The 72,089-nt window shown below is 31.3% G+C and overlaps 1 protein-coding gene and 1 pseudogene across 1 annotated transcript; one reads left to right on the top strand and one right to left on the bottom strand.

Annotated features, from left to right (window-relative positions):
- The first annotated feature begins 34,282 nt into the window (after positions 1-34,282).
- Positions 34,283-35,824, top strand: LOC114400026 (annotated as a pseudogene).
- An 11,580-nt stretch (positions 35,825-47,404) lies between these two features.
- LOC114399213 lies at positions 47,405-48,168 on the bottom strand. The gene has a single exon (XM_028361348.1). The coding sequence runs from the start codon at positions 48,047-48,049 to the stop codon at positions 47,690-47,692; it is 360 nt and encodes a 119-aa protein (XP_028217149.1). The 5' UTR covers positions 48,050-48,168; the 3' UTR covers positions 47,405-47,689.
- Between the last annotated feature and the right edge of the window lie 23,921 nt (positions 48,169-72,089).

Genomic DNA, 72,089 nt, shown 5'->3' with positions numbered 1-72,089 from the left:
TTTTCAGGATCTCCCATGCATCCTTGGCCACTGTGCATGTGTTGATAAGTCTGAAGATATTCTTGTCAACTCCATTGAATAGAGCATTCAAAGCTTTGGAGTTTCCAAGTGCCAATTCGTCTTCTTCTTTTGTCCAGTCTTCTTCTGGCTTCAATTCATCAGTGGGCTTTCCTTCTGTGTCCAGCATCTTGGGATGTTCCCAGCCTTTGATGACAGCTTTCCAGGTTCTGCTATCCAGTGATTTGAGGAAGGCCACCATCCTTGCTTTCCAGTATTCATAGTTGGTTCCATCCAGGATTGGTGGTCTGTTTACTGGTCCTCCTTCTTTCTCCATGTTCATCAGAATTTGTCTCCCTAGATCTCACTTAGTGATTTCGAGTGCCTGCTCTGATACCAATTGAAATTCTGATACTGGGGACAGATGTCGTACAGGATGTCACGACATCGCGCTTCAGAACATGCAGATTGTATATGACCGTATGAACAGAATAAACAAGTAAATAACACAAGAGAATTGTTAACCCAGTTCGGTGCAACCTCACCTACATCTGGGGGCTACCAAGCCAGGGAGGAAATCCACTAAAATAGTGTTAGTTCGAAGATCTAACAGCCACTGTTTACAACCTTCTCACCTAACCACTACCCGTGCAATCTCTACCTAAGAGCCACTCTTAGATATGAGAAACCCCTCTCACTCCCTCTCAATCACTCTCCCGTGTTTACAATTAATTCAAATACACACCAGAGATTGCTCTCTGAACAATAGAGATCAACTCCACACACTATAGAGATCAACTCTACACACTCTAGAGATCAACTCTACACACTCAGGTCCAACACTTGATGTTAGAGTAACATCAAGGTGGCTCACAAAACACTCAAGTCCCAAAACTCACAAAATAACTCTTCAATCCCGGACTTGGTGGAAAACTCGTGCAGCCTTCATGTTTATATAGCAGTGTGCGTTTCTGGGCTGCAACTTCTTGATGCTGGATGAGATCTATCATTTTCCTGAAAATCTGCACTTAAAGATCTAAAACATACAGTTTGATCTTTTAGTTTTTATCTTTAATCTTTAATCTCTGAACGAACTATTCAAGTTTGTAATTCGAACTTTAATTATCTTTTAATTCGTTCCTAAAGATAGATCGCCAAATCTGTTGCTAACTGCACATTAATCTGTTAAAGATATAACAGATTTATGTGTCCAGTATTTTCGGGCCGGATGTCAGGACATCGTGTCCGACATCGTGGATCCTGCACACTCTGTTAAAGATATAACAGATTTATGTGTCCAGTATTTTCGAGCCGGATGTCAGGACATCGTATCCGACATCGTGGATCCTGCAGCTTCAATTCTTCATTTGACATTTTATCTTGTCTTGTGCATTGTGCAGCCCGATCTGATTCCTTGACATAACGTTGGACATCATGTGCAGCAACTCCAGCTTTCCTTCATTGTCTAAGTGCTTATGTTTTAACAAAATCTTAGCCAATCTTTTAAACACTCAGTAGAGCTAAGCACTAACAGCACACCTTAGGTTTGTCGTACTTTTTGGTAGGAATAATAAACATGAAAATATAGAAAAATGTGTTTTATTGTATTACTTTCTTTAATTTTTTAAATAGTGATCAAGGGGTTCCCACGAACACTAAGAGAATAAAGGTTATTCCTGAGTGGCCCACTCCACCAAGTATAAGGAAAATTTGGGACTTCCATGACTTAACAAACTTTTACAAAAGGTTTGTCCCATATTTTTCTATACTTATACCACCACTCAATGAGTTGATGAGGAACCATGTTCCCTCATGGGAAGATACCCATGAAATGGGTTTTCAGACCTTACCTTTCTCCAACATACCAAACACCACTAATATATATGCTTTTATTCTTTTTACAGGTGTTGAGGAAAGAAGCCCAAAGTTTTAAGAACCTCTAGATTTGAGGCCAAATCCTTTTCAAGAGGGAGGGAATGATGCAATCCTACCCCGTAAGGGCATTGGATAGAAGACTCCAAAAAGATTGGGCCAGAGATGCAAGAGAAGGCCATAGGGTTCTCATGAGCCTTAGGGTAGATTTCAGGCCCATGGGCTAAGTATGAGCCCACTTATCATTGTACATATTAAATTAAGGTTTCATTATTTTTGGGCCTTGTATTTAGGGCTCCATAATGTAGGTAGGGTACCCTAGAAATGTAAGATTTTTCAGCCCTTGTATTTTAGGGCACCTAGACTAGTTTTTGTATTAGGGGTAGTTTTGTGATTTCACATGTATTAAGTGAATATTTGATGTGTGTGTTAAGAAATAAATTTAGAGGGGGAGGTGAGCATTTGCTTGCTACACCCCATTTCCACATTATATGGTCACACTTTGTGCATGTCTTTCATGCTTTACATGCCTCATGACACCTAAGCACACTTAGTAAAGAATCTTGGACTTGATCTTGGATTAGTGGGCTGAACCATAGCTAAAATTCACTAATCATAATTAGTGAAATTTTGGCTCTAAAATTTGACTCCACAAATTCAAGTGAAATTTGAATAAATTCAAATTTTCCTCCAATTTTGTGTGATATTTAGGCTATAAATAGAGGTCATGTGTGTGCATTTTTTCAACTTTGATCATTTGAGAATTACACTTCAAAGTTCAGACCTTATTTGAGACAAAAAATTTCATTCTCCTTCTCTCCCTCCTGCTCCACTCATTTTCTCCTACCTTCAAGCTCTTATCCATGGCTTCTTATGGTGGTGAGCTTCTTCTAGACTCATCTTCTTCTTGAAGTGGCGTCTCCAATCATCTTTCTTCCTTCTCCATTCCACTACCATTCATCTTCAAGAAGAAAAAGACTTCATTAATGAAGAAGATCCAAGGCCTACAAGCTCCACATGGAGCTACATCAAGAAACTCCATGGTGATGACATTTTTTGGATGCGAGACTAATAAAATGAGTTGAAGACAATGACCTAGTCACAAAATGAAGAGGGTGTATTGTTGCAACCTACCCTTCGGCGGGAGGGCGAAGCGAAATAAAAAGTGTGTCTTCTCATGAAGAAAACACGTGGGAGTCGCCACCAACGTTTATTTGAGCAAAAACGTTAGAAAAACCAAAAAGAGGTATGTGAATTTTAAAGAAAAGGGTTCGGGAGTTATTTACGTGCGGGGAAGGTATTAGCACCCCATGCGTCCGTCACAAGGGACGACAGCCTTTAATCGAGTGTGCAAAAACGTGACTTCAATATTATTTATTTTCCCTTTTTCATGTTTCTTTATTTTTTTGGGGGGTCGACAAGGGTGTTGCCCTTACTCTTACGTATCCTCAGGTGCGATGAGGAATTCAGACCTACATAGTTCTTTAAAGCAAAGAAAGTTATGTGTTGAGTTGATTTTAGGCTTTTAAAAGGTTCATTTTAATTAACAAAAACAAAAGGGGTCGTTAAGGCGTTGGACCTTGAACGATCTCAAGCGACATTAATGGAGAAAAAACTCAATTATATGTTGATTTTATCTTGGTTTCGTTCATTAACTCTCAATCTCTTTAAAAAGATTATTTACGAAATTAATAACCGGTTGAAATTTTATTTTACAAGAAGAAAATGAGATTACGACACCTAAGATCGGCTGAAATTTATTTTACAAGAAGAAAATGAGATTACTGATGATAGAAGACTGAGATGAAGATGCGCAAAGCAACAAAGAGGACTCCTAAGGGTGCGTAGACCATATCCAAATCCTTAAAATAAATACTAATTGAAAGAAGAACGAAGAATGATGTAGAAATCAATCACGGTCACAATTTGGTAGCGCCTCGGCCTCGTTATTCTCTTCTTTCTTCTTCTTCTCTCCAAATTTTTTACTGAAACCTCAATGTTGAAAGCTAAACCCTTTCTTCAGCTTCCCTTATGCCTATTTATAGGAAATAAGGGGGTTTGGTGGTCTTGCAGCTCGCCCAGGTGAGCTGATGCTTCACTCTGAAGTAACCTTGCTCGCCCAGGCGAGCTAGTTACTTCACCCCTAAGCTATTTGGGGGCCAAATCCCAGGTTTTCCCATATGCCTTGCGGAAGGCTTGACGTTGAACTTGATCCATCAGCTGCCCTAGCCCTCGCAAGCTGGCTAGTTCTAGGCTCTTGACTTTGACATGATAGAACCTTTTTTTAAAAGAGGGTGCTTGGTTCGACCCCATGTTTGCTAGAATGAAAATTCTGATGATCAATACTTCAACACCCTATCATAGAGGAGGTATGATGAATGCATCAGGGAATGTTTATGCTATGGATGACAAAACATGTTTACCTACGGACACAAGAGTCCGAAAGACCATCCCTTCTTACCCATGATGCATTGGGTATCATGGTTCGTTCGCAGACATTACCATGGTGCCCAATGCATGCAATTAAGAAGGTGATGCGGACCTTCCAGCTTCCCGTGACAAAGATGATGAGACAAATGCGATGCATGAGTGATGACATGGCATGAGTATGCATGCATGAGAACATATGGTTGGTAGCACAAGGATAAAAATACTAGATGAATGAGTATGATAACACAATAAATTAATGCCGAAATGACATAACAACATGGCAAACACAAGAATGATGCACACAATCACGATGTCATAAAAAAAATATGCACGTACAGATCAAGGAAACAATACAATGTGTTTGTTCTGTGTCCCTAAATTAGGAACCTAATGGGAAGGGCTAAAGGTTTTCTATTTAGTGAAAACTCCCAAAGGTGGTCGCACATAACTTTCAAAGGTTTCTAGAGATATTATCCTCTTTGATATCAAACATTGTGGCGGTAGGGACTACCAGCGACAATGTATCATCAAATAGAAAAAATTTAGATGAGGCTTCACTGTCATCAAGCGAGTCGGAGACCCAACATGACCACAGATCAACCTCTACTTCCTATGTCTCCACGGGCCTAGGTATAGGGCCCAATAACTCACTGTGTGTGAAAAGGTGTAGGTGCCATGTGTGCATAAAATAAACAACTATTTATAAATATGCATGTGATAGGTAAACAACCACACCAAATATCAAAGCATAGAAAAAGAGTTATATGAACATAAGAACACAAAAGAAAGAAAGGGAACAAAAATGAAGGTCATGATAAATATTGCACACAGATTAAATGGCTTAACTCTCTAAAAAAAGTCCCTAGTGGAGTCGCCAACTATCGCAACCTACCCTTTGACGGGAGGGCGAGACGAGGTTCACGGGTGCGTCTTCCAAAAAAAAGAAAGTGCGCGGAAGTCACCACCAACGTTTATTCGAGGAAAACGTTAGAAAAAACCAAAATGGGGTCTACAAATTTTAAGAATAAGGGTTTGGGAGTTGTTTATGCACGGGGAAAGTATTAGCACCTCACGCGTCTACCACAAGGGACGACAACCTTTAATCATGTGTGTAAAATCATGACTTCAATATTATTTATTTTCCCTTTTTTATGTTTTTTTTTACTTTTTGGGATCGACAAGAGTGTTGCCCTTACTCCTACGTATCCTTAAGTGCGATAAGGAACTCAGACCTATGTAGTTCTTTAAAAGCTAGAAAGTTATGCGTTACATTGATTTTAAACTTTTGAAAGGTTCATTTTAACCAACAAAAATAAAAGAGACCGTTAAGGCATTGGACCTTGAACGGATTCAAGCGACTTTTGTGGGTGAAAACTCAATTACATGTTGATTTCATCTTGGTTTCACTTATTTACTTTCAATCTCGTTAAAAGACGACTTGTGATGTAAATGATCGGTCAAAACTCACTTTACGAGAAGAAAAGAGATTACTGATGGTAGAAAAATGAGATGAAGATGTGCAAAGCAACAAAGAGGACCCCTAAGGGTGCATAGATTGTATCCAAATCCTTAAAATAAATACTAATCGAATGACGAACAAAGAACGGTATAAAAATCGATTATGGTCACAATTCGGTAGCGCCTCGGCCTCATTTTTCTCTTCTTTCTTCTTCTTTTCTTCAAATTTCACTAAAACCTTTCAATGTTTTTAAGGTTGAACCCTTTCTTCAGCCCTCCCCCCCCCCCCCCCTTCACGCCTATTTATAGGAAATGAGGGGGTTTTGGTGGATCTGTAGCTCGCCTAGGCAATCTGGAGCACGCTAGGCGAGCTGTTGCTTCAACCTGAAGTAACCTTACTCACTCAGGCGAGCTAGTTACTTCATCCCTAAGCTATTTGGGGGCCCAAGCGAGCCAGAGACTAGCTTGGGCAAGCCAGGGGTCAAAAAAAGCTTTAAAATGACCCTTTTGCCCTCCCTTTTGGGTATCTTCCGCATTCCTTACCGAAACATCGAATAATCTTTCGTCTTGCGCGACAACTGGTGTCGAACAGCTCAATTCGACTAGCGAGAATCAAAATATTAGCGAATGATAGTCCCCGGATGAAATTAGGATCTGACAAGTCCCTACAATTTTTTTTATTGATCTTTTATCTTTGTAAACTTTAAACCTCTACTTTTTGTATATACTTACTCTCAGTTTCTACATATTACAAACACAATATTGTGACTAAGTTTTATTGCTAATTTGTTTTCTCCTCTTATTATTGTGGTGACTTAAAACCTAAATTCCTTTCCTACAAGTCCAACATGCTAATTTCACTTTTCAATACTTCTCTAACAGTTTCAAATTATAGAAAATGGCAACTGATAAGTATTTCACATGTATAAATCAATAAGAGAAAAATCAAAGAAAAAAAATTAAAAGAACATCAAAATTATTAAATTTAAGTTCATATTACCTTATTTAATAATATAACATACTCACAGAATTTGATCGCATAAAATAAATAAAATAAATTTCACCAATTATAAATAACAAATATCTTATTATTAGTCGATATTAATTATTTAAAATATAATATTCGAACATCTCAATGATTCCCCCAACCCCCACACTTGTGCATCCTAAAATAATCAAAACATTGCTCAAGTCAGATCAATACAATACTATTATTGTTTAGTATTCCTCAAATTCTGGATTCAAGTGTATGCTTATACAAGAATTTTAATTAAAAATTTATGTAAGTGTTATTAAATAATTTCAGTTTCATTTTCTATTTAATGACTTTTATTATTTATTTAGTGAGACTTTTATGAAATTTATATTACAGTACATGGATATTAAAAAAGACACTCTCTCATATTATTTGACTTTTTTAAGGTAATGGATATTTATTAAGAAAAATATTATTGACACAAATTAAAATGAAAATAATCACTTTGACACTCAACAAAAAAATATCCTCATTAATTAAAAGGGTTTAATTTAGTTGAATCTATTTAAAGATTTAGGTATTCGCCAAAAAGAAATTCAAAGATTTAGGTGAACTTCTAATAAATAAAGATATTACTAGGAAAAGTTAAAGAAAAATTAAAAGACTCTAAGAGACATATAACTATAATATGAGATGAAATAAGCTTGTTAAAGAGCACGTCGTTGTATTCCTCGTAGATAAATATATAATTTAGAGCTAGAAATATCATTTTGAGTTATTTTAATTTCCAAAAATTGTATTTTATACAAGTTAGTCTTCAGAATTATCGTACAATATTAGAAAATATTACTTATGTTTTGTTTTCATACTTAAGAGTTTTATTTTATGTAAATAATTTTTCAATTTTCGTATATGAAATGCTTTATTTCTATTATATGTGTCATTATCTTAAAGTAAACACACTCGTTGTCAATTTAAATTTATACTAGTCAAGGGCAATAATAAATAAAGTGCCAACTCGTAGAACATTTTTCCTTGTCCTACTACAGAATGTGCATGATTAAAAAAGAAGTGAAATTAATTGAAGATAAGTGCATCTTACACAATATGTTGATTTTGAAAATTTTAAATACAGGCAAGTGAGCACTTGTGATTCAAGCTAATAGTACTAATTTTAGAAAGCTACTTCTCTTAACCGTTTGATTGACTAAATTTGATAATAATATCCTATATCATGATTAAAAAAGAAGTGAAATTAATTGAAGATAAGAGCATCTTACACAATATGTTGATTTTGAAAATTTTAAATACAGGCAAGTGAGCACTTGTGATTCAAGCTAATAGTACTAATTTTAGAAAGCTACTTCTCTTAACCGTTTGATTGACTAAATTTGATAATAATATCCTATGTTCATTCGATAGTGACAATGAAGTTCCCCATATATATATATATATATATAACAAATATTTTAATTTATACATCAAAAACAATATTTGTACAACCATGAAAAGAAAAAAGAAAAAAAAGTGTGAGATAAGTAGTGTTATAAAAAAAGTAGAAAAAATAATATTATAAAAAATTTGTTTATATGAATGGAACTCTAGTGGTTTTTTTTATTCATTGTATTTTATTTATTTATGAATTCTAATGAATTTATGTTTCTTTGCAAATTATATGATCTTTATTTGCGTTTTAATTATTTGTTTCATAACGTACGTTTTATTTTCCAAGCATGCTATATGTCTGCACCTTATTATTACTGTTTTAGTCCCTAAATTTTTTATATGTACTTTTTTTATTTCCTGAAATTTAAAAATGAGTTTCTAAATTTTGAAAATTATACTTTTTAATCCCTTACATAATAAATTAATATTTTGTGACATTTTTTAATTGTTTTATTTTAATTTTTATTTTTTAACTACTTGAATTTATATTTAAAAATTTTCAGAAAGTGTTAAAAAAATTACCACAAAGTACTTAAAAACCACCACAAAATATCAATTTATTTTATTAGAGACTAAAAAAACTATTTTTCAAAATAATGAGACTAAAAAATATTTGTAAATTTTAAAGACTAAAAAAATATACTCAAAATTCAGGAATTAAAATAATAATTAAGCCTTATCATCATTTAAAGTCGGTTCCTCAAGGCGTTTGATTAGTCCAATTCCTATGTTGGAGAAACTCAAGGTTTTATCGTAAGAAAAATCCATAGTAAAACTAAAATGCTTGAAAAAGTAAGAGTTTGATTATCATGTATTGTAATTCTAAAATAAATATCATACATTTGTTAGTGTAAAATATTTTATATTATCAATTAATTAAAAATTTAATAATTATTATAAAAATAATAAATTTATTATGTATAATAATTTGTAATTGAATAACAACATAAAAAAAAAATTGAGTGTTGATGTATGCATCATTTATTCAAAGAATAATTGTTAGAATTAGGTTGTTTATAGTCCAAAATTTTGATAAATAAATGTATTAAGGCTTACATGATTTTTCTTCTTATGAGTTTATCTAGTGTACAAAATCTTCTCCAAAAATAAATTTATAAAGTATTTAATATATGGATCAGATATTTAAGTATATGTACATTCAAATTATTTTTTCTTTATTGTGTATATTAGAAGATAGTATCAGAAATTTATAATGATTCATGTACTCTATTTAATTAATTAAGTTAGACTCCTTGCCTCACTCAATGTTATCTAAAGTGCCTAAGAAGATTGTTAAGACTCCTATAAAAAAAAGATTGTTAAGACAATTTAATTTTTCAGAAACATGCTATGATAAAAGTCAAGAAGTACTACATATTACTAAAAAAAAAGTATTTCTTGAAGAATATACATATATTAATTAATACTACCTTGGCCCAATATATAAAAAATAATTATTTAATTCATCAAGACTGATAAAAATGGTTAGATTAATTAATTTGTCACAAAATTTAATTTTATTCTAAGATTCTTTGTGATATGAAATGATTTAAGAAGTGATTATTTAACTTTTAACCAATATGTAAGGATATAAATGAATCAAATTATTTGTGAACTATTTAAATTTGACTAGTTAAATATTCAATCAAACTTGTTTATTTAATTAAATAAATAAACTCAAACTTAAGATTTTGCTTCAATGGATCACTACACATAGAAGCTAAAAATATTTTTAAAAAAGACACAATTATCAATTATCAGTATAAGAATAAAAAAACTTTTATGTGCAAAGAGATAAAAAAAATAACCTCTCTCTCTCTCTCTCTATATATATATATATATATTACATGCATGGGTTCAACCTATACCTAACAACTAGAAGAATGTATAGAACTATATAAATACTAAAAATTGAAGAAATAAAGATAGCTAGCTGCCTTGGACTAAATCAACACACATTCAAAGTTCTGTATTTCTTTTATTGTTTTTGATACAGGTTTTTTTTTTTTGGTACAGACATTTCTTTTATTGTTTGTACATGCCCTAAACTATTAGTTCATAAATAGTTATCACTAAGACAAAAAAAATATATTCTTTCAGGAAAAAAAAAAAGAAGACAAGCAATATATATCTTCATATAGTTTTAAATTTATTTTCTTTCCCAAGTTTTGGGAAAGGGAAATTTGCAGAGGCTTGAAGAAAAATGTTTGAGTTATTGGCTTGGAGAGGATGGAGAGAAAAAAAGCCCTTTCTAATTTTTATTTTTTTTCTAAGCGTCCCATGCATATGTTCAACAATGTTTTTTAAAATTGTTATATATTTTGATTTTATAAAATATTTAAAAAAAAACTCATTTCAACCCTATTTCTTATATTTTTTAACAAAACAAAAAACATCGATATTAACTATTTTTCTAGTTGAGTACCGACACTATAATTTGTTCAGAGCATACATTTTTATACAGTAGTAGTGTCAGCAAATCAAAAGTTAATATAACTATGTAAGCATAATAAACTTTTTTATTTTAATAATTTAAAATTTTCTTTTATGGATGAGACTCAAACACATAACGATCGACAGCCACCAGTACATCAGTTAATCAAATATCTAGCAATAGTATTGGACATAGATTATAAATAGCAAATGGCGAAATATCAACGAGATATTCCTGTAATTGTTTGTCCATATACATGTCCATGAATTAAATGCAATTTAGAAGAAAGATCGATTCTTCTGAATTACCCATGTAAATGTAGATTCATCAATATGAAACTAAAAATATTGGTACAATAAGTCTTGTTATATGTACGTAATTAAGGATAATTTATTATATATAAGATTTTATTGAATAAATAACAATTACGTACTGTAAATAAGATTAATATTTAATTTAGTAGAATAAAAAATACTTTTAATTTTTACATAAGAACAAAAGATTCATCCTTACCAATTAATTATCTCTTCTTTTCTCTATTTTTTCTTTATTTTTCTTGGCGGCAGCATTTGGCAACAACTTAATTAGTGATGAACAAGAAATTTGAATCCAAATCAAGACAGCCAGCTGAAATTATGGAACCGAAAATAACTTTATCACGCATTCAAACAATCATCATCTCCCTCTGACTGACGGTGGAGACTTAAACAAACAAATTTCTTATTAATGTAAATTTTAAGAATAATGCACTCAGAATATTGAGAAATGCTAGAAAATTATTTACTTGTATATTATATATTAAAATGCACAACCTAAAAAATAAGAAGCTCATCTTCTCTATTCTTTTAATTAGACAATTTTAACTTTATTTTTTTACGATGTTTTGCATATAAGCCTTTCATACACCATCCTTACAATTAGCTGAAAAATTATTTTAATAATATTCTCAAACTATAATCCATCAATCTTTATTTATATATTTAATACTTATAAAAATTTATTTTCTTTTAACTTATACTTTATTTTTAAATTGAATTTCAATAATTTTTTAAAAGGTTGTCAATAATTGAAAATAATTTTATATCACAATTTAAATTATTTATTGGAAATTAAAAATATATTTTATAAATTTAAAATATTTACTTGTTATTAATTTAAATCATACAAAAAATTATAATTTAAAATACACAAACTAAAATACTAATTTGTATACATTGTTATTGAGTGAAATTCTTTACTTATTAATTTTACTTACAAAAAGCAAGCATTGTTCCAAAAATATGTTAAGACATGCTATATTTGGCCCAACAGATCTTCCACTTCTCTCTCACAGACATGGCCCACTCTCCTTTAAACTAGCATGCTGTGGAAACTGAACCAAGGTTGAATCAGAGTCCCTCTTGTTTTGATGCATGAATCATGATGCAATTGCACATGTTGATTTCATGCAGGTGTGTGCACCACATACACTGGTGAAGCACTGAGCTTTTGTCCTCACAGATTACAATGAACCCTCTTCTTAAAAGAAAGATTACAATGAACCCAAGATGGTGATAGGTTAAGGCCATTCAATCTGCAAGGTAACTAATCGTGCAAGCAGTTATTAGGTAGAAAAAAGTTGATTTAGAATGCTTACCATTAATATGTGATTATGTGAGTATGGGATTTCCAACACACAATTAGAAGGATAGAAAAGAAAAAGTCACATCAATTCAATGTCATAACAATTTTGTGTGCAAAAATTTTGAGAAAGAGACGTGCTGTGGCTTTTTCACTTGGCATACTACGGAGGTACTATCAAACACTGTTTCTTATTTTTCTTTTTTTCTCAAAAGAAGGCACAATCATAGTCATAAGTTGAAAAAAGTTTGCAACAAATCAATCTTGTGTTGTGACATGTCGATCCCATTTTCACGTGAAGTTGCAACCCCAATGGCCTTTGATAAAAGTATGTTTAACGGAAAATAGTACTGAATTAGTAATCTACAAACATGTGAACGTCATTAACGACATGGAAATCTAAAACTTGTCCATGTAATAGAAAAAGGAGAACATCCCAATGCTTTCATCTTTGGGATCCCAAATCACCTTGAGAAAAGTTTTTGAAACCTTTTCCTGATATTAGTTCTATAATGCATCTTGTATACATATCTTTATTTTTTAGTCTTAAATATTTTTTTTTATAATTTAGTGTTTTTTATTTTCGTTCCTATAAAAAAATTATTTTTATTTTTATAAAATATGTTTTATTAAAGTAATTTAAATAATATTTTTTTAACTGTTTAAAATATTATCTAAAACACCTTAAAAATAAAAAATAAAACAAATACCTTTTAAAAAACTAAAATAAAATAAATTACAAAAATAAAAATAAAAAAGCGTTAAATTATAAGGACCAAAAATATGTTCAAGTCTTTCTTTTATCACATCAATTAATTATGCATGTATCTAAGTATTTGCAAAATTGATTTTTGAATAAAATTAAATTTACTTATTAGGATTGATTTTGAAGTAATTTGCATTTAGATATTATTATTATATAATAAATTAACCAAATGAAAGAGAAACATGGGTTGGATTGCACTTGCCCTAGTAGCCCTATTATCTGGTTGGTGTGATGGGGTGATGAGACATGTCTCGTGAGTGAAGCATTTTAGTTCTATGATAATGCATGTCATAACTTGTTTTTATAGTTTGGCTTGGTTACTAAACTTTCTATAACAGTTAATGCAATCATGGGTTTGAGTGATTAGTATTGGTCTTATGTGTAATTTTTTATAGTGTGTTCCTTTGCAGCGAGTTGATTTTAAAAAAATGGCAACAAGCTGAAAGTTTAGTCGCTTAAGTGGGTAATAATATACTATGATCATGAAGCAACATATAGCAAATCAATTGAGAAGTACAAGATGGCTCAACTGAAATTTTAACTTGAGGGGATGCCAAATAGTAATTTGTTAATGCAGTGGGTAGTATGGTACATATAAAGATCCAAGCTGCTTTGTTAAATCACAACAGAAATCTTCCTCTTTAACAAGAACCAAGGGTACCACGTAGCAACAACAACAATATTTTAATCTAATGAGTTTACTTTAATTGACAACACAAGTTAAGTTAAGTTCGTGAAAAATGATCTAAATTTGTTCCCACATAATACATCTTTAAGAAGAGACAACAGAGATATGATTAAACCTTACACTAAGGATTAGTTTCATGTGAAATCTCTAAGGGTTAGAATCAGTCTGAACCCTATCTAGAGGTGCGATGACATAGGGCCCACGGCTATAAGGGACCCAAATTTTTTTTTTATAGTCATATGATAATTTTTTTATATTATTTAGGCTATTTTTATAATTAAATTAAAATTATTGTTTTATTTTATATCCTTTTTAGTTGAAATTAAGATGTAATATATGAATAAAAAGTATTACTATGTTAGTTGTTAGTTTCTTTTTTTTATGTATTACCTTCATAAGTTTATACACAATGAATTTTCAATTTACTATGATATATATCAATTTGTAATTGATCTAGGATAATAGACTTAAAAAAATTAACAATTAAGAATAAACAAAAACTCAAATTATAATGAAAAACTAAATATTAGTATATTAGTAAAGAAAAAAAATGAAATATTTAATATTAAATGATATTTTGTTGATGATAGACAATAAAGAATGAAATGAAAAATTTTATTTGATAAAAAATATGAAATTAAATTAAATTATAAATATATAAGTAAATTAAAGTTATAAAGAATACAATGGATTTCTTGCCGCTTTTCCAAAATTTGTACAACTCAATTAGGATGGAGATGAATTTAAAAAATATAAATTTACTTTAATAAATGTCATGAACTTATCATGCATTTTGCAATGATGAAAACACGGGAGTCACCATTCTTTTATCATGTCTATTTTATATATAGATATTTATAATATGTAATAATTTTAAAAATAAATTGGATGATAAATAATAACATAAAAGTAAATTTAATAAAAAGAAAGTGATACATTCTTTTAAGATTTATTAAAGTTATGTTATTTGTTTAATGTAAGAAAACATGTAATGAAACTATGTTTCTACTTTTTATCTAATGTATATTTATATTTTTAAATACTTAAATATAAAGGGTTCAAATTAATTTTTGGTCATGGGTCGATAAAATCTAAGGACCAATCATGTTCGGGTCCCACCACAGACCCAAAAATCTTAATTACAGTCGTTACAAAAATAATTATAAGGATATGGGTATGAATCTTTCAAGACGAGTTCAACGAGTTCATCTTTAAAATTGCTGGTCGGTAAAGTCACTTATGCATTAAACAAATCAGAATCATTGGATCAAAATTAGAGGGTAAGATTTTTATCTTGCTAAATCAAATTTATGTTAAAAATATCTCTTTAGATACTCATTGAGCATTGAAGCATTCTAATCTTCATTACTCAATTCACCTAAATTTTTTTAAACAAAAAAAAATTAAACTTAAAATAAAATTTGAGTCGTGTAATATTTATTTAACAATTTCAGTTTCTTGAGTATATCCACCCATGAAACTCTTATTATATTAAATATGATTATGACCCCACCAACCTTAATGACAGAAGAAGTATTCCTTCCTCCTTTCCTATTCATAAAACATAATTTTGAAATTTTTTTTCCATTTTTATAAGATTTTATTTCAATTATTTTTTTATTAAAATATCTTATTCATTTTAATCCATAATTAAATGTTATTGGATTGTCATTTTTTCTCTCCTACAAAGATTAGAGAAGATGAATAAACTTTCAACAATGTTAAGAATTTTTTTAAAAAAATATATTATAATTACATACAAATTTAAAATTAATAGCTAAATTTAATATTTTTTTAATAAACATAAAACAGTGAATGTCATATAAATAAAAATGAAAAGAATATTGTAGATGTATAGATATTGAGAATAACTATTATTATCACTAGTGCGTCAATGTTGTGATGTATACAATTATAATGGGATTTGAGGTTTTTTTTTTTCATGAATACCTCAGTTTCTCCTATTTTTTCTCAATATACACCACTTTACAATTTAATTCACAATCTACATTAATTTTAGACTTTGGACTTTGATTCACACCACTTTGCAAATGAATGTGAATATACTCTCTCCTTTTTTTTCATTTAAAATATTATAAAATATAAATATTATATTATATAATTTTTTTTAATTGGTTTTAAAATTAATTATTTGTTAAATTAAATTTTATAATTTTATTTTTTATTTTTTTTAAAATAAAATGATATTATTAAATATAATTATTTTTGTTTTATTATTTAATTTACTTAATATATTTTTTAGGAGACTATTTTTATTTAAAATCTGAATTTTCTAATATAATTATTTTTAATAAAATTATATTACTAAATATAATTAGTTTGTTTATGTCATTAGATTTAATTAAAAATGATAAAACTTTTTGTTTGACAATTTATTTATAAAATAATATTATATTATATTATCAATGAAATACTTAAACAATTACACTTAATTAAAAAAAACTTAAAATAAAGATATATTAAAATAATTATTTCTATTATAACCATAAAGCAAATTCCACAATTGTTAATCTAATTTACATAAAACAACCACTGATAGCCTTTACGTTTCATTTGTAAATTTGACGCAAGTTGGGGATAACACCACACTGGTCCAAAAGAAACAACCATTTCCACAACAATTAGTCATACCCCTAAAATCAACGCAACTTAAACACAAGGAAATATTCTTTCAGATAAAATATGTGCCAATTTTATAATCTTGATAAGATGCAGAATAACAGCCTTATTTTTGCTCGTCAACGGATCACAAAATTCCAAACTAAGTTGCAGAATAACTTTTTTTTATTTTGTTTATTATCATTTTAGCACAACCAGACTATTGCTTAGCAATATAAAAATATATCTAATCATCTAAAAATATCATTCCAACTTTTCGGTCATCAATGTAATTAAAAATAAAAGTAAATCGAAATATCTGTTAAGAACTTATAACTTTATCCAATTAAGGTCTGACTTGACCCAACTCATTTAACAAATAGGTCATGCTCAAACTTTTAAAAAAAAACCTATTTAATTAAATAGGACAAACCACATGCCCTAAGTAAAACCTATTAAACCTTATAATAAAAATATTATTATTAAAGAAGCGTTGGTAGCTTCAATGTCTGGCCTCCAAAACAACTTTATAAGAAATTAGTTCACCCTCCCTCTCAACATCTGCCTCAAGACAATCATCCACTATTCCTTGTTCCTGCACATAAAGCGATTCTTTTGAGTAATATATAGTAAGTTGAATATCGACCATAATGATCTTGGTTCTAGTAGAGTGGAAACTAGGGTTGAATAACACCCTTACCCTTATTCTTCACTTAAAACAAAACATCCAAAGTCTTAAGAATGAAATAAGATTCTTTATATTCCTTGTTGAAATCTTCATAAACATCTGAGAACGATCCCTACAACTTCGTAGCCCTAAAGTAGTAAGTTGTTAATTGCATCCCTAGTTCGGTTTGTGATGGAAAAAAATCTAATAATTCTACGAATACAATTTACTCCTTCTCTGTCACACGAGTTCAAAAGCAATTTCAAATGCCCAAGCATTAGGGGTAAGCTACAAAGGACAAACACCTATGAAATTTAAGACATCTATATGAAAATCTGAAAAAAGAAGATGAACACCCAAGTTTTCAAAAAAGATAATTATACATAGGCAAAAAATATTCATATCAATATCCCCCCTCCTTCACATTAGACCTTTCTTCACCAATATTGTCAATATTTCCAACCTTTGTGAGCCCCTACAACATTAATATCACAAGATTCCTTAAGCAACAAGCCAATAGCACCAGAATCAAGAGTAAATTTGATACCCAAGACCCTTTGTGGACCCAATCCACGTCCTATGACTCTTTATTATCATTAAAAAAAACTACTTGCGTTCTGACATTGTACTTAATACAACAGCGAAAGCATGTTCGTCCTTAACATTTTTGTTCCTCTTTAAAGAATTCCTAGTCATCGTAGAAGTTTCTCCCGCACCAGAGGGATTTTTTATCTTGTCCAAGTTAGCTAGAAACGCTTCTATGTATTCAATAATAGAATCCCTATCGAAGAGGGAATATGGACATCCTTCAAGTGATTAATTAAAGCATAGTTTCCAAACATCATGATCAATTTTCCCCCTTGGAAGTCCAATACTGATGAGCATCATTGACCACAAGACATTTTATCTAACCGAAGACCATTGAACACTTACTTTACCTTTATTCAACTTACTATCATTACCTTTAGTAATGATTTAGCGATGCTCCCTCTTACTTAGGGTTTCAATTCTTCTCCTAGAATGAGGCTCAGGAGCAGGTTGAAAGGCATTGTTTTGACCTCTAGTCAGATCATAAAACTCATCAATGGGATGACCTATAGAGTCACCGAAAAGGCCCTATAGGATAAGTTATAACTTGTGACCCATGGCCACGATTATAGAAGTAGGATGGAAAAGGATTTTTGAAAAATAAAGGGAAAAAAATGAATACCTAAAAAATAAAATAATAGGAGAATAGAAAGAAAGAGAGAAGTAATGTACTTGAAAATTTGAAACCAAGTAAGTTGAAAGAAGAAAAATTGAATAAATTGTAATGCGATTAAAAGCAACCCAAAACAAATATGGTAACTTTTCACATACCCTTGTTGATGAAGAAAACAACAAAATAGTGAAAGAGATAATGTAAAAAAAAATCTTCAAGTCACCCAAATAAAATTAACAAAACATAATTTTGAACTATCATAAAATCAAAAGCCAAATAGTCTTAAACTTTAAATTCAAATAATTGCAAAACAATTCATATGTGTCATGATCTTCACACTAGTTCAATTAATTGTAATGTTGAATCATAAGATGAATCAAGTCCCTTAATGATTTTGAATTAGTGAAAATGAATACTATGTTTAGAAAGTTTACATCTAAAATGCTAATAGACAAAATTGTTGCATCTGAGTTTGATGTATCAAACAATGATAGACAAACAATGAATTTGTAAGCATCTAAGACCAAAATTATGCTCTGTTCGATCCTTTGTGTAGAGAATGTTTGATTTTTCTTCATAGGATCTATGGAAGTGAAACGGGGAGTGAAAATCAAAGAATGGAGCCTTTTTCTACATAAAAAGATGGGCCACATCAATATGTAGTGTACTTCACTGTACAAAAGGTGATTTAATATTTGAAGCCATATCTAGAGTGCTACTCGAGGAAAATAAGCATAATGCTTTATTAGTTGTGAGTGAGTGAAAGATGACACACATTAAATGTAACGACCCGCCTCGTCGTTACAATATCATTACTCTAGATTGCGTTAATTTCAATTTTTAAATAAAAACTCCGTTAATTTGCTTATGAAAAATGAAAGTAATTTTTTTCTTTTGTAATAGATATATTAACCCAGTACACTCTCACCAAATAATGCACAAATACTTAAATGAATATACATAGATATATTAACCCAGTACACATAGTTCACATGATAGAAAGTAAATGAGTTATACATATAATTAAATATGTTAATTACATCCTCAAATTAAAAGAATTATAGAATTAGCTACAGAGGAGTTGATTAACAAAATATAACTCTTTGCCTAAAATAATCCCAACGTCGTCACATCGACTTGGCGGCTCCAACAAAAGAATTTCACTCAATGTAATCTACTATTGTCCATCTACTCCCACAAATGAAGGTTCGCGATCATCACAGGTACCAACCACACGGTACAAAAATTACAAGGGTGAGTTTATTATTAAAGAAATCGATACAAAAAGTAAATGACCATGATTAGTAAGAAAACATTAACAAATATCATAATCATACACAAACATCTATTAGTCTAACATAAACACAACAACTAGTCATCATCTTTCCACAATTCTAATCAATCATGCTCAATATGATGCATGCACTTGACCTCAACTCTTAAATGCAATGTGGTACCATTCATCTGGAAATAGCCTAAGCGTGTCCATGCAACACTCTCACTTAGGAAAATTAGGCAGCAAGTGTCGAGGTAACCCCGTCGTGCATAGGCAACTCCCGCCCCCCTTTGGTGATCAACCTGAGTCTCAAGGGAGTTCCAAACCAAGTGACGTGCCCCTAAATACAAGTATTTTCCTTCATGAAAAACTCCAAGTTTTTAATGACAAAGTGTATACTATTTCCATGCAGTATGAAGTATGAAACATAAGCATCAATGCAGTGACCGTATGTAATTAAAGATTTTAAGCCATCCTCCACCGGAGATGCTTAAAACTCTTTAACCACTCTATTTCTCCACCAGGGACATCCAACTTGGTCACTCCACCCCCCATGTACATACACAACATACATCATCACCATCAACATCATCTCATCTCGATATCATTATCATCGTCATCTCATCTCAATATCATAATCAATATCAACATCATTTAACATCAACATTATCATAAACATCAACATCATCTTATATCATTACTATCATAAACATCAGCATCATCTCATATCATTATTATCATGAACATCAACATCATCTCATATCAATGACATTTTCAACATCAACATCATCTCATCTCATCTCAATGACATTATCAACATCAGCATCATCCCATCTCAATGACATCATCATCATCAACAACAACAACAATAACATCTCATTTCAATATTATCATCAATAACAACATCATCTCATATCACATTATCATCAATGACAACGTCATTCTCATATCAATATTACCATCAATAACAACATCACCTCATATCAATATTATCATCGATAACAACATCATTAGTAATCACATCCCACACATTCAGACATATAAAATTTCATTTTGAGATTCACACTTCCAGGTCTTCAAACAATATAAGTTTAATAAAACAATAATATCATTTATCAAAGCATATGTATCACATCTCATTAGTCAAAGACATTATTATTAATAATAACAATCGGGGTCAATTACCCATGTCAAAACAAAAGGGGCTAAGGAGTGTTTCGAGTTTGACTACAAAGAGACGTCATTTTAAAATTTTGATAATGCCAATGTAACTGGGGTTCAGCGAATGTCACGAAAATAAAGTTAATTTTATAAAAATATAACTTCTACAACGCCTCATTTTCAACGGTTTTTCAAAGGGAGTGTAAAAACATCATATTACGGTATCCAAAACACCAGAGACACTAAGAGAAGCTCAAACTAACTAGGAGAAAGGCATAAAAGTCAAGATTACCTCAAAGAAACTACAAAAGAAAGGATTGAGAGCTTGTTCTTCACCAAATCCTTAAGGTGGATTATGAGAATTTCACTCTGATTAAAGTGTTCTCTCCATGTGGTGGTCCAACAGCAAGCAACGGTGACTCGTGGTGGCCACCAGTGGTCGTGAGTGGTGGAGGATGAGGGGTTAGGGTTTCTAGGCGGAAGTCTTAGAGAGAAGGAGCTCAAAACGCATAATTTTATGTTGTTGGGCATATTTATAATCTGTCAATCTCGCTTAGCAAGCTCGTCTCGCTAAGCGGAAATTCGCTTTTGGCGTTGAGCGAATTACTTCCTCAAGTTGGAATTGCGCTTAGTGCGTCTGTCTGGCTAAGCGAGTTTCCCTCTTAGTTGGGAATTGCGCTTAGCGCGCCTATCTCGTTAAGTGAATTTCCGTCTCAGGTTGGGAATTGCACTTAGCGCGCTTGTCTCACTAAGCAAGCTATCCAAAAATGTTAAATGTTATCAGCAAAATCCCAACGGTCAAAACATGTAGACATGAGTCCCAAAGCCTACAGTTCAAGTTCGAAGACAATCCAACGATTAACGAATCTAAAATCGTGGTTTTACCATAAAATGTTTGGGTAGACATTGAAATCTCACAATCTCGACATAGTTCAATCAAACTCTACATAACCTAACATTCACATCAAGAAATCACACATAGTTAATCCACACAACACCTCAACTCATCCAAATCAATCAAATAATACAAGAATTACATTAAACATAAATTTTAAGTTGTCAAAATTTCAGGGTGTTACATTAAATGTTCCAGCATACACCTCAACTCCAAGTAATCTACAGACTCAAAGAGATGATTGTTTAGAGACAATGGTTACTTCACCAACAAGCCTATAAATATCAAAAGAGTTGAAGTGTTGAAGTTATTAACTCTTAACAAAGTTATCTCACAAGCATTTAAACTCTTTGTTTTTAAATTCTTTAGTTGTAAATAGCTCTCAAAACACCTTGTATATCTTGAGAGAAAAAGACTATGCATTTAACCTTGATAAAGTCCTATGTGCACCTAACCTTAAACAAATTAGTTGATCTATGTAGAGCCAAAAGTGGCTTTTAGGAAACAATACTTGGGAATATTAGCTTGAAGAGGCTAGCATAAAACTACTTGGGTGGAGCCATAAGTGGTTGTGTAACAATACTTGAATGTTTGTGTGAAAGATAGTGAAAATTTGGTGGGTTGCCAAGAATTGAACGTAGTCTCAAAAGTAGAGACAAACCAATATATAAATCTTTGTGTTTATGCTTCCATTTCTTTTTTGTTTATTTACCTTAGGTTGTAGAAAACCTTTCGTTTGTTTCTTTCAAGTTCTAAAATTTTTTTTCCAAACTCCTTATCAGACGATAATTGCTTTACAAAAAATCTTGTGAAAATTTTAAAATCACAATTCAACCCCATTTCTTGTGATTTTTTTCTTTACATATAAAACCCACAAAAGCCAAAAGATAAGTCAAGTAAGAAAACAACATACGGTGAAACCAAAAGAAAATAGAATGTTGCATTAGTCTCTTAAGTTAGCATTGCTTATTCTAAGGAATACTAACTTGGGGGCAACTGCTATAGAGGTAATATTTGCCTTAACCCTTAAGTCAACATTATTTATTTTAAGCAATATTGATTTGGGTGAAAATTTTACGGAGATAACATTTGTCTTAGGCCTTAAGTTTGCATTGTTTATTCTAAGCAATACTAACTTGGAGGCAACTATTATGGTGGTAACATTTGGCTTAACCCTTAAGTCAACATTGTTTATTCTAAGCAATACTAACTTGGGGGGAAACTTTTATAGAGGTCATACCAATGTTTCCTACTTTACTCAAGCCTAAAAAGTACTTGACAAATCTCATCAAGAGAAACCACTCTAAGGAATAAGAAAACAAATATCTAAGACCAACACTTGTGCTTAACTCAATTCGCCAATAAGGGTAACATCTTTACTTATGTGATCAAAATAAACTTAATAATGGGGCCTCACACAAACCCTTTACCAAACTCAACAACTTTTCCTGTCAAATACTCTATCTCTCTCTCTCTCTCTCTCTCACACACACACACACACACACACACATACACATCAGAGGTATGTTCAACTTCACTTATTCATTATTTTCTTATCCACATTCTAGCACTACCACAATAAGCGCTTTCCATTACAGTTTTCAATTGTCTTTGAATCCGTCGTCATGGAAAGTCAACACTTTTCATGATGATTTTTAAACCATCTTAGAATCTCATATTCTACATCAATTTTCCCATAAATTGTCTTAGAATGAGTTTTTTTTTTTGTTTAAGATGTTAAAAATTTGAGGATTCTAAGACGGTTTTCCCAAAAATCGTCTTAGAAACATTTCTAAAACGATTTTTGCAAACTAAACTTTTTTTTTTATTTTTTTTTATTCACACGTTCGAAGCCAGATTATACTAATTTCTAAATCTACATAATTCCAATCCAGAAGTATATAATTGTTTAAAATAAATAAAGCTACAACACTAAAACACAAACTTTATAGGCACATCTAGTAGGAAGTTCACTCTCAGATTCACTAACATAGCACTAGTCTTAAAAAACAAATAAAAATTCAATATTAAGAATAGACACACACATGCACACACACACACAAAATGTGCTAATGTGGGCATAATCATGGCATCCAGTCCACCTAAATGCTCTACTATCATTATGGATGGCAAAAATTCCAATGACAAGCCTAAGTTCTCATTTTCCATTCACATTTACCGCTCCTCCCAACTCAGTATATTCTTTAATTACCTAAATCATGACTTTAGACCTCTATAGTTCTTGACAAAATAGTAGTTTAGTATAAAATATTCATATCTAGTTAAGGAAAAAAAGGATATTCAAGTCCCGACTCTTAACTAGTTGTCAAGACTCAAGAGTCGAGATACATATGAAACCTATCTTCAGACTGATGAGTGATGACCTTATCAATTTATAATTGGTAACCAAAACAAATAATCATTATTAGCAAAACATACATTCAACTCTAATAAGGCATTCTCCTTCCCATTCTGGGAGTGAGTTACAAGTTCAAGATGAAATTGGTTTGGAAGAATTGTCACATGAATATGAGAAGGATAAAGCAACTTATATGGACGAACAAGTGAAGGAAGAATTCAATAGGCAAGGGGATGACTCAAAGAAGTTGCAAGTTGTTTCAAATAAGGAAAGAATTGCATTTGGTGTGGATATTGATTGGAACAAATATGAAAAGAAGCTAATTGAGGGAACTCTACAAAACACTGAATCCATAAGAGAACAACAAGATATTTATTCAAGAGAATTTAGAACACTGGAATCTGGTCATAAAAAAAATCATCTTTTTCACAAAAACGATTAATCGCGTGGAAGAAAAATCATCGTTTATTGACAATTAGGATAACAAAGCAAACAAGGCATACATTCAAACAGTGAAAGGATGTGATAGATAGAAGTTCCCAGAAATATATCGCAAATCTAAAAATTGAAGACACTAAAAGGATCTTAAATACTAGGATGAAGGACATAAGAGTGAATAAAGTTTCAGTTTGGAGTTCTATTCAGGGACTGGACTAGCAATAACACCAAAAAGGAGAGAAGATCATTACATGGGTAAAGGATAAAGAGAGGAGAAAAAAATCTAAGCAATTTTCTGAAGTATTAGAAGCTCACAAGACTAATGTTGAAGATACATCTAGCATAAAGCATAAAGTCTAGAACTAGATTAAAGAAAATGGAAGAAAAATTGAACATAAGCTCAGATGCAAGGGTTATGTGGCTCCAAACAGATAAAAGGACAACTCAAAGTTTCCAACACAGAAAAGGATGTGAACTTATCAGCACTTTATCAGAAGGCTATGCTAGTGATGAAAAACAAGTTTCAAGTTCTCAAAAAGCTTATGAGAAGGTGAGATTAATTCCAAAAATTAAATCAGCATTAGTTGTTAGAACTAGAGAAAGTTCTAGCCAAACTGATGAAAGGATTACCATTTTTTAATTGGCCAGAGACTTTATGAAGGTCCAATCAAACATCTCAACCACTCTCACCACAACACATTGCAACCGACAACTTCAGTAGTAGTTTATTAAGTTTCTCATCTTTTGGTGTTGGCACTTGTATCTGTGGTAATCTTTCTTGCAAGGAATTCATACCAGCATATTCTTCTGATAAGGTATTCAATGGCATAAACTGAGAGATTTGAACAACTTGTTTGATTCTTTATGAAGGTGCATTTGGTCAAATTTAAGAAAGTGGCTTATGTCTTTGCCCGGTTCAGTAAAGTTCCCAATAAGTATTTATCGGAGAAGATGATAAAATGAATTAAGCTTCTCTTATAAGTTAAAATTTCTTACCATAAGTTAAAAATCAGTTTTGAAAGAATGTAAATTAGAGAAATTCTATAAATTAGCTTATGCATAAATTAATTTAAAGTTATGGAAGATGCTTAACTCATTCTACCTCATTTTTTATTTCTCCAATAAATACTTATTGAAGTCAAAATACTCTTATTCAATTAAGTACCTATAATATAAATTTTTGTTCAGTATTTAAACATTTTCTTACCTAAACATTCCTTAAGTAAAAGAAAGGCATCGATGAGGAAAAAACATAGGATACTAAAGCCGAGAATCTAGGATTCATCCGTAGAAGAAAAAGAACTCACCTTGGTTGTAATACCTAAAGGATCTGCATACATCTCCAAGTTCTCTTTTTTGGTTGAAATTTTACTACTCAAATTCTTAGCATTGTCACCCAAATCTTTGATAGATTCAACAACATCGAAGTACGTAATGTCCAAAAAAATGCCTAAGCTCTAGCATATGAAGCTGATCAATCCTAAAATTCTTCATGCTCAATGACTCGCCCACTAATTTGGTTAAGAGTAAATTTGGAAGTAACTCTAAGCATCAAATCTCCTTCTAACACAGATTTTGGTTTCCCTCTTATTGTCCATTTGATACTTAAAACGTTGGTTGACAACATCACCATTTCCTGCATAGTCTGTTATCACACCAATTTTTTTAAAAACTCTACACTTCATTTCTATTTGCAGATTTAGGAGAGATTATTTTATTTCATTATATTAATACAACATAAAAATTTCCCATAATTTATCCTTTTTCTATTCGTAAGTGGAAAAACTTATTGAATTAGAATAATGACAACTAATTTCACATCAATGTACTTTGTCACCTTTACACATTTTGTCACTCGATAGGAGTCCATCTTAAAAATAAATAAATGATAAGTTGAACAAAAAAAATCAATCCAATGTAATTATTCTTTTTCTAAAGCTATTCAACAAAAGATAGACACTACACAGACTAGTAAATTGTGTACCTTGCATACTTTTGGCCCCTCAAATTAGAAAAGAAAGCTTTTATCAAACAATGGAAGCTATAAGATGATAAGGAACAACAAAATATCCATGCCTCATGGATTAATTGTTGCTTTAGAAGAAGGATCCTAGAAATTAAACTCACCACACATGGGTTGTATAATGCACCGGTTGCCCATAGTCGTCTTTTATACTTTTCACGACCAATAAAACTTCTAATAGGATCATGAACATGGTAACAGTATCATAGACACAACATAAACAAAGTGGAGAATATTGTCGCACATTGTGCCTCCCTAGAGACCCTAAACCAAAAAACCATTTAAGTATAAATTTTGAAGAAAACTCATAATTGATAAGTACATTGGAGATCAAAGATACAATGGAAAAATGCACTATAACTATTATAAAGTGTCTTGTGCTCCTAAGAATTTGAAACCTACAAATGTTGTTGTGTCTGCTGAAATCCTTAATGCCACCACTTGCTTTCCAATTGCTCTTGGTGTAGGAACAAGAGTTGTGTTTTGCATTCATATTATATATATATATATATATATATATATATATATATATATATTGTTATGCTTGTAAAAAAAATTCTAACACACATATATAGACAAAGCTAAATTGCGATTGAAATAAAGGGAGAAAATTTTTAATTTACTTACTCAGAATGTGATGTTCTTCACAAGGAAATGCTAGTAGTGAGGCCCATAAACACGTATTCTTTTCAACTGTAATCATCAATGCCAATATGAATTAGTCCTACAAGGTTGCAAATGCCTTTCTTTGCTTCAATAGTAAGAAATATGCAACTCCAAAAGATATCAAATAGAAGTTAATTAAAATCGAACAGGAGAATTGTGAACCAAAAAAGGAAAGATTGAACAAGACAAATAAAAGTATCCTACAAATTTGATTCATAGAGACCATGCATACACTCTAACTTACAATTGATCGTTTTGGTAGAAAGCAAGGGTGACCTTGCAAAAGCTGGATTTTGCATAATGCTTAGTTTATGTGACTGTGATCTCAAGAGAAGCATAAATAGGCAGACCCGCATCAACATCAACTATTTGAATCCATCGCACCTTAGTTGCAAGGACATAGAGATGGCAAAATGCCTGCAAAAAAACTTTTTTTAGAACTTAATTTGTTGTTAGGTACATAGCCAATTAAGCATTAATGAGTTTTAATCTCTAACATGCTAGCTCAAGCAAAAGCCTATTGCACTAACTTTAGAAGATTCTAAGTATGAGAAGAGCTTTTATTTGTGTCCTCATGGTCTAGATGACATAAAGCATAGAAAAGTCTCCTACGTCAGTAAGCACAAAGCATAGTGACAGTGAAATTCAAAGCATAATAACATACAAATCCTCCCTCAATAACCACAAAGCAAAACACTAAAATTTAGAGAATGTTGAACCAAATACCTGTGAATGTATGAATACATGAATTTTGATGATGTCAAAGAAGAATCAAACAAGGTTGCTTCAAAGGAGAAACATTGCTTCAAGATTAATACAAGGTTGTTTCAACAAACAAAGCCTTGCTTCAAGATTAACTAAAGATCAAGCCATGCCTCAAAATAAAGTGTTTCCAAGACATCCAAGGCTCTGGTAATGTTAAAAAGGATTTTGAATTTGAATTTTGAACATGTAATCGATTACTAGATGTTTGTAATCGATTACCAGCAACGAAACTCATGAAATTCAAATTCAAATGTCATGACCCTTCAAAATATAACTGTGTAATTAATTACCAGAAACCTGTAATGGATTACCAGTAAAAAAATTCAAAAAAAGCTTTTTAAAAAGACATATCTCTTTAAACCATTTTGAAAAGGCACGAAGGGCCTATATATGTGTGTGTCTGATTTCAAAAAGCAAGAGCGAGATATTCCAAGAGAACTTCATTGTCAAATGCTCTCTCAACAACTCTTGGGCAAACACTTGCAAATCTATTAAGAGTTCATCAAGGAACTTCAAATTATATTATCCATTTTAAAGGAGAGAAATCTTTTTGTTCTTCTCAAAAAGTCAATTGTAATCAAGAGAATGGTTATCTCTTGAATTGTGAGTTTCCTGAACACAAGGGAAAGGGATTCCTTGGGCGTTCAAAAGTTGTAAAAAGGATTTTGTACAAAGATAGTGGAAAATCTCTCAAGTGGGTTGCTTGAGGATTGGACGTAGGCACGGGAAGTGGCCGAACCAGTATAAATCAAGTTTGCATTTCTCTCTTCCCTTATCTCATTTATTTTATTGCAATCAATTTTGTCTTACATATTTAAAGAACATTATTAAATTGATTGTTGCTTCTTCTTCTGCATTATGAGTCTATCATTTAGAAAGGGGTTAAAAGTTTGTTAATGGGAAATTAATTCACCCTCCCCCCTCTTAAGTTATTGAGGCCACTTGTCCAACAAGTGGTATCAGAGCAAAATTCTTGTTTAAAGTTTAAAAACTTCAAGAATAGATATGGCCTCATCCAACTTTTCATTTCCTGAGGGAAATTCTATTAATTGGTCTCTTATGTTCAATGGCGAGGGTTATCACTATTGGAAAACCCGAATGCAGATCTTTATTGAAGCCATAGATTTAAATATATGGGAAGCCATTGAAGTTGGTCCCTTTATTCCTACAAAGGTAGTGGGAAATGCAATTATAGAAAAACCAAGAGAAGAATAGAATGATGATAAAAGAAGAAAGGTTCAATACAATTTAAAGGCCAAAAATATAATCACTTCTGAATTAGGCATGGATGAATATTTTAGAATCTCAAATTGTAAAAATGTAAAAGAAATGTGGGATACATTACAAGTAACCCATGAAGGCACAACTGATGTCAAGAAATCTAGAATAAACACTCCCACACATGAATATGAACTATTTAGAATGTATCAATATGAGACCATAGAAGATATGCATAAGATATTTACTCATATAGTTAATAATTTTGCATCATTGGGAAAAATATTTCCTAATGAAGATCTCATTAACAAAGTGTTGAGATGTTTAAGCAGGCAATGACAACCAAAAGTAACAGCAATTGCAGAATCAAGAGATCTCACTAATATGTCTCTTGCCACTCTCTTTGGAAAACTTCAAGAACATGAAATGGAACTTATGAGAATCCATCAACATGAAGAGAAATATATAAAGAGAAAAGGAATAGCACTCAGAGCCTCATCATCTTCTATTCAAGAAGAAAGTGACAAAGAGGACTTGACTGAAATAGAAGAAGACGATGATTTCTGATTTTTTGTGAAGAGGTTCAATAAATTTCTGAGAAACAAAATAAATAAAAGGAAATAAAAAAATCAATCCAAAGAAGAAAGAAGAATATTCCTCCTTAGCCCCAAAATGCTATGAATATGATCAACCTGGGTATATGAGATTCGATTGTCCTGTCTTTAAAAGAAGAATGGAAAAATCCGACAAGAGGAATTTCAAAGAAAAGAAAGCATACATCACTTGGGAAGTTAATGACATAAATTCTTCAAGTGATTCAGAAAATAAAATCATAAATCTGGGACTCATGTTGAAAGACTATGAAAGCAGAGAGGAGCAAAATTGATACATTGATAGTGGTTGCTCTAAATACATGGCGGGAGATGCATCAAAGTTTATTCATATTTCTCCCAAAAATAGTGGATATGTGATTTATGGAGACAACAAACAAAGGCCACTTGATCAAAAAGCCCAACAAGTGATATCAAATGATACCAACAGGTCATTGTCTTTGATTGATTACTTTTGATTATTTTTGCCTATGATTGTTGACTTTTGATTGAGTTTTGATGCTTGTTTTCTGCTTAGGTTTTTATTGTCTTTGATGATTATTTTTTATGATTGTTCTTGATTGAGCTTTGATTGTCTTTAATGATTGTTTTTTATTGAGTTTTTGATTGTCTATGATAATTGTGTTTGAGAGTTATTATGATTGTCTTTGATTGATTTTGATTGTCTATGAAATCTTCAACTGTCTCATATAAGCAATCATTGCAAAACCAAGAAGGAGTAAACTATATACAAATATATATTTTTTGTTGTTGCTCCTAACCTATAGGTGGTTGTCATTATCAAAAAGGGAGAGAATGTAAACCAAATGCAGGTTTTGATGATGTAAAAAAGAATTTACTTGATAATGATTGTCATCATCAAAAAGGGGGAGAATGTGAATGTATGAATACATGAATTTTGATGATGTCAAAGAAGAATCAAACAAGGTTGCTTCAAAGGAGAAACATTGCTTCAAGATTAATACAAGGTTGCTTCAACAAACAAAGTCTTGCTTCAAGATTAACTAAAGATCAAGTCATGCCTTAAAACAAAGTGTTTCCAAGACATCCAAGGCTCTGGTAATGTTCAAAAGGGTTTTGAATTTGAATTTTGAACATGTAATCGATTACCAGATGTTTGTAATCGATTACTAGCAACGGAACTCTTGAAATTCAAATTCAAATGTCATGACCCTTCAAAATATAACTGTGTAATTGATTACCAGAAACCTATAATCAATTACCAGTGAAAAAATTCAGAATTTTTTTTTTAAAAAGACACATCTCTTCAAACCATTTTGAAAAGGCGAAGGGCCTATATATGTGTGTGTCTGATTTCAAAAAGCAAGAGCGAGATATTCCAAGAGAACTTCATTGTCAAATGCTCTCTCAACAACTCTTGGGCAAACACTTGCAAATCTATTGAGAGTTCATCCAGGAACTTCAAATTGTATTATCCACTCTAAAGGAGAGAAATCTTTATGTTCTTCTTAAAATGTCAATTGTAATCAAGAGACTGATTGTCTCTTGAATTGTGAGTTTCCTGAACACAAGGGAAAGGGATTCCTTGAGTGTTCAGAAGTTGTAAAAATGATTTTTTACAAAGATAGTGGAAAATCTCAAGTGAGTTGCTTGAGGACTGGACGTAGGCACAGGAAGTGACTGAACCAGTATAAATCAAGTTTGCATTTCTCTCTTCCTTTATCTCATTTATTTTATTGCAATCAATTTTGTCTTTCATATTTAAAAAACATTATTCAATTGATTGTTGCTTCTTCTTCTGCATTCTGAGCCTATCATTTAAAAGGGGGTTAAAAGTTTGTTATTGGGAAATTAATTCACCCCCCCTCTTAAGTTATTGAGGTCACTTGTCCAACAATACCCAATTTTTTTATTGAAAATGCCTACCATTTCAACATAAAAAAGCTATTTCTTTTAGAGAATAACAAAAAAACTTGAACTTCTAGCAACGTGTAGTGTACCTCTGGCTATATCTTCTAGTGATTTTAGAGTTTGGCACAAATCGATGTTTCTTTTGGGAACTCTACGTCGATGATGTTGTTTGGATGCAAGATTAATAGAATGAGTTTAAGACAACAACGTAGTCACAAAATGAAGAGGGTTTACACGAGGGTGTACGACTTTACAAGAGAAACAAGGGCATGGGTTTACAAGAGAGAGGATTTATGGGGGAAAGGGTTTACACAAGAGAGGGTGTCAAGCTCTTATGACGGGGGCCTTGACGGAGAAATGACTTGGGTGCGACAGCGAAGGGTGGTCAGCAAGAAGTGAAGCAGAGGAAAAAAGGTTTGGAGGTCAAGGATGAAGTCGAGAATGTAATGAGCAACCTAAAGGATGAGTGCAAGACTGAAGGGTTTTAGGGCTGAGAACGAAAACTTTAGATTTTTGGAGAAACCTACCACGAAGGTTTTAGAAAAATTTTCCTTAACAAACTACTTTCAACGGCAGTTTTCCTAAAATCATCATTAACTAACGAAACTTAATGACAGTTTTTCCAAAAACTGTCGTTAATGAGTCTTGTTAATTACAAAAATGTCATTGTGTATTTTTTTAAGACGGTTTTGGTAAAACATTCATTGATCCAACAATGTAATAAAGCTTTTTTCTAGTAGTGTAACTTAAGTGTAGTCTTTGTAGATGTCATCACTGAAGTCGCTCATTGAGGAGCACTACGCACAACCATGTTCTTCAAGGTGTTAGAGGTCTAAATTCTCTCCTTTCTGACCACATCAAATCATTAACTATAGTAGTTTTATCTAGTTCGTAACATTGCATCTCACAAAAAATACATGTAGTTTTATATACATTAACTAATAGACATTTATCCTTTTTAATAGAGTTATATGATGGTAGAACAATTTTTTATTGGATAGTTGTGTAAAAAAAATATACAACTAATCATGTGTGTATAAATAAAATTTATAAAAATTCATTATGTTGACTTTTTAAAGAGTTTATAGAAAACCAAAAAGGATGGATTTCTTCCTTGGTCGTTATAGAAAAAGGTTTTTCCCACAAGTTCTAAGAGTGGATTCTCTCATGTTTGCAAGGTGAGTTTCTTGAGTTACTCTATGATGCGTGATTTCTAGTGGGTGGTTAGATGGTGAAGTGAGGAGGATCTCAAGGTTGAGTTGTCAAAGTGGATACCTTGAGTGTAAAACGACTGTTATACTATAACATTTAATCAACTAGTAAAAAATTCTTAATCATGGCTTGAGATCTGAATGTAGATCACAAGTTATGACCAAACCAATATAAAATTATAGTGCACTAACCTCTGATCCTTTTTTAATAACAATAATTTTTTTCTTATTGTATATCATTATCAAAATAATAATTTTTCTATATTTATTTTATTCAATATCTACAATTTCTTAACTAAATAGCAATTGCTTGTTTAGAATTTTTGTGTATTTAATATTATTTATTTATTTATTCTGAAATTAGTTTTTAAACAATTGCTAGTGTAATTTATATAATTAATGGTTTGTAAAATAAATTGTTAGTAATGTTTTTATATATTATTTATTTAAATTAATAAGCACTATGCATGACAAACTTTCTCTCTGAGTATTTAACGTAACTGCATATTCAAAACTCGAACTCGAGACCTTTCGTTAAGTAATAACAATCACGTGTTAATTGATCCACGTGCTTGATGCTAAATTAATTTCTTTATTAAATACTAAGTTATATATTTATTTTCATATTTAACATTAATATATATATATATATATATATATATATATAATTTCCTAACACATGATTAATGTATTAATAGTGAATAATTTGTATAGCGGTTATATAAGAATTGTTAACAAAAAATTATTTATTTTAAGTGATTAATTTTTAATTTATGTTTACTGCTTTTGTACAAAATCCCTAATAAAACAATATTTCAACAACATTGATTTTGTAAATTGCTAATATATGTTTTCATATTTGATACAATAATATTTTGTTATAAAATTTATAATTAATAGACATTAGTAAAGTCTCTTTGGGTAGTAATGTATGATATGAAAAACTTATTGAGTATCCTTTTTCTAAAAATTATTAGAGATTGTCAAGTTAATCGATTATTAACAAGTCAATTATTTTTTCACATATGTTTGTTGAAATTTTGAATATATAGATCTATATTTTGTTGTGTCATTTTTGTTAACCCTTAAAACAATAATTAAGATAAAGTTATTGGATGATATTATATAAATTCATCCTTAATTTTAGTTTTAAGTAAATTGAGTTGTGTACATATATATATGTAGGAGTATGATAAACTTATTTTGAAATAGAATCACAACTAATGGAAACAAATTAGCAAAGGAAGAAGCCACATTATATCTTTCATATATAGAAACTTTACTGTCTACATTTGTAATATATAGGTCTTATTACATAGATTCAACTGTATGCATGCTAATTATAGAAAAATTCAAAATAATTTGCACAAAATAACATAAAGGAGTAACAAATTTGTATTTGAGGACATGTTTTGGTTAAATAAATATCTTATATAACAACTCATTACTCTTTTTTTAAGAATTATTATGGTTATAACCATGTCAAAATTCAAAAGACAGATATATCAAAAAACAAAGGGATGGTTGGTGTGACAATATATAAAGCACTCAATTCCAATTATAAGTATGCACCATCATGCATAAGTTTACCTAACCTAGCTTAAAGCAACACTATGAAGATCTTAATTCTCTTTAGCATAGCCTTTGCTTATGGTTTCCTTGGAAATGTTGTTTCAAATGCCAATCCACATCCATATGAAGCAATTTTCAACTTTGGTGACTCTATAAGTGACACGGGAAATGCTGCTACTTATCACCCGAAAATGCCTACCAATAGTCCTTATGGTTCAACATACTTTAAACATCCTTCTGGACGAAAGTCAAATGGACGACTAATCATAGATTTCATAGGTATTTTGACCTTTTTTTGTTTCATATAGCTTAAATAAAATGTTATTGCGTGAAAGGGAATATATAACACAATACACCTTAGCAATTACACATTGTTGATTAAACTAACCAATGATCATTTTAATTGTAGCCGAGGCATATGGGATGTCAATGTTGCCAGCCTACCTAAATCTTACCGAAGCACAAGACATTAAGAAATGAGTAAATTTTGCATTCGCTGGCTCAACTGCACTTGATAAGGATTTTTTGGAACAAAAAAGAATCAATGTACAAGAAGCTGCTTATTCATTGAGTACTCTACTTGATTGGTTTAAGAAGCTCAAACCCTCCCTTTGTGAAAGCAGAGAAGGTTTTACCATAACTTATTTAATAATGTTTCTATCAAATATTTGAAATTAATTTTATCCAATATGACTAAAAGTGTTTATTTCTTTTTATGACAGAGTGCAATAAATACTTCAAAAACTCATTATTTTTAGTGGGAGAGATTGGTGGGAATGACATTAATGCAATTATCCCATATAAAAATATTACAGAACTTCGTGAAATGGTTCCACCAATTGTTGGAGCAATTATTTTATATCAATCTTTTGTCAACTTAAATTTTAATAATTTAATTAAACTTGAATTTGAAATATGATGAATTAGAAATTGAATTTTAATTTTGTTTATATTTGCTAGAAATTAATTGAAGAAGGAGCAATAGAGCTAGTGGTACCAGGGAACTTCCCAATTGGGTGCAATTCTGCTGTTTTGGCAATAGTGAATAGTGATAAAAAAGATGACTATGATCAATTTGGGTGTTTGGTAACTTACAATACTTTCATTGAGTACTATAATGAACAACTCAAAAAGGCCATAGAGACATTAAGGCAAGAGAACCCAGATGTTAAGATAACATATTTTGATTATTATGGTGCTACCAAACGTTTATTTCAAGCACCGCAACAATATGGTGGGTTGTGTTTTTATTTTTTATTAGATGAATAATACATAGTTACATGTGAATGCTAATTTTGTAATGGTTTATTCTTATCATGTTCATTAATTTATGTAATGCAGGTTTTTCTTCCGGTAAAATCGAGACTTTCAGAGCATGTTGTGGAAAGGGTGAACCTTACAATCTTAGTGCACAAATAGCTTGTGGAAGTCCTGCTGCAACAGTTTGCTCAAATCCGTTAAAATATATAAATTGGGATGGACCTCATTTTACTGAAGCAGCATATAAACTAATAGCAAAGGGACTAATTGAGGGCCCTTTTGCTAATCCTTCTCTCAAATCCCCTCCTTTCAAGATAGCTTAGAATTGAAGCAAAAACAAAGGAAAAGTTAAAAAAGAATAAGCTTTGTCCATATATTTTTATACATGTTTGTGATGACATAAACAAAGAGTAGCTACAACATGGATCTTGTATTCGTTAGTGGACAATTTATTAAATATTGCATACTTATAAAAGTTGACAATTCATTAAATATTGCATACTTATAATTTACATTTTTGACATAATATGGAAGACATATTCTCTATCTCCCTCTCCCTCCCTCAACGCTTTGGTAACTTGTTTAACCTCATAGTCAATCACCATGTACTTTGAAAGGAGAGCTTTATGTCATTGGAACAAAGAAAATAGTCCAAATTAATTGGACCACATAGGTTTATAGAACAAACTCTTTGAATTATATATAAAGTTTAAACAACTAAATTAAAAAGTAAAATTAAATTGCAAATAGATCATTCAAAATCTTTTAACTAAAATATATATCACTTTTAATTTAATTAAAATTCAAATTTAAATGACCTGAATGATAATTTTTTTTAAAAAAAAAAACAACATTAATATTAAATCAAAAGGAAAAATATTTTATTGGTGCCTACAAATACATTATTTTTCAATTTTAATCCCTCCAATTTTTTTATTGGTATTTTGTCTTTGTAAACTTTAAACCTCTACTTTTTGTATGTACTTACTCTCAGTTCCTATATTACGAACACAATAATATGACTAAGTTTTATTTTTAATTTGTTTTATCCTCTTAAGATTAATTTTACTGTTGTGACTTAAAACTTGAATTCCTTTCCTACAAGTCCAACACACTAAGTTCACCTTTCAATACTTCTCTAACCATTTCAAATTATAAAAACTGGCAACTAATAAGCATTTCACATATATAAATCAATAAGAGAAAAATCAAAGAAATTTTTTAAAAGAACATCAAAATAATTAAATTTAAATTCATATCACCTTATTTAATAATACAACGGACTTCACAAAAAATAAAATCCATCAATTATAAATAACAGATCTAATTATCTTATTATTAGTGCATATTAATTATTTAAAATATAATATTGCAACATCTCAATGATTCCCCAACCCCACACTTGTGCAAGTAAAATAATCAAAACATTACTCAAGTCAGATCAGTACAATACTATTATTGTTTAGTATTCCTCAAATTCTGGATTCAGGTATATGTTTATACAAGAATTGATTTAATTAAAAATTTATGTAAGTCTTATTAAATAATTTGAGTTTTATTTTTTATTTAACGAGTTTTATTAGTTATTTAGTGAGACTTCTATGAAATTTATATTACAGCACATGGATATTAAAAATGATACTCTCTCATATTATTTGACTTTTTTAAGGTAATGGATATTTATTAAGAAAAATATTATTTACACACATTACAATGAAAATAATCACTTTGACACTCAACAAAAAAAATATCCTCATTAATTAAAAGGGTTTAAATTTAGTTGAATCTATTTAAAGATTTAGGTATCCACCAAAAAGAAATTCAAAGATTTAGGTGAACTTCTAATAAAGAAACATATTACTAGGAAAACTTAAAGAAAAATTAAAAGACTCAAAGAGACATATAATTATAATATGAGAAGAAATAAGCATGTTAAAGAGCACGTCGTTGTATTCCTCGTAGATAAATATATAATTTAGAGCTAGAAATATCATTTTGAGTTATTTTAATTTCCAAAAACTGTATTTTATTCAAGTTAGTCTTCAAAATTATCGTACAATATTAGAAAATATTACTTATGTTTTGTTTTCATACTTAAGAGTTTTATTTTATGTAAATAATTTTTCAATTTTCGTATATGAAATGCTTTATTTTTATTTTAAAATATTTCTATTAAATGTGTCATTATCTTAAAGTAAACACACTCGTTGCCAATTTCAATCTATACTAGTCAAGGGCAATAATAAAGAAAGTGCCAACTCGTAGAACATTTTTCCTTACCCTACTACAGAATGTGCATGATTAAAAAAGAAGTGAAATTAATCGAAGAAAAGTGCATCTTACACAATATGGCGATTTTGAAAATTTTAGATATAGGCAAGTGAGCACTTGTGATTCAAGATAATAGTACTAATTTTAGGACATCTTTAGATACAAGCCACGTGTTTTTGAGAGTTTTTCTATTAGGAATATAGAATTTTTTCCAATAAAATAACTCTCAAAAAGCATTTTTAACCTTATATCCAAACAAACTTTTAGAAAGCTACTACTCTTGCCCGTTTGATTGACTAAATTTGATAATAATATCCTATGTTCCATAGTGACAATTTAAGTTCCCCCAGCCTCAAACGCATATTATATATATATATATATATATATATATATAAAATACATCAAAATCAATTTTTGTACAACCATGAAAAGAAAAAAGAAAAAAAAGTGTGAGATAAGTAGTGTTATATAAAATTTGAAAAAATAATATTATAAAAAAATTGTTTATATGAATGGAACTCTAATGATTTTTTTTACTCATTGTATTTTATTTATTTATGAATTCTAATGAATTTATGTCTTTTTCCAAATTATATTATCTTTATTTATGTTTTTATTATTTTTCTATAACGTGTGTTTTTATTTTCCAAGCATGCTATATGTCTGCATGTTATTATTATTATTGGGCTTAATTATTGATTAAGTCCCTAAATTTGGGATATGTACTTTTGTTAGTCCCTTAAATTTAAAAATGTTTTTTTAGTTTTTAAATTTTAAAAATTATAGTTTTTAATCTCTAACATAATAAATTAATACATTGTGACGATTTTTAGATGTTTTAAATTAATTTTTATTTTTTAATCAGTTGAATTTGTGTTTAAAAATTATCACATAATGCTAAAAGAATCCACCACAAAATACTTAAAAATCACCCCCAAAGTGTCAATTTGTTATATCAGAAACTAAAAAAAACAATTTTTTAACATTCAGATACTACAAAAAAATATTTTTAAATTTCAACAACAAAAAAAACATATCCTGATATTCAAGTACTAAAATAATAATTAAACCTTAATATTATTTAAAGTCGGTTCTTTGAAGCGTTTGATTATTCCAACTCCTAGTGTTGGAAAAACTCAAGGTTTGATTATCATATATTGTCATTGTAAAAAAAATCATACATTTGTTAGTATAAAATATTTTATATTATCAATTAATTAAAATTTTAATAATTATTATAAAAATAATAAATTTATTATATATAACAATTTGTAATTGAATAACTATATAAAAAAATTGAGCATTGATGTATGCATCATTTAATCAAAGAATAGAGTTAGGCTGTTTATAGTCCAAAATTTTGATAAATAAATGTATTAAGGCTTACATGATTATTTTTTTCATCTGCCAAGTTAATATATTTATCAAGTGTACAAAATCTTCTCCAAAAATAAACTTATAAAGTATCTAATAGATGGATCTGATATTTAAGTGTATGTACATTCAAAGTTATCTTTTCTTTGTTGTGTAGGAATAGAAAATAGTGTCACAAATTTATAATAATTAATGCATGTATTTAATTAAACTCTTTGACACATTTAATATTATCTAAAGTGACCGTCTAAGAAGATTGTTGAGACTCCTATAAAATAAAAAAATAAAAAAAAAGATTGTTAAGATAAAAGTCAAGAAGTACTATATATTAGTAAAAAAAATATTTCTTGAAGAATATAATACTACCCTTGTCCAATATATAAAAAATAATTATCTAATTCATGAAGACTCATAAAAGAATTTAAGTGGGAATTAAGTGGGTTAATTTGTCATAAATTTTATTTTTATTTCAAGATTCTTCGTGATATTAAATCATTTAAGAAATGGTTATTTTTCAAAAAGATAACTTTAATCGAATATGTTGGGGTGTAAATAAGTCAAATTATTTATGAACTATTCAAACTCGAGTAGTTAAATGTTCTTCAAGAAATATGTGTTGTGACATGTCGGTCCCATTTTCACGTGAAGTTGCAACCCAATGGCCTTTGATAAAAATATGTTTAACGGAAAATAGTACTGAATTAGTAATCTACATGCAAACATGTGAACGTCATCAACGACATGGAAATCTAAAACTTGTGCATGTAATAGAAAGGGAGTTCCAAGGAGAACATCCCAATGCTTTCATCTTTGGGATCCGAAACTACCTTGAGAAAAGTTTTTGAAACCTTTTCGTGAAATTAGTTCTATAATCCATCTTGGATACATATCTTTATATTTTTTCTTATAATTTTAAATATATTTTTTGTCCTTATAATTTAATATCTTTTATTTTTATTCCTATAAAAAAATGTTTTTATCCTTTTAAAATGTGTTTATTTTATTTAATTTTAGTCTTTAAAGTTCTTTAGATAATATATTTTTATTATTTAAAATACTTTTTTATTATTTAAAGTGTTATCTAAAGCACCTTAAAGATAAAAAATAAAATAAATACATTTTATAAAAATTAAAACAAAAAAATTACAAAAATAAAAATAAAAAATATTAAATTACAAAGACCAAAAATGTGTTTAAATCTTTCTTTTATCACATTATTTAATTATTATGTATGTATCTAGGTAAGTATTTACAAAATTGATTTTGAATAAATTAAATTTAGTTAGAATTGATTTTGAAGTAATTTGTATTTAGATATTTTTATTATATAATAAATTAACCAAATGAAAGAGAAACATGCGTTGGATTGCACTTGCCCTAGTAGCCCTATAATCTGGTTGGTGTGATGAGACATGTCTCGTGTGTGAAGCATTTTTGTTCTATAATAATGCATGTCATGACTTGCTTTTATAGTTTGGCTTGGTTTCTAAACTTTCTATAATAGTTAATGCAATCATGGGTTTGAGTAATTAGTATTGGTCTCATATATAACTTTTAATAGTGTGTTCCTTTGCAGCGAGTTGATTTTTAAAAAAATGGCAACAAGTGGGGGTAATAATATACTATGATCATGAAGCAACATATAGCAAATCAATTGAGAAGTACAAGATGGCTCAACTGAAATTTTAACTAGTGAGGGGATGTCAAATAGTAATTTGTTAATTCAGTGGGTAGTATGGTAGATATAAAGATCCAAGCTGCTTTGTTAAATCACAGCAGAATTTGTCCTCTTTAACAAGAACCAGGGTGCCACGGTAGTAGCAGCAACAACATCGTAGCAATATCTTAATTTAGTAGATGTAGTTCAGTTGGCAAAACATATTAAATTTGTGAAAAATGACCTAAATTTGATTCCCACATAATAAATTCTTGAGGAGGAACAACAAACTTTAAGTGTAACTAAATCTAAGATCAAGATTTAGTTTCTAGGAAATACCTAGGGGTTAGGGTCGGTCTTGTGCCCTATCCAGAGGTGCGATGACATAAGACTCACAACTAAAACGAATCCAAATTTTTTTATAGTCATAAAAAAAGTATATTATTTAGGCTTTTTATAGTTAAATTAAAATTATTATTTTATTTTATGTCCTTTTTAATTGAAATTAAGATGTGATACGTAATTAAAAAATATTACTATATTAGTTGTTAGTTTCTTTTCTTATGTATTATCTCCACGAGTCCATACAAAATGAATTTTCATTTCACTGTGACATATATCAACATGTAATTGATTTATAATAATAGACTTAAATAAAATTAACAAAAAAAAGAAACAAACAAAAACTCAAATTATAAATGAAAAACTAAATATTAGTATATTAGTAATGAAAAAAATATAAAATATTTAATATAAAATGATATTTTGTTAATGATAGACAATAACGAATGAAATGAAACATTTTATTTGATACAAAAAATATATAATTAAATTATAAATATATAAGTAAATTAAAGTGATAAAGAATATGATGGATTCCTAACCCCTTTACCAAAATATGTAAAACTTAATCGGAATGGAGATGGATTTGAAAAATATAAATTTACCTTATTAAATGTGAACTTACCATGTCTTTTGCAATGATGAGAACACGAGAGTCAAACCTATCAAGTCCACTTTATTTATAAATATCTATAATATATAAATATTTTAGGAATAAATTGGATGATAGATGATAGCATAAAAATAAATTCAATAAAAAAAAGTGATATGTCCTTTTAAGATTTGTTAAAATTATGTTATTTGTTTAATGTAAGAAAACATGTAATTTTTAATAAAATTATGTTTCTATTTTTTTATATAATGTATATTTATATTTTTAAATACTTAAATATAAAAGGGTCCAAATTAATTTTTGGTCATGGATCCATAAAATCTTAGGACCTTTCCTGCTGGGGTCCCACTACAAACTCAAATTTTAACTACAGTGGTTAAAAAAAACCAAATTATATGGATATGGATATTAATCTTTCAAGAAAAACCATTGTATCAATATCCTTATGGGTCTGAATTTGCTTAGTCAGCAAAGCCACACACTTATACATTAAAATTGTTGGATCAAAATTGGAAGGTAAGATTTTTATCTTGCTAAATCAAATTTATGTTAAAACTACCTCTTTAGACACTCATTAAGCATTATATAAGAGTGTTGATCTTTATTATTCCACTCACCTAAACTTTTTCAAAAAAAAAAAACTTGAAATTAGAGTTGTCTAATATTTATCTAACAATTCGAGTTTCTTGAGAGCATGAAACTCTTACTCCATTAAATGTGACTCTGACTCTCACCAACATTAATCACACAATTAGAAGAATTCCTCCTTTCTTATTTATAAAACATAATTTTTTTTAAAAAAAATTATCCATTTTTATAAGACTTCATTTTAATTATTTTTTACTAAAATATCCTATTCATTTTAATCCATAATTAAGTGTTATTGAATTGTAACATTTCTCTCCTATAGAGATTAGAGAAGATGAATAAACTTTCAAATGTTAAGAATTTTTTTTAAAAATATATTATAATTACAGAAAATTTAAAATTAATACCTAAATTTAATCATTTTTTAATAAACATAAAATAGTCAACGACTTATAAATAAAAATGAAAAGAATATTCTAAATGTAGATATATTGAGAATAATTATTATTATTACTATGCGTTAATTCGTGATGCATACGATCATAGACTCATAGTTGGATTTGACCTTTGTCCTCGAGGAAATTTTAGCCAATAGAGTGGATTAACATCGGAAAAGGAAAGTATTAACAATGTCTCCTTAGATTCATGTGTTTCGATCCGGATGTTTAGTATGTTTACATGCAATATAACAATATATCTAATAATTAAAAAATTGTTATCATTTCAACTTTTCAGTCACCTATGTAATTAGGGGTGAAAGTAGATCGGGTTGTCCATCGAAGACTTACCACTCAGATCTGTTTAAGATTTGACTTGACCTAACTCATTTAACAAATAGATCAAGCTCAATTTTTTTAAAAAACCTATTTAATTAAATAGGACAAACCACATGTCCTAAGTAAAACCTATTAAGCCGCGAACTGACCTATTCAACAATAATATGTTATAACAAAAATATTATTATTAATATGATATAGGATATTATAATTATTTTATTTAAATTACAAAATTATTTTAGTACTTTAACGATTTGAATCATTTTACTTAATGTAGTTCAAATGAATAACAAGAATATAGACTATTTGCTTTTTGTGAGACTTAAAAGACCTTGATAGCATGTCATATGTAATGTTTGTAGGCAAATTTTGTAATATCTTGTGATTTAAAATTATCTTATTGTTTTTAATATGCAGATCTTGAACATGTGACTTTAACACGACGTTCTAACTAACTGAGTTAATAAGTCAATGATGTTAAAAATTAATTAACGTTCTTATGTATAATACTAAAATTTCTAATGTATATTTAATACACATATAAGTTTAGATAATAAATTTTGTAACAATTAATTTTGATCTAATAATATTTTTTACATATATAAATTTTAAATAAAAACCATAGATTTAATAAAAATTTATATATGTAAAAAAATATATTATTAGATCAAAATTAACTGTTATAAAATTTATTATATAAATTTATGTGTATTTAATATACATTAGAAATTTTAGTATTATATACAACGATGTTAATTATTTTTTAATATAGTTGACCTATTAACTTAGTTAATTAAAGCGTTAGGCTAACAACGCAAAAGTCATAGGTTCCAAACCATCCATATGGTCCATATGAATTGCTCAATCGGTATGAAATTGGGTAATCCGTATAGCCCCATACGAATTGGCCTTACGGATTGCTATACGAAAAAAAGAAAAAAAAAAGGAAGGAACAAAGAAGAAAAAGGAAAAAAGGATAAAATTGAAATTTTTTAAAATATGTTAGATGTAGAAGAAAATTGTTGGGTATAAAAAAATAACCTCCAAATTTACTATAAAAAATATGAAATAGGCCCAATTAAACTTAAGTATGACCCAACCCAGATAAGTCCATTTCCACCCCTACCTGTTCTTAAGCTCCTTGCAGGCACAAGTGTAAAGAAACACTTTCAATTTTTACTTTCTTACTGTCAAAGTAGTCAATATCAAATAGTGGAAACTATTCATCCGAAGTTTTGAGATACACTATTTTCACTATATATGTTCCCATATGTGTTTGACAATTATTGAAACCCCCTAAAAGTAAGACATTTTCATAATTAATGATTAAAAATTAGAGAAAGGGAACCGATACAGCGACAGATATGTATTGATCTCTGGTTAAGTGGATGAAGTCATTCATCATTATCCTTTACCTGGGAAGAGAATACCCAACAAGAGGGGGGAAATGGGGTAGAATATAACTTAGAAGAACTAGAGACGGCGAAAATCAGAACAGAGAGGTAAAAAAAACTTTAGACTTTGAAAGGTATGTATAAATCAGAACCTACTAAAAACAGAAACAGTTTAAATAAACATACTAAAAACAGAAAATTACTTATTTTATTAAAATAAACATTTATTTTAATAAATAAATTTAAGATTTTTTTATATATTTATATAAAAATGTGCTTTAAGAAATACATCAACTTGGCATATGGTAACTAAAACTTAGAACCAGCCCCATAGACAATATAATGCATTTACTACAGAACACGTGATAGCTGGTAAGCATCAGTGTTGTTAAATAGCAGAGTCATGGTGCCATCATGGCATAATGGCATGGCAGTTTTTTTGCCAACTGCCACAGTCAATTTGTGAAGGGAGGCTTGCCATGGCAGCGCCATAAGGCGCATTGGTGAATTTATATGGCAGAATTTCAGCCTTCTACCATGTTCTGCCATTGCAAACACTGGTAAGCACACTTGCAGAGTAGCAGACACACAGCTTTAGTTTCTCAGTCTTTTCAGAGTTTAGATACAGGGTTATTCATGCATAATGGTTTCTTCAAAATGGAATTTAGATAGGGCTGTAGGTATCATGACTGAATGAATTGTTAAGTAGACTTCAATAAGGTATTTTATAGATTCTTCAGTGCTCAGGAGTCTAAGATTTCATAGAATTAAGGTTACCAATGTAATTCTTTCAAATCAATGAAAAGACATATATTAGGGTTTCCATACCCTAGAGCTCTTTCCCATTGTATTATGCAATTCCATTCTAGGTGTCATGCGCATGTACCCTTGGGACAATCCCTAGGCTATCTATTCCTGCTCCAATTGAACATAATTTTTAATTTCTTCCTCCAAAATTCTTCAACACTTGACACTTTTGAGAGAGAAACCTAACAATATTTAATCTAGTCAATCTCATGTTTTGCTTGAATTTTTCTTAAACAACCCAAATCCATGTATCAGATTTCATAAGTACTGTTCAAACTTCAAACCGAAGCACCCTTATGGGACCTACATTTTCCATTTAATGATTTCAAATGTAAGCATTCAATCAACCCAGAGAGAGCTGCAGTAAAAGAGGTAAAAAAGAAGAAAAAGTTTCCTGAAGAGAATTTTCAATGTAGCAGATCTATGATTTCCAATGGGATTTTATGCTATTGTTTCAACTTTCAAGCTTCAACCAAACCTAACATGTACTAAGCAAAGTGAAAAGGTGAAGCAAGGTTGCAAGAATGAACAAAGAAGTAAAAATATAAAGCATAAAACCCAACAAAATTTTAAAGATAAGAAAAAGGCGGCTACTGTGTTAGAAGTAGTAAACAACACTCAGTGTATCACATAAAAATGATGTCATACATAGTTATATTTTATTCTTTCAGTAACAGACCCTTGTGATGCAGGTCAGAAATTAGTTTGAATTTAGGGTTTTAAGCAAAGAGAAATTATGGAAATATCCCTACACCCTAAACCATCTATGGGATAAAGAGGTTGTTTGAGAGGAGAGAAATCCAATACGATCACAATTCAATCATAAGCTGAAAAGAAACACCGAATAGATATACTACATAACGCATATACTTAACCAAATTATCAATCTGTTGAAATTACAAAGAGGGTTACTATTTATAGACCCTCATATATTATTATTCCACAACTAACTGGATTCTTAAGCAGCTTAGTTACTGAATTTTGAACTACCTTTAATTATTTGGACCCCTTATTGTGAGATTGACATTAGTAGGATCATTAACTAATCAAATACATAGAATAATGACTCTTGAATATGTACAACATGCATTACACTTAGATAATACAGATTTAAGTTTCAACTACTAAAACTGTAATATGACAGTGACACACAAAGAAGGCTTCTATATTTCTCCATCAGCTTGGATTTTGAATTTGAAATTTAATATAAAACTGGATAAGGTTATTTAGTTCTGAAAACAACGCGATGCAAAGTCAAGATAAAAAGAAAGAAAGGAAAATAACACATTGTTTCCCATATTTTGTAACTTGAGAAATTCTTGTAGCTGAAAGATAAGAACAGAACTATAAAATAGAAAATGGACTTAATGACCATAAATGCCAACACGATTCTATCTCAATTAGCACTAACCCAAATCTCACCAGGACACCTTCCCCCCACATTACCCTAGTGCTTGCAATTCCTATGTAATCTACAAAGGAGGTGCAAACACCGAGGGGAAGGGAGAAAGTATCATTCCATGAAGCAGATCCTCGTCCTCCTTAATGAGTGTTTGGTGTTATAAAATACATGCTCACATGGACATATCTAGCAATAACTCCAAAGTCCTACTGTTTTCATAGGCAAACTGGCAATTTTGCATAAATATAAAACCACAAAAGCAAAACAAAGAAACATTTCCCCCTCATTGATACAAGTTGCTATAGTGCCATATCAGTCACAAATGAAAATTAAGACTTCAAATGTAATCACAATGAACAAACAATAGGTTCCTATAATGCATCAGCACATATGAGTCAAAGTTGTTACGCATATCCAACTAAAGTCATTCCCCTCTGTAGTCCGTACAGGATACAATCAAGAAACCACATTCATGCCTTCGCAAAGTTCAAAACAAAAACAAAGGAATAAACCTACAACCATCTAAAACAAGAGTACTAAACTAAGGAGTTTAGCATGCACTTTGAAAGTGTCACTTTTAAAACCTATCATCATTGTAAAACCAATCGGAAATCGTCCTTGGTATAACTTTTAAAATAGTTATTATAATAAAAATCAACAAACTTACTGTACATGACGGTTTGCAGTTGGATTTGGATTGCAGTGCATGTATTATTTATTCTAAACTAAGAAGTATCAAATTAAAGTGCAATAACAACATTTAGATTAACCAAGAGTGAACAAAAAAGAAATCCAAAACAATTCGCCTCCAACTAAATGTCACAGTCTCCCCCCTCCCTCTCAATTCTTCTTTTCACTACCAAAAAAAAAAAAAACTAATAGAAACAAAGACGACAACATTACAGTTTCACTAAAAAGAAAAGTGAATTGATAAAGTTGAATGCTTTTTCTGTTCCCTGACCTTCTACGTCTGTCTCCTCATGCGCTTCCTGAGCTTCTGGTACTTGTGCTTGTTCATCTTCTTCTTCCGCTTCTTCTTCACGCTGTCGGCCCAAAGGGTTCCAGATGAGTCTTCTTCTTCTTCCGCCGCGCCGCGAAACCCGCTTTCAAAAACCGGTTTTGGGGAGAACCCAAAGGGGAAACTGGGAAAGATCACGGTGGGGGAATCATCGAAGGGTTGAGGGTGACATTGTTGGGGAGGGTTGAGAGTGAGAGTGAGAACGGGGTTTTGGTTTTGGGGTTGCGGAGGGTTGAGGGCAGTGATGAATCTGAAGGGTGGTAGTGGTAATGGTTTTCGAAGCAGTTTCTGAAGGGTTGAAGCCATGGGAACGAAACGAGGTTGCGCAGTCAGGGAGATCTGTCACCAAACATAATCAGCGTCAGGAAGACAGGAACAAAACAACTGGTTGCAGTGTTTGGTTAGTGGTGTTTGGTTAATCGATCTCAGGTTCAGCCTATTCTAGAATTATAATTTTTGTCCTATTATTTTTTAAAATGTGTTTTTAATTCTTTTATTTTTTAATTGAGATATTTCATTATAATATTTAAAAAGTTTGTAGTTTTTATTTTTTATTTTTTTTGATTAAAATATTTTATTTTTTATTTTTTAAAAGTTTATAATTTTAATCTTTATAATCAATTTCAAACATTAATTTATTAATTTATGTATTATGTAAACATTGATCGTAACATATTTATTTATTATGAAGGTGATTTTAGAATTATTTAATAAATAATAAGCTTAATTTATTAAAAAAATTAAAAGTAACAATCAATAAATAAAGGATCAAAGAGATTAAAATTACTTCTTTTTAAAGAATAAGAGATAGAATATCTTAATTAAAAATAATATAGAAACTAAAATTGTGAATTTAAAAAAAATAAAGGATAAAATATCTTATTTAAGAAATAAGGAAACTAATATTACAGATTTAAAAGATAAAAAGATAAAAATTATATTATTTTTTTTCTCAAATATGTGTTTCTTATATATTTTTTAGGTAATAAACTGAAAAAAATATCAAAATTATAAAAAAAAAACATATTTAAACCTAAAAATATATTTTTCAAATATTACAACTATAGGCAAGACTCAACCTTGAGATTATTAATTAAATAAAAATAATCTCACATCATTTAATTCATGCGCTAAATAAGTCTTAGTAAGAAACTTTTTTTTTTCTTTTAACAAATATAAGATATACTGTTAGAGTATTAAATATGGACATTTTCTTTAGCGAAAATTATCATGTTATGGGGGGATTATTGTAATTTGCATTTAGCTAGACAAATTCCCATTGACATTTTATAGGATTGTACACGGATTGACGTCTATCAAACATATTTTACTATTTAATTAGTTTTATTTAAATTTTTAATCAAATAATATATTTTCCTATCTATAGTAATTTGAATATTTGAATTAGATCAGTTTTTATTTTAGTCCTATTTTTAATTTTTATTAAAAAAAATTAAATAAGTTGTAAGATGTATAATAAACATAACAAAAAATACACTAAATATCTTTTTAGTCTCATGTTTTTTAATTCTCGTTTTGACCTTTTATTTTTAAAAAATTTCATTTTAATTCTTTAAATTTGTAATATTTTAATAATATTCTTCCATCAATTTATCAATAATATTTGAAATTTTCAATAATTAATTAATTTATATTTTATTTTATACTATATTAATTTTATTTTGTTAAATTTAGTACTAACTCCATCATTGTCTTAATTTTAATTTCTCAAATTTTAAAATTAATATTTAATACTAACAACAACAAAATTTGCAATCTTCACAATTCTCAAGCCCCCAAAATCAATTTCAAACATTCCAACAAATATGTGAAAGCAAAAGAGAACACTTTTGACAAACATTCACAATTTTTTCTTTCTCTTTTTGAGTTTCCTCCAACACAAGTTTAAACTAGTTTCTGAATCGATTTTAAACTAACTCACCAAAATCTAAATTGATTTAGCAAAAAAATATTAAAACTAAATAATATTACTAGTTTCATGCAATTTGATTTGTTTTTTTTTATATGTGTACTTATCAAAATTCGGAGCTAGCACACGTCAGGGTGGACGTGGCTAAGGTGAACTCCTGAACTTCACACGCCCTATCGAGAGTGACCTTTGTTAGGATAACAATAGGGGGACCTGCAAATCAAAAGACTATGACGCTAAAATAAGTACGTGAGGTAGGAGAGCATGGATGAGTGTATGAAAAGAGTACCAGAGAACTTGATAGGGGTTGTTACAATAACGTAACAACCCTTGTAGATAATTACCAACTTGTAGATAATAGCCAGTAGATAAAAGTGGCTTATAGATAATATTATAGATAATATGTAGCTTAGAGATAATTGTTAGTAAATAATTGTACCTTACAAATAATGTATTGGTTTGTAGATAATTGAATACCTACCAAGAGATAAGGAGATGACAATATATTCAAATAATAAGAGGTTATATATAACATGTCCACTGAGAGCCAGACTGCTAAGGGTTGAACGTCTGTGTTCTTGTGCTAGGGCTGACATGGAGGCTTGATGTATGTCTCAAAGTGTCACGCAGCTTGACATGTGTATTTGGTGGACCTTGGACAATACATAAGTCTCTAATCTCTGAGCCACCTTGTGGGTGAAAGAGGTTGTCCAGTGTCGAAGGAGATTATCCCGTGTTGGGGGAGTTTGTCTGATGTCCGGGTTAGTAGCCTTGACAAGTAGGAAGGTGACGAGTTTTTCAAGCCCCCAAGCGTGGACAAGAGTTGTCCAGTGTTGAGAATGGTAACCTCAACAAGTGCAAGAGTTACAGGTCAGCGAGGCTAGTCAAAGACCGTAGCCTGGATAGGTGTTGTCCAGGCTGCTTCTGTCAAGTTGTCCGGGATGGACATATTCTTTGGCTTTGCAGGCGAGGTCTGATGTGCCAGTCGAGGGAAGTCTCTGTATTTGATAACTCTACCCTTTTGTTTGTTGGAGAATGCATCGAAGTCAAACATTATGTTTTGGTTGTTGCTACAAGCATGTGCGGTGCATGAGTTCTACTCTTGCATACGTGTCACTCGTGGAGTGGGAACGTATTAGAGGCGTGGTGTGTGGGTGCATCAGGCTGCGTCGTGGTGTGAAAAATTAGGACATTACTTCAGCTCCTGCCAATTACTGAAGAGTCTGCTTCCTCTTTAAATGGAATGAACATTTGATTCGTGACCACCGTCACTTCAAATTTTTGCCTTCTCTTCCTGAATCTTCTTTGTTCTTGTACTTGTGATTTGCAATCCCCTTCTTTTTCATTCATCTTCTTCAATCTTCAAGGTACACTTCCTTTTTATCATGTCTTCATTCCTTTCTGACTTCGCCATTGGCATGGGTAGTAACAATTTCGGGGGTTCAATTCAGCAATCCCTGGTGGACTAAGGTCATTTCCATCGGTAGCTCCTCGGAGGAGGACACCTACCACGATGCTTCTGACACCGAATCCTCTTCCTCTAAGAGGTTAAGGGTTTTGTGTTGTGCTGGGGGATGCACTTCCCGTCTCCGCAAGAGGGCACAACCTTCCATTGCTTCCCTAGTCGGGGAGCCTGTCCCGGTTGCTATGATTCTCGCCCCTTCTATTTCTGGGGGAGCAAGGAGGAGTGGTGGCAGAGACATTAAGGCATCCCCTCTAATGCGACATAGCCATAGTGTTGGGTCACCATTGTCCCCCTACCATTGCTGGCTTTGAATGGGTGAAGGACTACATTTTGAAGTATAGGTCCTTCATCACTTCTGCGGCGAGCATCGCTGCACTACAACACCAAGTGAAATTGGAAAACCCTGAGGACTCCTGCAAGATAGTCATCCAGGCTTGCGGGAGCAACCCTGAGGACTCCTGCAAGATAGTCGTCCAGGCTTGCTAGAGAAGGGGGTCAACCTGCTGTTTTAGGTTGGCCTTGTTGTTGGTGTTGTTGAGGTCTCCCCAATTTTCTTTCCTCTATTTTTGCTAAAAGGAAATGAGATGACAACGCTTAGGTGTTAGGCCGTAAGAAGTCAAGGGCCCCTTTGAACCTTCGTGCACTGAGGCAAGCTGTAGGGTTGACGCATGGTTCGGGTCACCCTTCGAGTTTTCAGGATCTGCCTCTAGCTCCATCGATCGTTGAGACTCATGTTGTTGTTGTTGTTGTTACTCATGCTCCTCCACCTCCTCTTGCTATAATAGTTCAAGAGGTTGCTCCTGCTGTTGAAGTTGATGCGCCAGCCGTTTCAACTGGTCTTGTCGTGGCTCCGCCGTCCACTGTCATTGCACCCTTGCTGAGTGTCAAGATAATGTGTAGTTTGTAACACTGCTAGAAATCTAAGGATCTACATCGGTCAAAATGGTAGTTCTACGTCGGGCCAGGCACTGACTTTGCTTCAGGTGTCGTTGTATGCCGACAACGATTACGACGGTCCTTCCATACCCGTCCTTGTAATAAAAAATGGCAACGTCAGGTCCACAGTATGACAATCGTCATAAACATGAAAGCAACGACGGGTATTGCGTAACATCCGTCGTTGTCTTAAGCGTTCAACGTTGCGGTTTATCTTAAAGTCGCCATTGTATTGAACATATCAACATCATTCATATGTAAACGCCGTCGTTGTATTCAACATATCAACATCGTTGATACGTAAACGTCGTCGTTGTAGTGATGATATCAACGTCGGCGAATTGGACAGGTTGTCGTTGTTTTCGTCATTTTCAACGACTGTGTGTACTTCCCACCGTCGTTGAGTTTGTTCATGTCAACGTCGGGCGGCTTATGAACGTTGTTGTACTGCGTTCATCATAGGATAACGACGGGTGTATGGGTGACCGTCGTTGTATTGGCCACGTCATTGGATAACGACGGGTCTATCTTTGACCGTCGTTGAATTATAGACCCTGCATAACAAAATTTGGGTTAACCCGTTTAAGCGGAAAACATAATTAAAATAGGAATTTTGTAAATAGTACACCTGGACCTTCTTCTAGACTGAAAACAATGCTAGTCTGAGAGAAAAGTCATGAACTCATCAGCAAATTCATAAAAATATAAATATAAAGAATGAAAATTTTTATACCTTATGGGGCCTGTCAGTTCCTGGAATTATAGGCTCCCTTGCAAGCACCAAGAAACGAGTAATATTCTCATCATCATCCATAAGAGATTCCATAAGTACTCATAGAAGTAGCTCAGACAAATTTAATCAAAATCCTTAAAAACTATGCTTTTCACCATACAAAAACCATGCTCTTTCTTTTATAGCCAGATAAATTTCATTCTATAGCCAGCTGCACTGTCTTCTCCATCATTGAAGTTTTATTGAAGAGTGTTAGCTGCACCTCTCTTGAGATGTTTGGATAACTGCCCAAGAAAATAAATAAATAAAAAGAAGCTTAATTGTCAATGCTTGTTGATGTCTGCAACAATTTCTTCAAATTTTTAACTCACGTCACCATGACCACAACCATGCTCTTATTATTATATTATATCAGTAAATAAAATAAACCAGATAATGACACCAGATCTGAGAATCAAACACTAGGCTAAGAAGCAGAAGAAAATGTGCAGTGCAGTGCAGGTGATATTCTGAAACCCTAAAAGTTATAGACAGAGAAAAAGGAAATGAATAAAATGAGAAGTAGTAACCTGAATTTGCAGCAGACGAAGAAGAATCAGTTGAGTCTTCAACTTATGCAGTTTATATTATTATAACGCTCTAAAAGGAGAGAGAGAGAATGCAAATCAAACAAGAATGCAAAAACATCATATCTGAGAATCAAACACTAGGCTAAGAAGCCCTTTTGTGATACCAAAGGTTCAGATAATGACTTGAATGATCAAGGCAGTGAGCATGTAAGGAAACATACTATGTTTGTACACAGTTAAATCAATGGTAGGTCCAATCCTTTTTCAACATGGTTTCTCATTCTCAAAAACTCTTCATTTCAGCCATTACTTCCTGGTAGATTGGAAAATTCTTCACTAAAGACAGCAGGCACAGGAAATGGAAATTTGAAAGAAAGAATGGGACAGCTCAGGTCTAAAAGTTCAGCCTCTGAAACTGAGGGTCTTGCAAGGGATCTCAAGAGACAGAAGAATCTGGACTTTAAACCTGGAAAGGAACCTGGTGCACCATTGCCCAAAATTGACTCGTGTCTAACCGGAAGGATCTGTTCATTTTGCCAATCCTCTAAAATCTCATAGGTAATATTTCACGTGCATCAATTTCCTGTGTGTTATCATTGTCAGTGTATCCCCCTTTTCACTGAAAACTATGTTATCCTCATGCTATATATGTTGTTGGGCTAATTGTTGAAGCTATTTTCTGGTCTTCATGGTGAATCTTTGTAGGCTACTGGACCAATGCTGCATTATGCAAATGGAAACTTAGTTACAGGAGATGCAACAATGAAACCAAATGTCATACTTGTGCATAGAATTTGCATTGACTGGTATGCTAACTTGATATTTTGAGTATGCATTGTTCGTTGCTATAGCCTCCTAGTGTATATATTTGATGACTTGTGAAGCCACCTAAAAACAGATACCGAATCCTGATTGATCATGTGTTGTTCAAAACTTTTTAATATGCAATCATTACACGATTACTTTAGTATCTTTTAGCTTTCTATTTGCATTTTGCTTATTAATGGGTATAAACTTTTGGAATCCAGGGCACCACAAGTGTACTTTGTTGGTGAAGTTTTCATTGAAAATAGTACAAGTTCTTTGGTAACACTTTCTCAACAAAAAAAAAACCATTTTTTGATTTCTTACAGGTCATATTTTAGTTAAGTTGGCCTTTTTTCTTCACAGAACTTGTGCCATTGCACATAATTAACAGCTACCAACTTTCCAGTCTTGCAATATGGAATCAAACCTATGGTCGCTAATATCTCAAGACCAGCAAACCTATTTATTATGTATGTGATTTATAGTCTAACACATAAAGAAGAATTCGCACTTTTTGATTTAACCTATTCAACCTATTAATGAGTTTATTGGGTTCTCACTTCTGAGCACATAGGTAAAATCTACTTTCCGTAGTAAACCAGTAAATGTAGAAGGATGGACTTACCTGATCTTCACTCATCTTTTGGAAGCCCAATTTCTTAGTCCAAATTGACTCAGCATCCCTGGCTGCAGGAAGCACCAACTTTTCCACGTTTAGAGAAGATAGCAACCTCTCTATGCAAGAGAACAACACTTCAAAATAACCCTAAATGGAAAATCGCGAGTTAATGAAACTTATCCTCATTAACATATTTGAAAGATAAATAAGTGTTATTGAAATGCATGTATCAATCAACTTTTTCAATTTTCCGTGTCATGCATGAATAAGTTGCTTACTTTTTCTTGATGTGCTCTGCTTGTGGCAACAAGTGGAAGCTCAGCAACATTACGGCCAAAAATCCTAAAAAGCCCAGCAGATACTACAAGATAACTGTGTGAGTATGATAAATTCAATGTCAATACAACCAAATCGAAGCACTATCAAGAAAATTGAATATAGAGTTCTCCAAAATTCCAAAATAAAAAAGCTCTAAAATTAAATTGGCTGCAGCTCTCATAGATAACACCATAGCAAAACTCAGGTGAAAATGAAATTGTTTTCCTTTAACAAAACCATAGAATTACAAAATCTGATTAAGTTTCAATTCAACAAGCACCAATTCCCAAATCCTGAAAGCATTGGCTGACAAAGCATCAGGACTAAGCAAAGTAACTTGAGACCACCATTAACGAGGCTTTAAAAGCACAAGCAAATGCCTTAGTTCACATGCTTTAGTCATGTGAAGTAAGATAAAGACATCACATAAACAAAACATGAGATGTTATTCTTGCTTAAGAAGGTCCATTGAACATTTGGACCAATAATGTGGTTAACCATCAATGTCTTGGCATTTAGAGCAAGTTTCTTTTACTATTAAAAATGAACACATTGACAGCAACAACTACTTCTGGTGGGGGGGAAAATCATATATGTCCTGTTCACTATAGAATTCCTTAATTGAAAAGGTTGCCAATATCCAAATGAACTAAACAAGTTGAATAAGCAAGACATAGGGAATTCTTTTTGGGTTTATTTCGGGTTCACCTTATGTTTGTATAAGGCATACCGACAAGTTTGGTGCTATAACTTTTATGAGCCTGAACCTTGCCATGTTATCCTGAAGCTGTACGAGTAAAATTCATTATGCCACACATATATAAATGTGTACAAACATTATGTACATCGCTATTTGTTATATTAAATTGAACCCCATTTCAGAAATTGCACACATTGTGATCCAAGGTGCACACATATTTTAAATTAAGCTTTCATAGCATTTGAAATTTAGAACTAGGATGGGGGAATCTTTGGCTTTTTTGAAGTCCTGAAAGCTACAAGCTTGCTAATTTTTATTTTTTTAATAGTATATTTAAAATCTTCCAAGTTTTGTAACCAGAATTGGTCTGAGCAACAATGAGATGGTGCCAATCCCTCTAGGAAGTTGATAAACATGACATTGATGAGCAGGAATACGCTAATAAATAAGAGCCATTACTCAGTCCCGAACATTAAATGAACTGAGCACAAGCTCTTTTATGAGTCTTTGGTTTCATTACCTTAACCAAGTCCAGAAGATCAATAAATTGAGGAAAGGCTTTGAGGTTACTAGTTTACAACCTCATAGTAGGAGGCCTAAAACAATCTTCTTGGCCCCTTAACTTGGTACCCCACCATATTGATGTAATGTCTTATATGGAAAAGAAAACGTTTATAAGGGAGAAGTAGACAAAGTAGCATTGAATTGTTGGTAAATATTTGTTTTTAATTTAAAATTTATAAATATATATTAATTCTATTTTATAAAATAAAATATTTATTTTAGATTTTCTTAAGATTTTGTTTTAATGAGTCAACTAGTTTGTTAGATTTGTTTTGACAACTGTAGATTAGTTTTCAACAGTCATATTTCCAACGGTCATATTTTGTTTGTTGCTTAAGGTGACCTGTGCCTATATATTTTCTTTCCTCCTTTCTAAAAACATGAAAGAGCTACAGTCTTATCCCTTTCTCCCAAAATTTTCTATTTCTTTTCTTATAAAATAATTTATTTCTTGAGAGTAAGAGCATTGGTGTTCATAAGGTTTGGGAATCTTTTCGCTGCACACGATCGAAACCAACGAGTTGTCGTATCTTGGGAGAGGAGCGCAATCAGAATTTCTTACCCGTGCAGTGGGGGCGTTTTCTCTCTAAGGATAGCGTTTACGCGCTTCAACTTAGGCTATATCTTTCTTCTCCTAATTTATTTTTTTTCCTTGTGCTTATTGTATGTTATAATGCATTATTCATGTGTTGTCAATTAAATTTATTTTGCTACTGTTATTTTGTTATTTAATTTAAGACTGTGCATCTTCTTCATATTTATTTTCTTTCATTTTTTATTTTATTTTCCAATAGTCTTAGAGAGAAAAAGGTTTTAGAGAGAAAAATTTTATACTTTCTTCTTGCATAGTCCTTTTTGCGGTAGCATCTTGTTTTATCAAAATGTGTATAATGGATACATTGAGTCTTTATGCTGCATTAAAAATGCTTTTTTATATTATTTCATTTCTTTAAATTTTTAAATTAGTGTGAGAATGTTGAAAAATATTTTCTTATAATTTGAAATTTATTATTAAAATATATTTTATTTATTAATGATGGTTTTAAAGATAAAATGCTTTTAGAATTAGTTTGTGTGAAAAAAAAAACTAAAAGCATCTCACTACTTTCAATCCTGCCTTAGGAAGATATCTTTTACTTGGTCAAATGATCATGTGAACACAAGTCTTTAAAATCAGGACGTTTGTTGTTTGATTTTTTAATTTCTATTTTTTAATGTTACTATTATTACTGCAAGTATTTTGTTGCTACATGTTGACTGATTATCTCTTTATATATAACTCATTGATAAAAGATAAGCCTGTGAAAATATAACACACAAAAACAATAAAGTGAAACTTTATATTTTGCATGTTGTATTCTTAATAGAGTACCTTATAAAAAAAATCTTTATGAGCTATGGAGAAAAAGAGAACCAAATCTGAAATATCTTAAAGTGTGGGGGTGTCTAGTAAAGGTTAACATCCTTATTAATAAGAAAAGGAAAATTAAAAAAAATGTTAATTGTATTTTGTTGGATATTTTTTATATAATACTACTTATAGATTCTTAGTTGTTAATTCAGAAGTGACTGAAATTTCTAATCTTACTATTATGCAATCTAGAGATGTCACTTTCTTTGAAAATCTTTTTCCTTAAAAAATAAATTGTTAAATCTTTGTATGGTTTGAAACAAGCTCCAAAGCATTGACACAAAAGTTTGATTAAGTTATTCTTTTGTATGATTTTCAAATTAATGTTAGTGATAAATGTGTGTATGTGAAACAATTAGATGATAATGAACATGTCATTTTATGTTTGTATCTGGATGACATATTGATATTTGGTAATAATATGCATTTCATAAATGATGTGAAGTTTTTCTTGTTTAGAAATTTTGATATGAAAGACCTTGGTTGTGTAGATGTGATTTTGGGTATTAAGCCTATAAAGAAAAATGATGACATGACTTTTACCCAATCTTAGTATGTTGAAAAGCTATTAAAGAAGTTTAATTATTTTGATGCAAAACATGCTTTTACTCCTTATGACTCATCCATCAAGTTAAACAAAAATTGAGTAAAGAAATTTCTTCACATAAATATTCTCAAAGTATCGGTTCTTTGTTGCATTTGACAAACTTCTCTAGGCCTATTGATATTGCACATGCAGTTGGTAGATTGGAAAGTAATTGAGGGATTTAGTGATACAAAATTGAAGTTCTAATTTTGATGAAATAAAATTGACAAGTGGTCATGTCTTTGCTTTAGCTGGTTGTGCAATATCATGAAAATCTATTAGACAAATTATTATTTCACATGAAAGCAAAAATTATTGCTTTAAATATTGCTACTAGTTAGGTTGAATTTCTTAAAAATGTATTATGTGATTTGTCATTATTAAATAAGCGTATACCTCTATTTCCAATGCATTGTGATAGTCAAATTGCTATATCTAAAGTGACAGGCAAAATTTTAATGAAAAAAGAAAACACTTAAGAGTGAGACATAAGTCTATAAGAAATTTGATTTCTCATGGTGTCATTTCTCTTGACTTTGTCAGGTCAGAAAATAATATTACGGATCCGCTTACAAAAAGGTTGACATGCCAACAAGTATTTGAGTCGTTGAGGGGAATGAGATTAAAACTCATTATTTAGTTACAACAATGGACACCCGTCTTCGTGTAATTGGTGATCCCATGAATGGAGTTCAACGGGTAACAACGAAATTGTTTGTTGACTAAAGTACACCAAAATGAAATTTGGCGGAGTTGTTCGGTTTCTCATTCCTATGACGAGGTGTATTATAAGTTATGGCAATATTAAGGTTGAGGTATTTATATATGTGTATTTTTGGTTTAAAAAATACTTCTTAATGAGTCCGATGACAATTATTGTAGGGGTGAGGGTCACAACTCACTCTTTGAGGATTCACCTAGTGAGTGTGGTGGTGGGGCCGCCACTGTGAGATATGGGTTAATCTTTAAGGGACACTCATGAAACAAAATACAAGCGCAAGGCCGTGTAACGCGCTACCACTGATTAGAACCTAATTGAACACCAATATTATAGGGGTTGTGTACTAAAGTCCGGTTAAAGAATATGTAGTTCAAGACAATCAAGTCACTACATTTTTCTCGGATGGAAGTTCATAAACACTAGGTATAAGGCTCAAACCCGGAAGGTTCCTTATACCGAAATACAATATCACATGCTCTTTCTCTTATGTTTTTATACAAATTATCTTTTAGAAAATATATTTTAAAATTTTAAATTATGTGGGGGAATGTTGGTAAATATTTGTGTTTTAATTTAAAATTTATAAATATATATTAATTCTATTTTATAAAATAAAATATTTATTTTAGATTTTCTTAAGATTTTGTTTTAATGAGTCAACTAGTTTGTTAGATTTGTTTTGACAACTGTAGATTAGTTTTCAACAGTCATGTTTCCAACGGTCATATTTTGTTTGTTGCTTAAGGTGACTTGTGCCTATATATTCTCTTTCCTCCTTTCTAAAGCCATGACAGAGCTATAGTCTCATCCCTTTCTCCCAAAATTTTCTATTTCTTTTCTTATAAAATAATTTATTTCTTGAGAGTAAGAGCATTGGTGTTCATAAGGTTTGGGGATCCTTTCGCTATACACAATCGGAACCAACGGGTTGTCGTATCTTGGGAGAGGAGCGCAATCAGAATTTCTTACCCGTGCAGTGGAGGCGTTTTCTCTCTAAGGATAGCGTTTACGCGCTTCAACCTAGGCTATATCTTTCTTCTCCTAATTTATTTTTTTTTCCTTGTGCTTATTGTATGTTATAATGCATTATTCATGTGTTGTCAATTAAATTTATTTTGCTACTGTTATTTTGTTATTTAATTCAAGACTGTGCATCTTCTTCATATTTATTTTCTTTCATTTTTTATTTTATTTTCCAACATGAGTGCCTAAAACAAAAAGGAAGAAACAATGATGCGTTTAGGTGTGGTCCAATAACACAAGGGGTGGCTAGCTAGCTTGCTAAATCTCTTTATTGTCTCTTATAACAAGGCAAAATTTTTTTTTTGCCAAATATAATAATTAAGGCCTTTGGCTTTCTCATGAGATCCCAAGGTATCATAAGCTTCAGCTCTTTGGTCAACTATAAGATCTTGATCCGAGACTTAGTCATACTATGACATGGAATTGAAGTCTTTTTCCACAAACTCAATTAGAGTTATCAACTGAGTTACACCCACCAAATTTATTGTTAAGCAAGGAGGATGGATCCCCTTTAAGGCCTCTTAGGTTCCTTTACAAAGTCAGGAGAAAAGGACAAGTGAAGTTTGTGATGGTTTTAGCCTTTAGGGGCCAGCTATGAACCCCAGCATGACTTGTGTCCCAAATTTGTGAAACTTGGCTGCCATGTTGCAAGCATGTCTGGCTTATCAAACAAAGATTTGGGTATCTTGTGACAGGCAAGAGTGACCCTAGCACCATCACTGGTAATTTAATATAATTTACAGGTAAATGCTACAGCAGAAGTTATATATGACCTTGTGGACCCCACTGGTAATTTAATATTTGGAGCAGTAATACATCCATCACTCAGTGGTCAAGTAAGCTAGGCTATGCAAACCTCTTCTTGTTAATCGGCTTTTCTATAAATGAAATTTCATATGTTTACAAGGGTTGTAAACTTGAAATTTTTTTTATTCCAATAAAATAATAAGAGTTGGATATGAGATGCACTGAGAAGGGTGATTTTAAGGAATATCCATGTAAAGAATGATGTACTTAAAATTTCAGACATTGATAACTGATTTAATGTTTGAGTTAAAGTACTTGTCATGTCATACAATTGATCCTCTATCTCCATTCTCTATAAATGTATTAAGAAAAACAAAGTTTTTATCTCTAAGAATAGTATCCTACTTAGAATAGTATCTCTAAGACTGAAAATAATTCATCAGTTACAGGCAAAAACTTAGAGTAAATCATTCCCATGTACCTTTATGCGAAAATAAAGAGCTGTAGCATGCTCTAATGAAAACAAAATGCGTGCGCTGAATGATGATGTCACAGGGTAAAGCTCTAAAACATGGACAAAAAACATAAGTTAGGTACTTAGGCATTAGAAAAGCATAGAAGAATGACAAAAATCAAAATATTTTATACATATCATAATTAATACCTCGTTCCGTATACCTGGAATTTCTCCTATCCCAAACGCTCTACCACATATCCAACTGCACTGGTTGTTTCCTCAGCTATCTTCAGCGTTGGATGCAAAGAACAAAGTCCCTGAAATGCACCACAAAATTAAATAAAATTAATTTCTTTAATAGTTTTTCTTTGGATTGTTTAATTATCTTCAGTAAAAATGAGATTGAATAACTCCATCATATGTGATCATGCAATTTATAATTACAACCAATCATTTTAAATATGTAACTGGAATTATATCAATCATGTGTGATAGGGATATAGAGTTGTTTATCTTCATTTTTACTTGTGTAATGTCAGAGAACTCCATTTTTTAGCTATGTGAAATGGTTGATTTCAAATTGTAGCATTTTTAAGTAAATTTGTTCTCCCTAACTATCATTGTACGTTGTAATCCTAAGTTCAATATATTCATGAAAAAATATTATATTTAAATATAACTTGCCTATTCTTTTAAAAAAATCATGAAATTTGAGGTGCATTTTAATTTACCAAATGTGTATTTGTGCAATATTTGACCAGAAAATTTGGGGAAAGGAATATTGTTGAGGAAGCACTTGGGGGCTGTGGCATTCAACAACATAACCAGCTTGGCATTTGGGAAAATATTTGTGAACTCAGAAGGTGTGATGGATGAGCAAGGAGTAGAATTCAAGGCCATTGTGCAAAATGGGTTAAAGCTAGGAGCATCTCTAGCCATGGCAGAACACATCCCTTGGCTTCGCTGGATGTTCCCACTGGAAGAAGGGGCTTTTGCCAAGCATGGGCTTTCAAAATTTGTTGAATTTCAAATTTAAAGCATACTAATAACAGGAAGTAGAAATACACACACAGAGAGTTGGATGGGCTAGGTCCTGAACAAATGCACTGGGTATACGAAATGGCAACTGGCTTTGATTTAAGAAACTATAGGAGCCCAGGTAAATGTTACACTTGCAATGCCTAGCATAGGGGCTAAACCCTAAACACAGAATACGTATACCAAATGCGAAAGTAATAGAAAACTTCTTCAACTCAACAATTGCAAGTGAACCCTTAATACTATGACTTCTTCAAGCAATACAAAACAAAAAACCAAAAACATCTTACCTTGACGAATAGTTGCAAGTGGCTACACCAGTCAAAGGGGCACGACTTCGGCAATGTGGCGGTGATGGGTCGAAGACGACGTTCGGAGGTCGGCAAACGCGACAATGTCAGGGAAAGGGCACAATGTGAGGGTGGTAAAGAGGGACACAGTCGAGAGCTTTTGGTTTCGTGAGACAATACCTTTATGGAGGTACACCCCAAGTATATAAATCACAGGCTTTACGATGGTGGATATGTTACACCGTCTTTGTCGGTTACTAGGTCAACGACGGTCTCTACTAAGCCACCGTCGTTGATCAATCGAAAATGCCCCTGCCCACGAGACAAAGACGTTGTTTCATACAAACGACGTCGTACAATACATTCAGCACATAAAATAGTTATATATTTACGTAAATGCCACTGTGTTCACTACAACGACGGGTTTCAGACGATCGACGTAGTCTGTGCGATGTAAAATAGGATTTTTGTAGTAGTGTAGATAATTGAATACTTGTCAAGAGATAAGGAGATGACAATATATTCAAATAATAAGAGGTTAGAGATAACCTGTCTACTGAGAGCTTGGCTGCTAAAGGTTGGACATCCGCGTTCTTGTGCTAGGGCTGACATGAAGGTTTGACGTGTGTCTTGGAGTACCATGTAACTTGACATATGTATTTGGTGAACCCTGGACAATACAACATGCAAAACCAAATCAGACATCCCTCTACTTGTAATATAAGTTATTCTCTTGGCATCAAAGAGACATGTGTCCCAAATTTCTACAGGAGAAGAGTTCATAATAATACCTCGGATGTTTTCCTTTTTACTTGTCACAAATACTGCTACAAATTTTTTTCATGTGAAGAGTTCACAGATGAAAGTGAGAAAAGAGAGATATAGAATTGGTTTAATAGTAAAAGATAAAAAAAGAAAAAGATAAATAATATATTCAATTTTTTTTATTTACAAAAACTAACAAATTATTTTTATTAATAAAAATTAATAAATTAACATTTGATTTCCAAATCCAAATCAAATGAAGCGTGACGGCAACTCGCGTATGTCTGGTTTCCAAATTGAGTGCAAAGAAAGGGTGTCTGTTTTATCTATCACTATTTTACGTGTGTGATTTTGGTTGCCCACGGCATAATCAAAAACCCTTGACTGTCTTTCTTTATTCTTTTTTATTTGTTATTCTATTTGTAAATTTTTAAATTTCTCCGATTTTGATAAACTCTTATATTCATATTATCAATTGTATTTGTACCTGATATTATTCGATAACTAACAATATATGATAGCATGCTCGAAAAACTAAGGTCTTTGTTTCCACGATTGGCTTCAATATCTTAAGGCTAAGGTCTTGACAGATATTATTAAAAAAAAACTATTATTAAATAGAGTGGCCATGCGTTTTTAGTGACCTTAGGTGATAGTTTACAATTTCAACAACTTTTTGTCATTTTATTAGATTAATTTTATCATTTCTTAAAATATTACGGACTAAATTGATTATTTATTCTAAAAAAATCTTCTTTTATTTATAAAATTGTTCCTGCAATTTTTTAAAATGATTTTCGTATAACCATTCTAAAAGCCTGTGTTTAAAAGGTATTTTTTTACACTAGTGTTTTTATATACTTTTAACTTAAAGCTTACATTTCTAACCAATTATAAATTAAGGTAATTAAGGATGAATTTTTAAGTAATTATTAAAATGTTAACAAATTTATTATAGACAATAATTTGTGATTGAATATACATTTACTGTAATTAATTTTCTTAATTATTGGTAAAGTCCTAAGATAACAAATATTTATTTTAGAACCGTTGGAGTATGAAAATACTTTGCATAAATAAATAACTAAGGAACTTACAATAATTTGTGATTGAATATATATTTACTGTAATTAATTTTCTTAATTATTGGTAAAGTCCTAAGATAACAAATATTTTTTTAGAACCGTTGGAGTATGAAAATACTTTGCATAAATAAATAACTAAGGAACTTACTAAAGAATAAGTAAATAAATAAATAAAATAAAGAAAAATAAAATAAAATCCTAAACAATGGGAAGGCATCCGAACAAGGCGTTCTTAAGCGCTCCCCGGCGCCTCAACGGCCGGACCAGTTCCCAGCAACTCTCTCCGTCGTCCTTCGCCGTAACACGCGGCGGAGGTGGCGGCTGCGGCATCGGCTCCCTCCGTTCCTGCCTCATCTTAATGTCACTCAGTTCCATTTGCAGTGGAAACTTCAGCACCATCTTATAACGGCTCCGGCAACTCTCGCTTTTCCGGCACCGGCTTTCCCTCCCGGACGGCGACCGTAGCCACGCCACAAACCCGTTGGTCCCACCCGAAGAAGACTCGGATCTCAACAGAACCCGGTTTTCGCTCTTCTCACACGGCGCTGGACCCGGTTCTCCGGTTCGGCGCGTTATGAGTTTGCCGAATAAAACGACGTCGTCGGAGAGCGCACTGGGAAAAACAGTTGCGGGGAACTCAAATTCAGAGCGTTTCATAACGGAAACAACGATTAATCACCGTTCTAAGAAGAAAAGAGAAAGAGTTATTGGAAGTGTTGAGAATTACGGAAGTGAAACACCGAAAGAGAAACATATATACATACAATAGTTGAATGAAAAAGTGGAATAAATAAATAAATAATAATATGGCCGTATCGTTAACGTTGATGTCACTGTCACCACTCACCAGGTTTCTTTCTAGAATCCGTAGAGGTCAAGGAAAAATTACGTGAGTTTGTTTCTAGGATATTTCCTTCCGGCATTCAAGAAAACAAACACATAAATGTTTGTAACCTCACTATTTTTAAATGATTAATTTAAGTATGACAAATGTTAAACAATGACTTTTTTCTTTTTCGGAAAAATTAAATACGGTATAGAAAATTTAACACTCCCATATTCTATCAAACAACGTCTTTAAGCTGCTGGTTTACGATTAAAGAAATCAAAAGGAAAATCTTTTTTTTTTATTATTATTCAATTGATCACTCTAATTTTTAATGTGTTCTTATATATGATTTTTAATAATAAAAAAATATTTTAAATTCTTTTAACTTGTGTCCTTATACAATACTAATTATCAAGATGTTTAAATATTTACAAGTGTTTTGGATTTCGGGTTACTAGAAGTTTTTCACTTTAATTTATCATGGGATGGGTTTGTTTTAATTTGTACCCATGTTCTGTATTAAATAAAGCGTGGGTAGAAGACATTTGGTGGTTATCAACTTATCATCATTCCGTGTAAAAAAAGTCTAGTATTTGTTCATTGACAGCATCAATGGTGAGAGGAAAGTTAGTTCTCAAGGATAGGACTCTTCCTATAGTCTCTAGAAGGAGATCGAAGGCTGATTTTAACTTAGTTTTGTTGCTTTTTACTACGTATACCAGTATAATGCATTAACATTTATTTGAAGTTAAATTAACCACTTCATTTTAATTCTTGATTCTTATGTTTAGTGCAGCGACATATTATATTAGCATTAATATCAACTAAATGAAGTATTAACATATTAAGATCTAGCAGTGACAATTTGAATAATTAATTTGTTTAAAGTTCTATATTTAAATTTTAATAGTCATTATACATGAAATAAAACACTACAATGTAGACCTTGATACAAGTTTCATGAAGTTGCAATAAAATATAAGTGTCGGTTATAGGGATTCAAATCATCGGTCTCATGAGTGTGTCTCACTTCATGCTCCACCAATAAAAACATGTTATGTCATTTAAAATATTTACCTAAACTTTTATGTTTTTCCCACATTACCCTTAACAATTCCCTACACTGCCATTCCTCTTTTTCCATCAATTATTATCGTTTCGACACCATTGTTCCTTTTCTTTCATTATCATCATCATCGCATCACAAAATCTGATAAAAAATAAATAAAATCATCTAACTACATAGTTGTCTTCCATTCCCAGTTACAAATAAAACAAAGCACTTAATTGTTTCAAAGCCGGGAAATTTCAACAAAAAAATTGTTTTCTATTCTCGATTACACTAATTCAAAGCCATCAAGATTTTCTCAATTAAGATCAAAACAAAAGAAGTAATTGTTTCAATGCAAACAAACCAAGATTTTTTTTTTTATTTCTTGAATTCAGAAAATTGCAACATTCTTTTATGATTTTGAGTTGTTGAAGAAAGTGAACGGAAGAGGGGTGAGGTCGGAAAGCGTAATTGAACATGAGGTCTCGGTCGAAGAAGCAAATGACGACGTCATCAAATCCGATGACGGCAAGGTGAATATTTATTTCATGTACATTGGATGGGTCTCTGATGGTTGTTGTAGGTGCCACAAAGTGCAAATTAATTTTGGGAAAGATTGGTTTGTGTTGAGGTAAGGGATAACAATTTCTTTTCTTCGTTCTTCACACCTTCGTTGTGACTCTCTTACTTCCCTCTTTTCTGGATCTGAAACTTGTTGCGGTTGGATCCGAAATGGCTTCGGAGACTGAACAACAAGTAGGCCCTTTGGGTCAGTTTGGAATAAATAAAAAGGTAAAATAGTGTAGGAATTGTTAAGGGAAATGTGGGAAAAAGATAGAAGTAGGTGGATATATTAAATGACATGACATGTTTTTATTGGTGGAGCATGAAGTGACACAGGATTTGGGACTGGTGATTTAAAACCTAGTGGTAGTGTACTGACAGGTTTGGTTTAGTTATTCGGGAGTTTCTTTTCTTTTATTTTTTTGAAATTTTCTGTGATTGATTTTTTCATGCGATTTTTTGAGAAAAATATCTCTTGAAATTGATCTTTTCCCAGACATGTGCACTTCATAAAAGGCAAAATCTTAATATGAAACACATCATTGCAGATACATTTATATTTACCTATATTTCATGCATGCAAAATCATGATTAATATTTCATCAGCAACGTTTGAGTTAAACCACTTGATTCTTGCATTTTAGCATCTGTGATCAATGAAGCACTTCACTATAGAATTCAATACTAGTTCGAGGAGTGTTAGGAATGCATAAAATTGATTATGCTTCTGGGGAATTATCTATTCGTTATGAAATGTTAAGTGCCAAAATTTGGATTTCATATGGTCAAAAAGGAGACCCATTATATCCAAAACATATAAAATTTAATTTAGTAAACATGGTCAAGGCAAATGTAGTGGGAGAAATTAAAATTAGACACTTTCATGGTCTCTTTTCAACACATTTTTCTATTGGTTAAAGTTCATTAAAAACTATAATAATAAGAGAAATTCCTTAAATATAATGTGATCAAGCCCAAAAAAATTTGTGATTATTAATAAATTCCAACTATAAAGAGTGAGTGTATATATATTAAAAGGTATGTGAGAGAATGTGTTCTGTAACATTTTTTTTATAGTTTTTCATGATGAGTAGTATTAAAAAACAACAAGAAAAGTAAAAACGGCCCAAAACACAAGATCAATTCTCACCGGGGCAAGCCCAAGATCAAAACTTTGTCCCTATTTAACATTTGAGAAACATCTAGAATATGTTGTGCTCTTGCTAAGTTGTTTTTATAGTTATAAGTCCTAGTATTCCTTTTGCAATTTTCAGTTTTTCTATTTTGTTTTGTATTTTAAATTTGATTGATCTTATCATCAATGAGTTGTAAGCTTTTAGGCACCTAGCTTATATATACTTTGTTGTACATTCTGAATTGATATGAATGAAAAAAGTATTTTCTTCCAATATTGTCTAGCCTTCATCTTCTCATCTCTTTGCCCCTAAATATCCAAATTTGTTTGATGGTACCATAGCTCCATGTGGGTCCTCTGTTGACACTGGCCTCCTAAACATGTCAGAAAATTAAGTCATCACCTTGGACCATAATCCATCAAGTACCTATCACATTCATCCAAGTGAGAGTTCCTCCTCAGTCATTATGACACTAGTGCTGACTAGAAACAACTACCATCCTTGGTCACGATATGTTAAAATGGACTTCATCTCAAAAAATAAAATGGGCTTCCTCACGGGTACCATTCTCATACCAGCACACATAGATCCATTATATGTTGTGTGGGAATGTTGCAACATCTTAATCATGTATTGGCTTCTAAATTATCTATCTCAGTCCATTTCTAAGAGCGTTATTTACTTTGATCATGTTGTTGATGTTTGGAATGGCCTAAAGGAAAGTTTCTCTCAAGGAGATCTACTACATACTGTTGAGCTTCAAGAGGAAGTGTATGGGCTCAAACAGGGCTCACACTCGGTCACCAAATATTCACCAAACTTAATTCAATTTGGGAGGAACTTGACAATTATCATCCCATAGTTTCATGCACATTTATTGCTAAGAATAACCACCAACAAGGTTTCATCATTTGATTCCTCAAGGGTCTCGATGACAAATTCTTTGTAGTATGTTTCCAAGTCCTTCTCATGGATCCTTTACCTACAATTAATAGAGTCTTCGACATGGTTATTCAACATGAAAGACAACAATCTCAAAACTTTGTCTCCATGGAAGAACATAATAATTTTGCTAATGCTACATAAAAATGGCCATTTTTTCTCTTCTAGAAAGAATCGCGAGTATTTTTATGAAAATGACAAATGTAACCTCCCTTATGATGCTAGAAAAAACAACAAAGTGGGCATGTACTATGGTCGTGTTAGACATACAATTAACGAGTGTTATGCAAAACATGGATATCCACTTGGACATCCTCGTTATCCTGGTAAACCCCAATACCACAATCGGGCATTTGGTTTAGTGAACAATGTTGCAACAAATAAGCAACCCAAAAATTGATGAACATGACAAGAAGGAAAAGGCTACACATGGACCAAGCCTCAACATCACACCAAGCCTAACATAAAAGATTAGTTGCTCTATTACAACAATATGGTAACTCTAGTGGTTTAGGCCCAGATGGCAATTCTCAAATAAGCCATGCCAATCTTTCTCATGGCTCACATGATGGGCCAATCAATTCCTTAAGCCCAAGTTTTGGTAACAATCACATTTTAAATATATTCACCAATATTTTCACTGATTCACTCATTTTATTTGTGAGTTCTTTAAATACTACCCTATGGATAATAGATTTAGGAGCAACTGACCACATTTCTTCTTTAAATTATTTTCAAGTATATTTCAAAATAAAACCCACATTAGATTGCCCAATAGAACTTCTGTTACCTCACAAATCTTGGGCACAATCCAACTTTCACCAACCTTTGTTATTCATGATGTCCTTTATGTTCTACATCTCAATTTTAATCTCATTTCATTTCTAAATTAATTTCTACTTTGTCTTATACACTTATTTTTTTTCTGAAAATTATTGTAAAATTCAGGAAGCAAACTCCTTGAAGATGATTGGTTTAAGTAAGCTGCGAAAAGGTCTCTACTACTTGGATATCAACAAGGATAAACCATCCTCATCATCTAAATCCTCCTTTGTGAACAACTCCACCACTACCATTATTACTACTTCAAAAATTTGGCATTTTAGACTAGGACACTTGTCTAAAAATAGGTTGAATGTTCTACATCAACAATTTCCTTTTATTTCTAAGTCTGTTGATAACGATTGTTGAATTGTTTAAAAACAAATAGAACTAGGGAATTCTATAGCATAGGATTAACCTAGGTCGAAATCAGAAATATGATTCAATATGGTTCCTACATTCATTCACTTATAAACAGAAAGGGGGATTTTTGTCAAACAGTTTGTAAGCAACTCTAAAAGAATGTGAAAACACACAAAACAAAATTGAAGAAAGAACAAGAATAGACTATAATTCAAGATGAAAAGCATCAATCCAATTCACCAAACCAATGCAAATAGAATTATCAAAGTTACTACGAATGATGTTCGGTGTGAAAGTTCACTCAAATGCATTAGAGAAAGTTCAATCAAATCAAATATCTAAATTGTTTGAAATCGCAAATTATGTTAGAAGATCCTCCAAACAATTTGTGATTAAATTTTGAAATTAGGAAATGAATCCATAATCTAATCCATTTTCAATCCTAAACATAATCACAATCATGAAAAATGAAAATAGGATTGAAGAGAAAGAAGAACATTCACAAAGAGTAGAAAAACCAAACTAGAACTCAAATTCAGCTTTGCTTGGAGTGGATCCTTGGATTGATTAATTTTTTAGCCCTCCATGATCATCACCAATGGAGAAACCACGAAATTTGTGTTAGAAAATGGTGGAACAGAAGTGAAAATATGAAGAAGAATGAAGAACAATTGAGAGAAAAAGAGAGAGAAAAGATAAAAGAGAAAGCTTGCACAACAAGTTTTGTACAAAATAAAGTTCAAGTTCTCCCAATGAAGTTCAGTCCCTAACTATCAAAGTAACACCAATATGTAGAGTGTTAGTAACTAACTACCTACCTATCTAACTACCTAACTAACTAACTACCTAAGTAAACTAATTACACAAAACAAAAGCCCAAACTCACAACCCAATTCTTCAAGTACAGAGGCTCTAACTTCCAAGCTCAATTTAACCCTTGAAATGACTGAATTGGCCAAAGCTTATTTGTATCCAAATTGAATATCTTTTTCTTATCTTTCTGGGGACTACTCACACGTTTCATTTAGAGTTATGTAGTGTCCTCTAGGCCCTGCACAAGGAATATAGGTCAAGTAAGCATATATTCTGAAATTTAAATACGACTCAATTAAGCTCAATCATTTGCCTAAAATCAAAACTGAGTTAAGGTGAGAAAATAAGGTTCAAAGAGATGTCAATTGAGCTAACAAGAATATAAAAATATTAAACTACAAATGCTCAATCATCTATCAATGAAACTTGTGTGATGTTTGCCATTTGGCTAAACAAAGAAGATTATCATATTCACCAAGTATCAATAAAGCATCCAAAATTTTTGAATTAGTACATATGGATATTTGGGGACCTTTTTCTAAGGCTTCAATACATGATCACAAATATTTTATAACCATTCTTGATGACTATAGTCATTATACCTATATGGTTATGCTAAAAAAAATCAAAGGCAGAGGTCAAATAACAACTGCAAAATTTCATTCTTTTGATTGAAAAAAATTTGAAGCAAAAGTTAAAAGCATAAGATCAGATAATGGGCCTGAATTTTTCTTAAAAAAGTTTTTTGCTTCAAATGTAATTTTACATCAAACAAGTTGTGTTGCAACACCCCAAAAAAATGGGAGAGTTGAGAGAAAACATCAACATATCCTTAATGTGGTAAGAGCCCTCATGTTTCAATCTCATATCCCAAGTCATTTTTGGTCCTATGTTATCAAACATATTTATTTAATTAATTAGGTTCCATCCCCAATTAATTGGAATAAAATGCCTTTTAAGCTTTTACATGGACAAATAGTAGATTTTCACACACTCAATTTTTGTTTGTTTGGTCTGTGCATCCACTTATGTTGCTAATCATCATAAGTTTGATCCACAATC

The sequence above is a fragment of the Glycine soja genome, chromosome 19 (genome assembly GCF_004193775.1).
Source record: "Glycine soja cultivar W05 chromosome 19, ASM419377v2, whole genome shotgun sequence".
NCBI lineage: Eukaryota > Viridiplantae > Streptophyta > Magnoliopsida > Fabales > Fabaceae > Glycine > Glycine soja.
The sequence above is the reverse complement of the archived record's forward strand: the minus strand, read 5'-3'. Positions and strand labels throughout refer to the sequence as shown.

Bases quoted from the DNA above. Each gene is read 5' to 3' on its own strand.
- LOC114399213 (XM_028361348.1), bottom strand. From the start codon at position 48,049: ATGGCTTCAACCCTTCAGAAACTGCTTCGAAAACCATTACCACTACCA.